Source organism: Vicia villosa, linkage group LG1, assembly GCF_029867415.1.
Source record: "Vicia villosa cultivar HV-30 ecotype Madison, WI linkage group LG1, Vvil1.0, whole genome shotgun sequence".
Taxonomy (NCBI): Eukaryota; Viridiplantae; Streptophyta; class Magnoliopsida; order Fabales; family Fabaceae; genus Vicia; species Vicia villosa.
In genome coordinates this window covers 56977785-57049873 of record NC_081180.1, presented here as the reverse complement: position 1 = coordinate 57049873, position 72089 = coordinate 56977785, and the positions used below count along the sequence as shown (strand labels likewise).

General features: G+C 33.5%; 4 protein-coding genes across 4 annotated transcripts; 1 reads left to right on the top strand and 3 right to left on the bottom strand.

Annotated features, from left to right (window-relative positions):
* Positions 1-11463: 11463 nt before the first annotated feature.
* LOC131606860 (cytochrome c oxidase subunit 6a, mitochondrial-like) lies at positions 11464-13882 on the bottom strand. Its single transcript, XM_058878966.1, has 4 exons — positions 13700-13882; positions 13231-13337; positions 12577-12619; positions 11464-11681 (listed from the first exon to the last, which is right to left on the bottom strand). The coding sequence occupies exons 1-4, from the start codon at positions 13812-13814 to the stop codon at positions 11641-11643; spliced, it is 306 nt and encodes a 101-aa protein (XP_058734949.1). The 5' UTR covers positions 13815-13882; the 3' UTR covers positions 11464-11640.
* Positions 13883-24242: 10360 nt separating this feature from the next.
* Positions 24243-27731, bottom strand: LOC131638636 (tubulin alpha-1 chain-like). Its single transcript, XM_058909207.1, has 4 exons — positions 27449-27731; positions 25815-26049; positions 25352-25722; positions 24243-25108 (listed from the first exon to the last, which is right to left on the bottom strand). Exons 1-4 carry the CDS (start codon positions 27539-27541, stop codon positions 24452-24454), a joined length of 1356 nt encoding a protein of 451 aa, XP_058765190.1. The 5' UTR covers positions 27542-27731; the 3' UTR covers positions 24243-24451.
* A 15057-nt stretch (positions 27732-42788) lies between these two features.
* Positions 42789-45887, top strand: LOC131643433 (putative protein FAR1-RELATED SEQUENCE 10). Its single transcript, XM_058913648.1, has 6 exons — positions 42789-43029; positions 43641-43805; positions 43851-43971; positions 44212-44357; positions 44462-44752; positions 45715-45887. The coding sequence occupies exons 1-6, from the start codon at positions 42789-42791 to the stop codon at positions 45885-45887; spliced, it is 1137 nt and encodes a 378-aa protein (XP_058769631.1).
* Positions 45888-56219: 10332 nt separating this feature from the next.
* LOC131638627 (leucine-rich repeat receptor-like serine/threonine-protein kinase BAM1) lies at positions 56220-59622 on the bottom strand. The gene is made up of 2 exons (XM_058909199.1): positions 56912-59622; positions 56220-56833 (listed from the first exon to the last, which is right to left on the bottom strand). The coding sequence occupies exons 1-2, from the start codon at positions 59496-59498 to the stop codon at positions 56394-56396; spliced, it is 3027 nt and encodes a 1008-aa protein (XP_058765182.1). The 5' UTR covers positions 59499-59622; the 3' UTR covers positions 56220-56393.
* Positions 59623-72089: the final 12467 nt, after the last annotated feature.

The window sequence follows — 72089 nt, the reverse complement described above, 5'->3', positions numbered from 1 at the left end:
TCCAAACCCAAAAAGATCAAAATCACCTATGATCCTCTCAAGGTGAATCCTTTCGAAGCAATGTTGTCTGGAAACTATTCTAGACGTGTGTTTCATCCTCCTGGTGAGAGCCCTCCATCATCTCCATCTTCTTCCTCATCTTTCGACCTTCAAGACTCAGCTTCCTCTGATTTTTCCTCTCCTTTAATCTCTTCTGAAGACATCTCTTCATCTTCACCCGCTGAGGACGTTGTCTCTGGTAAAGGTGGTGGAAGATCTGCTGCAGGACCAAGTCTCCCTGATCCCTCGCCTGAAAGCCCTAGAAGCAGTCAATGAGACGTTTCACTCCTTCATGGCATGCTGGCACAGACGTGGTCTTAGCTAGGGTCCTAGGATTTGGTCTTAGTAGTTTTCTTTTTCTTTGTTGCACAACTTCTTGTAATCCTCTTTTGATTATCAATGAAAAAGTTTCTTTGTGTTTTACATTCCAGTAAATGTTTTCTTTTGTCGTTTTATACATCTGAATCTTTTTAAATATTCTTTTTGATGTTATGACAAAAAGGGGGAGAAAGATAAATGATAAATGATTTGATTAAATCTATCAGTTGCTGGGTAAAGGCTCCCACACATTCACTAACAAGAACTGCAAGTTCTATATGGTTTAAGTGTTTTGCAGGTACAGAGAAGTGAAGAGAATCTTCAAAGCAAACACTAGAAGCAAAACCATGGAAACTGAAGCAAGCTGAGTGCTGTCAAGCTTCAGAAATCAGAAGCAAGAAAGAAGAATGAATCAGAAGCACTGATAATAGAATTTGAATATCATTGTCTATCCTGTTATGACAAAATTCTATTTGCCCTAATACATATAATGTTATGGCTCTGATACATTATTTGCTCTGATACATGTTTTTAGCCTAAATGCTCTGATACATTTGGCTCTGATACATATCATGTATTTGAATATACATTTTATGTTCTAACTCGTTCATGCTGACTTTTGTCGTTTAGTTTTTGTTCTGTAACATTTCAGGATGTAGAGATGCTCAGATGATGCTCTGGTACATTCAACAATGTTCTGATACAAATCTAGCATGAAGTGATGTTGGTAGACATTCAAAGTTCTGAAGCTATCCGAGGGAAGCAGAAATCAGAAGATGTGAATGCTCCAAAAGATCAAAGAAACTCAAGTTCTGAAGCTGTCCTGAATGGAAGCAGAAGTCAGAAGCTGTGAATGTTCTGAAGATCAAAGAAATTCAAGTTCTGAAGCTGTCCAATGGAAGCAAAAGTCAGAAGCTATGAATTCTCTGAAAGCAGAAGCTAATATGATCGTCTCTACCGAAATAATCAGGGAAGTCTTTTATCAAAGTTCTTCGAGTATTTATTTCAGGGGGAGATTATTTATCTCAGGGGGAGATTGTTAATCTCAGGGGGAGACATATTCATATGCTTATGCTATAGCTGTGTAATTTGTCTTTTGCCGTCTACTCTTTCTGATCGCAAATTCATATCATTTATATATGTTTTTGTCATCATCAAAAAGGGGGAGATTGTTAGAACAAGATTTGTTCTTATCAATTATCTTAGTTTTGATGATAACAATAATATGAATTTTGCTTAAGATAATATGGTACTCTAATCCAATGCAATTTCCCTTTCAGGAAATATATAAAGAGTACGCATAATTCAGCGCTCAGAAGATGTGTCTCAAATGGTTCAGCATGCAACATCAGAACATGGTCTGGCAAGACATCAGAAGATGGTCGAAGCAGAATCAGAACATGGGTCTATGGAAGCATCAGAAGAACATGAGATCAGAAGCACTGAAGATCAGAAGATGGTATCACGCTCAGAAGCACTTCAAGATCAGAAGATCAGAAGATGCTGTGCACCAAGCTGTTTGACTCTGATGATATTCAAACGTCGTATTCACAAACATCAGATCAGAAGGAAGTACACGTGGCAGACTACGCTGACTGACAAAAGGAACGTTAAAGCTACTAAAGGCTACGTCAGTAGACACAGCGTGAACAAGGCTCGAGGTAGTTGACAAAAGCGTATAACATTAAATGCAAAGCTGTACGGAACACGCAAAGCATTAAATGCATTCAACGGTCATCTTCTCAACGCCTATAAATATGAAGTTCTGATGAGAAGCAAGGTCAACGATTTCGCACCAATACAATTCAAATTAACTTGCTGAAACTCTGTTCAAATCAAAACTCAGAATCTTCATCTTCATCAAAGCTCACTACATTGCTGTTGTAATATCTTAGTGAGATTAAGCTTAAACTGTAAGAGAAATATCACAGTTGTGATTATCGCTTTTAAGAAGCATTTGTAAACTCTTGAATAGATTACATTAAGTTGTAAGGAACTAGAGTGATCAGTTGATCAGTATACTCTAGGAAGTCTTAGCAGTTAGCTGAGCAGGAAGTCTTGGCAGTTGGCTGAGCAGGAAGTCTTGGCAGTTGGCTGAGCAGAAAGTCTTAGGAGTGAACTAAGCCTAGAGTGATCGTGTTGATCAGTAGACTCTAGAAAAGTCTTAGGAGTGAACTAAGCAGTTGTTCCTGGAGTGATCAGGTTGTGATCAGAAGACTCTGGAAGACTTAGTTGCGGCTAAGTGGAGAACCATTGTAATCCGTGCGATTAGTGGATTAAATCCTCAGTTGAGGTAAATCATCTCTGCGGGGGTGGACTGGAGTAGCTTTGTTAACAGTGAACCAGGATAAAAATAATTGTGCAATTTATTTTTATCGTCCAAGATTTAAAGTCACACTTATTCAATCCCCCCCCTTTCTAAGTGTTTTTCTATCCTTCAGAGAAGTCAAGTTTGGAGGAGATCAGAAGGGCAAGATAATTGGCTCTGGAACTATAAAGTCTGGTAACTCTCCTTCCATTTCTAATGTACTTCTTTTAGAAGGATTAACACATAACCTCTTATCTATCAGTCAATTGAGTGACAATGGTTATGATATAATATTTAATCAAAAGTCTTGCAAGGCTGTAAATCAGAAGGATGGCTCAATCCTATTTACAGGCAAGAGGAAGAACAACATTTATAAGACAGATCTGCAAGATCTTATGAGTCAGAAGGTGACTTGTCTTATGTCTGTTTCTGAAGAGCAGTGGGTCTGGCACAGAAGATTAGGTCATGCTAGTTTGAGAAAGATTTCTCAGATTAACAAACTGGATCTTGTCAGAGGACTCCCTAATCTGAAATTCAAATCAGATGCTCTTTGTGAAGCATGTCAGAAGGGCAAGTTCTCCAAACCTGCATTCAAGTCCAAGAATGTTGTTTCTACCTCAAGGCCATTAGAACTCTTGCACATTGATCTGTTTGGCCCAGTCAAAACAGCATCTGTCAGAGGGAAGAAATATGGATTAGTCATCGTAGATGATTATAGCCGCTGGACGTGGGTAAAATTCTTGAAACACAAGGATGAGTCTCATTCAGTGTTCTTTGATTTCTGCATTCAGATTCAATCTGAAAAAGAGTGTAAAATCATAAAGGTTAGAAGTGATCATGGTGGTGAATTTGAGAACAGATCCTTTGAAGAATTCTTCAAAGAAAATGGTATTGCCCATGATTTCTCTTGTCCTAGAACTCCACAGCAAAATGGAGTTGTAGAACGAAAGAACAGGACTCTGCAAGAAATGGCCAGAACCATGATCAATGAAACCAATATGGCTAAGCATTTCTGGGCAGAAGCAATAAACACTGCATGCTATATTCAGAATAGAATCTCTATCAGACCTATTCTAAATAAGACTCCTTATGAATTGTGGAAGAATAAAAAGCCCAACATTTCATATTTCCATCCTTTTGGATGTGTATGCTTTATTCTGAACACTAAAGATCATCTTGGTAAGTTTGATTCCAAAGCACAAAAATGTTTCCTTCTTGGATATTCTGAACGCTCAAAAGGCTACAGAGTATACAATACTGAAACATTGATTGTAGAAGAATCAATCAATATCAGGTTTGATGATAAGCTTGGTTCTGAAAAACCAAAGCAGTTTGATAATTTTGCAGATTGGGATATTGATATATCAGAAGTTGTTGAGCCAAGAAGCAACGCATCAGAAGCAGAGCTTCTCAGAAGCAAAGAATCTGAAGATCAAGTATCAGCTTCTCTGGAGAATCTAAGCATTTCTGAAGAACCATCTGTCAGAAGATCATCCAGACTCATCTCTGGTCATTCAGAAGATGTCATTCTTGGAAAGAAGGATGATCCAATCAGAACAAGAGCATTCCTTAAGAACAATGCAGACTGTCAATTAGGTCTTGTATCTTTGATCGAGCCAACTTCTGTTGATCATGCTCTAGAAGATCCAGATTGGATAATTGCTATGCAAGAAGAACTGAATCAGTTTACAAGGAATGATGTTTGGGATCTTGTTCCTAGACCAGATGGATTCAATATAATCGGTACAAAATGGGTCTTCAGAAACAAGCTCAGTGAGAAAGGTGAAGTGGTAAGGAACAAAGCCAGACTGGTGGCTCAGGGTTATAGTCAGCAAGAAGGGATTGACTATACAGAAACCTTTGCACCAGTGGCCAGGTTAGAATCTATTCGTCTATTAATTTCATTTGCCACTCAACATAACATCACTCTCTATCAGATGGATGTTAAGAGTGCCTTCTTAAATGGTTATATAGATGAAGAAGTTTATGTCCATCAACCTCCTGGTTTTGAAGACTCTATGTCTCCTAATCATGTTTTTAAACTAAAGAAATCGTTGTATGGATTGAAACAAGCTCCCAGAGCTTGGTATGAACGCTTAAGTTCTTTCCTTCTGGATAATGGTTTCACTAGAGGAAAAGTGGACACTACTCTCTTTTGTAAAACCTTTAAAAGGGATATTTTAATTTGTCAAATATATGTAGATGATATTATTTTTGGAACATCTAATGCTACACTTGGAAAGGAGTTTGCTGAGTCTATGCAGGCTGAGTTTGAAATGAGCATGATGGGAGAACTCAAGTATTTCCTTGGAATACAAATAAATCAAACATCAGAAGGAACGTATGTTCACCAAACCAAGTATGTGAAGGAACTTCTGAAGAAGTTTAATCTTCTAGACTGCAAAGAAGCCAAAACTCCTATGCATCCAACATGCATCCTAGGTAAGGATGAGGTAAGTAAGAAGGTAGATCAGAAGTTATACAGAGGTATGATTGGATCTCTTCTATATTTGACTGCTTCTAGACCTGACATTCTGTTCAGTGTTTGTTTGTGTGCTAGATTCCAATCAGATCCTAGAGAATCTCATTTAACTGCTGTTAAGAGAATTCTAAGGTATCTGAAAGGTACTACTAATGTTGGCTTAGTTTACAGAAAATCTAAAGAATACAACTTAGTAGGATTCTGCGATGCTGACTATGCTGGAGACAGAATTGAAAGAAAGAGTACTTCAGGAAGTTGTCAATTTCTTGGAAGTCATTTGATCTCCTGGTATAGCAAGAAGCAAGCAACTATTGCTCTATCAACAACAGAAGCAGAATATGTCGCTGCTGCTGGTTGCAGTACACAGATGCTCTGGATGAAGAGTCAGTTAGAAGATTATCAGATATATGAGAGTAACATTCCTATATTCTGTGATAATACTTCTGCTATATGTTTATCTAAGAATCCTATTCTTCATTCAAAGGCTAAACATATTGAGATTAAACATCATTTCATAAGGGACTATGTTCAGAAGGGTGTTATATCTTTAAACTTTGTGGATACAGACCATCAATGGGCTGATATCTTTACAAAACCCCTGGCTGAAGATAGGTTTAAGTTCATTCTGAAGAACATCAGTATGGATTTATGCCCAGAATGAGAAGATGAGAAGTTCTTACGTATGAGTATCTTCTGAAATGAATGTGGATTTTTTTTTAATCAGAAGTTCTGATTGAAATCTTTTAGAAATTATGATTCGGTTATTACTAACGTTTCAGTGTCTAAGTTGATTCAGAACCTCTTTTAAAGCAAATCAGCTGTAACGTTTTATCTCGGGATGGTAAACCTGTCGTTACTGTTCATGGATAAGCGCGCGTGCAGTTGAAGGGACGCCGACCATAGGTAACTGTGCTAGTCACCTCATTTGTCTTTATTATCTCTCCTCATGTCACGTAACATTAAATGCTATCCATCATTTGTTTCATTTTATTTTCTTTTAAATACTCTTCAAACGCTTCTCCTTCCCTCCTATATTTTCTCTATTACACTCTGTCTTTGTTTTCCTCCTCTATCTTTTTGCATTCATATCAAACCCTAGCTGTTCATTATCTGCAAATCCATCATGAACTCTTCATCAAGCCCAGGAAACCATGAAAATGATCAAAACAAAAAGAGAAAAGCTGTTGAAACATCTTCTTCCAAACCCAAAAAGATAAAGATCACCTATGACCCTCTCAAGGTGAATCCATTCGAAGCAAAGTTATCTGGAAACTACTCTAGACGTGTGTTTCAACCCCCTGGTGAAAGCCCTCCATCATCTCCATCTTCTTCCTCATCTTTTTACCTTCAAGACTCAACTTCCTCCTCATCTAACCTTTCCTCTCCCTCAACCCATTCCAAAGAAATCTCTTCATTCTCACCTGCTGAGAATGTTGTCTCTGATAAAGATTGTGGAAGATCTGCATCAGAACCAAGTCTCCCTGACCCCTCGCCTGGAAGCCCAAGAAGCAGTCAATGATGCGTTTCGCTCCTTCATGGCAAGGCAAGCTACAAGCACTGACGGGATTCATGATGTTCTGGCGCGGATTTTGCGTAGGCTAGGATCTTAGTCCTTTGGTCTTTGTAGTTTTCTTTCCTTGTTGCATCTGTTTTCCTGCATTCCTCTCTTGTAATCTTTTTTGATTATAAATGAAAAGTTTCCTTGTTTTACATTTCATGGATTTTATTTGTCGTTTTATTCATCTGAATCTTTTGATATATTCTTTTTGATGTTATGACAAAAAGGGGGAGAAGATAAATGATAAATGATTTGATTAATCTATCAGTTGCTGGGTAAAGCTCCCACACATTTTACTAACAAGAAAATGCAAGTTCTATATGGTTTAAGTGTTTTGCAGGTATAAAGAAGTGAAGAGAATCTTCAAAGCAAACACAAGAAGCAAAACCATAAGAAGTGTTATTCTGTAAAAAGAATAAGCTCATGGAAACTGAAGCAAGCTGAGTGCTGTCAAGCTTCAGAAATCAGAAGCAAGAAAGAAGAATGAATCAGAAGCACTGATAATAGAATTTGATCCATATTTGTCTATTTGCTCTGACAAAATGCTATTTGCTCTGATACATTATTTTAGCCTATATGGCTCTGATACATATCATGTGTTCTCATATACATTTTATGTTCTGACTCGTTCATGCTGACTTTTGTCGTTTAGTTTTTGTTCTGTAACATTTCAGGATGTAGAGATGCTCTGATGATGCTCTGGTACATTCAACAATGTTCTGATACAAATCTAGCATGAAGTGATGTTGGTAGAAATTCAAAGCTCTGAAGCTATCCGAGGGAAGCAGAAATCAGAAGCTGTGAACATTCTAAAGATCCAGAAAACTCAAGTTCTGAAGCTGTCCTAAATGGAAGCAGAAATCAGAAGCTGTGAATGTTATGAAGATCAAAGAAATTCAAGTTCTGAAGCTGTCCTAAATGGAAGCAGAAATCAGAAGCTGTGAATGTTCTGAAGATCAAAGAAATTCAAGTTCTGAAGCTGTCCTAGATGGAAGCAGGAATCAGAAGCTGTGAGTGTTCTAGGGATCTAAAGAAATTCTAGTTCTGAAGCTGTCCAATGGAAGCAGAAGTCAGAAGCTATGAATTCTCTGAAGACAGAAGCTTATGTGATCGTCTCTACCGAAATAATCAGGGAAGTCTTTTATTAAAGTTCTTCGAGTATTTATTTCAGGGGGAGATTATTTATCTCAGGGGGAGATTGTTAATCTCAGGGGGAGACATATTCATATGCTTATGCTATAGCTGTGTAATTTGTCTTTTGCCGTCTGCTCTTTCTGATCGCAAATTCATATCATTTATATATGTTTTTGTCATCATCAAAAAGGGGGAGATTGTTAGAACAAGATTTGTTCTGATCAATTATCTTAGTTTTGATGATAACAATAATATGAATTTTGCTTAAGATAATATGGTACTCTAATCCAATGCAATTTCCTTTTCAGGAAATATATAAAGAGTATGCATAATTCAGCGCTCAGAAGCTTTGTCTCAAAGGGTTCAGCATGCAACATCAGAACATGGTCTGGCAAGACATCAGAAGATGGTCGAAGCAGAATCAGAACATGGGTCTATGGAAGCATCAGAAGAACATGAGATCAGAAGCACTGAAGTTCTGATGGTATCACGCTCAGAAGCACTTCAAGGTCAGAAGATCAGAAGATGCTTTGCACCAAGCTGTTTGACTCTGATGATATTCAAACGTTGTATTCACAAACATCAGATCAGAAGGAAGTACACGTGGCAAGCTACGCTGACTGACAAAAGGAACGTTAAAAGCTATTATAGGCAACGTCAGTAGACACAGCGTGAACAAGGCTCGAGGTAGTTGACAAAAGCGTATAACATTAAATGCGATGCTGTACGGAACACGCAAAGCATTAAATGCACTCAACGGTCATCTTCTCCAACGCCTATAAATATGAAGTTCTGATGAGAAGCAAGGTTAACGATCCTGAACAAAAACAACTCATATTAACTTGCTGAAACTCTGTTCTATTCAAAGCTCAGAATCTTCATCTTCATCAAAGCTCACTACATTGCTGTTGTAATATATTAGTGAGATTAAGCTTAAACGTTAAGAGAAATATCACAGTTTGTGATTATAGCTTTTAAGAAGCAATTGTAATACTCTTAGAATTGATTACATTAAGTTGTAAGGAACTAGAGTGATCGTGTGGATCAGAATACTCTAGGAAGTCTTAGAGGTTATCTAAGCAGGTTGTAACTAGAGTGATCGTGTGGATCAGAATACTCTAGAAAGTCTTAGAGGGTATCTAAGCAGTTGTTCCTGGAGTGATCAGTGTGTGATCAGAAGACTCTGGAAGACTTAGTTGCTGACTAAGTGGAGAACCATTGTAATCCGTGCGATTAGTGGATTAAATCCTCAGTTGAGGTAAATCATCTCTGCGGGGGTGGACTGGAGTAGTTTAGTTAACAACGAACCAGGATAAAAATAACTGTGCAATTTATTTTTATCTGTCAAGTCATTAAAGCTACACTTATTCAAACCCCCCCCCCTTTCTAAGTGTTTTTCTATCCTTCAGGTACACCCCCCCTCCATTTTCCCAGAAGTATATAAAGTTGCAAGCCAAGACGATCCATGCTGATCAAGTACGATCATAAACTTTACAAATGCTTAGCTTAGGAACCAACGAACATAACTTTTACACAGATTTAACTAAAAAATCAACACAAAAGCTTTTATGAGGTTTAAATTGCAACATTTAAATCATTTATAAAATGTAGTCATCAAGAGAATCAAACTCTGGAATATAACAAATTAAGCATAACACTAGTTACAACACAGCTCTCGAAAAGGTTTTTTAGTCTTTCAACACTATGATGATTCTCATGAAAAAGAAATTTCAAAAACACAAAAAGTAGGAGGTTTCTATTCATAAATCGGGTGTAAAATGAATTGAATAGAAGTCTTCTTTATATAAAAAGAATTTTGCTCAAAAAAGAAATAATCCATTGAGAAAATCAAATGATTTAATCGATTAACACTTATTTTAATTGATCAAAATACTTTAAAATGACAATCTTAATCCAAAAAAAGAAATCGTAAAACGGATATGAATTTATCGATTAATAGTTATTATAATCGATTAGAAGGTCTTCCTCCTTGCTTTAACCTATTGGACCAAGTCTTAAATCGGTTAGGTTGTGAGTTAACTTTTCTTTTGGATTCGAAACACTTTTTACTCAATTTCATACATGCCTTAATAGGTTTTAAAGAAATTTTAATAAAACTGAATAGGATTTGAAAAGATTTTTTATGTGTGATTACCTTAGTACTCAAGACTTACTCTTGACTTTTTACATTTTAAACTAATTACTCTAAGGCACTAAGCGCAGACTTTTTACATTTTAAACTAATTACTCTAAAGGCACTAAGCACAGGGTCAGACGAATTTTCACATACTCTCTTTTAAACTTCACGATTCTCGCCTAATTCAATGATTGATTAACACTTCAATTAGATCTTTGAATTATCTGACACAATGAGACTTAGAGTAATTTCTTTATCTTGTACCATCAGAAAGAACTCTTGAAAAGAGATATGGGCCCATTTATTTTGGCTTTTTTTAAAAATAATTTTTATAGTGCTATATAATTTTGTGTAAAAGAATTTTACAAAGAAACTTTTTATAAAAGCTTCGAATGAAATTTTGATTTGAATAGTTATTCTTAAAATGAGATTTTAGGTATTTTCATGTATTTATGGAAAAAAAATTGGATATCAAAATTTCAAAAAATCACTTAATTTTAAAGTTATTTCAAATAGATTTTCATAAAAATCATTTTTAAAATACAATTTTTTGAAAAAATTGCGATTTTGAATAGATTTTAGTCTTCAATAATGTATGTTTATATTATATGATGTCTTATTGTTTTATTTTAGAAAAAAAACAAATATAAAAAAACTTGTTTTATAAAATCTATTTTCAAAAATATAAAGAAATAATCTATTTTTTTAAAGCTGAAACAAACTAGCTCATAACATATGAAAAAAATCATCTTAAAAATCATTTGACTTGTGAAATTATCATCTTTAAAAATTACTTTGACAACTGTCATCAATTGATATTATCAAATCCAACTTATGATTATACATGTAAATACCTCGTGTCACCAAGACAGAATTATGATTATCTAATGACGCTTCAAAAAATTATTGACATTTTTTTTTCCAATCTTCTACACATTTTTCTCTATTATTTAGAAAATGAATGACCTCTAACTAGTATTTTATCTTTTTTTTAAAAATTATAATATATACAAAAAATTATTAAAAATTCTAATAAAAAAATAAAAAGCTTAAAATAAGTTTGTTTATTCATGAAATGGAAAAAGTATAGGCACAGTAGATTTTCTCAAAAGCTAATTAAGAATAGCTAATTTATTTTCAAAATAACTTTTTAATAAAACCGAACTTTAGAAACAACCTACACAAACATTAGTAGGACATCAATAATGACTTTAAAAATCTAAGAATTTCTCAATCCATGCTTTAAAAAAAAGTACAAACCAAAAAATCTTGATAAATCTCTCCCATTTTAAAAGGAGAATTCAGAAACTCACAAAATCTTAACCAAATAGGCCCAATCCACCAAGCCAGATGAATGGAACCTAGCTGCATATATAATTTCCAGACTTCCAAAAAAACCCGTGCAGTTGTAAAACATGAGAAATTTTTCTTACCATATATTCAATCATTTTCTGTCAAAATTGAAACCACTAGACAAGACTCGAAACGAAAACACATTGTTGGTAAATTTTATTTTGCGTCAACCATGAGAAAGAAGACAAACATGAAAAATATCATGCCATGTGAAGTTCTAGATCACAATTCAATAAACAATACGAAACACTGTTTTGTGAGGCTACAGACATCAGTGCCCAAAAACAACCTTCAAGAAACCACTAATACTCCTAGTGGTGCTCTTCCTTGATTTCAAATAGCCCATCAGGACCTGTGTATCATTAAAAAGCAATGTCATACAGCTATGAATTTCAGGATAATAAAAATAATTTGTAAATAAAGGCAGACACAATATCAATGGATAACTTAACAGCAGTCCGGCAAATGTAAAATAGACCCCACAAAATTACTATGGCACTAGTCCACAAACTTCAGTGTACAAAAGTCTAAACAACCACCATTTAGCAATTAACCTCAGAATGATAAACAATACACACGAACAAAACCAATACAAAATGCATGATCAAAAATTTGACTGACTGTAAAGCATTATATTAGTCACCTCTCAGAAACACATTTATTATGTCGAGGGTTGTCTCAGAAAGATTTGTCTATCAAAATTTATATATGAAGTACTAAAGGTATTTGCAAGTAGAAGACAAGCATATTCCTCAAAGAATAAAAGCCAAGATCTCATAAATCCTTGAGTTAGAAGCAGGAAGACCTTGGAAAGTATGATGTGAACAAAATAAAGAAATAACAGTGTTCTTAAATTGTGGCTAAGAAATGGAACAAATATAAGATTGACCTTCTAACTCTGAAAATTGGACCTTGCAATATACCATTACATACCATAACATAACACAAAGCTTATCATAATTAACAATAAAAAGCCTAGTTTGAACAAACTATTAGAAATATATAATATGCAGAGCATGCAAACTTCATCATACTAACCAACTAGATATGCTCTATTCACTTAACATATGTCGAAAAATGATCTAACAAATTAGTGTAGCAAAATACAAGAATTAACAGACTTTGCAACAATTAAGGAACTGAAATTTTTAATCGATTCCCCTAATTTAGTGGAATGGTTTTCAGTAAACTTCAGGCAGATGAAGGAAAATATAAATATCACAAGGAAAAACATGAAAGACACATACCCCATGGGAATTCCTTATTGCGAATATGCAAATATGGGTATGCCTGCAAGAGAGATAAAAGAGTTAGAATTCTATTCACTAAAAAAATCAAAGGTAATAGATATCTTAAAACATGAATCATATGAAATTAAAGGAAGAGTAACCAGCAGGCAATTAAAGTTTTCTTCAAAATAGAAATTCATTGCAGTGAAATGTCACACAAAAAATATGGCCCCAAGGGTAAATTTTACGTGGGTAAATGATCATACATCAGGAACCTCAATCATAGAGTCATTTATTACTTATTTATTTTCGTGCATACACCCCCCTTGCTTCTCTCTGTATCTTATGTCTTCTCACATAGAGAAATATGAACTGTGGGATACATGCCTCGGTTTTAGACCTGCATTATTTTTCTCTTTTCTCTAAATAGAGGGATGTTAATTTCACGAGTGGTTTTAATTGAGATCTAAAACTTCTCATAAAAACACATCATTCATTTGCACATCCATTGAGACTAATATTAATTATTTGTTACAGTCCTGTTTGATTCCTGATATTCAAATTTTCAAAATTTAAGAATGTTGATGAAAAAAAGATAAACACAGCATGTTCACATTGAAATTCTAACATGAAAAGAATATAAGATAAAATTCAATATAAAGTAAAGCTTACCGGAGGTGCATCGTAGTGGTGGTGACCCTTTGAGAGAATATATACGGCTAAAGCGGTGCATGAAGCAATGCCTAGATATGTGATTTTCTCCCATTTAGCAGTTTCATCTGATACAACAGAGAAGATTAAAAATCCAATACAAAAAAATATTCAAATTGAAAACATGCAAAGAGCAATACAAGGAAATAAGCTAGAGAAAATCCATTAATCTCAACCAGGAACATATAATGATATTCACAAAATAAAACCTAAATCAGAGTAAACCGGATCAATCTCAAAAATTTCACATAAAATTTTCCACATTCATAAATTAAATAAACGAAACGTAAATTAACCTAACAAATGGTACGCGTCAACGAAAATCATACGGAAATGCGAATTATATTTAACAATGATAAAAACTATTAATCGAAACCCTAAAGCAATTAAAAAAGGGTTAACTGAGAGAGAGGGGGATTAGGGTACTGACAAGCATCATCGTGAGCAGAGGAAGAAAAGCTTCGCTTGGGAGCGGGAGAGATGCCGGAGCTTCCTCGTCGCAAGACGTTGCGAAGAAAACCAGATCTCGCCAAAGTTGTCGCCATTTTCTCTTCTCGAAATGTTTAGCTTTTTGTTTTTTCAATTTCAACAAGAGCTTTTGAGAAAATGGGACTGAATATTTTTATACTAGACACGGTGGCACGTGTGAATGAATCAGAATGTACTTTATTTTTTTATAAGCCGGATATGTTACGGAGGAGCAAGAAATATTAGACGGCCCAATTAGACCAAAAACCTTGGGGTTACTCAATGCACCTAATGTGTGTTACTCATGTACCTATGGATATTTAAAAAATAACTCTTAATTTTGAAGATTAGAATTCGGATGCTCTTAAAACACAAATACATTCTGGAGATTAAAAATTACTCTTAAAGTATGTTGTTAAACAACTCTGGAGATTGAAATTCGAACACGCATATAAGATAGCATCCATAATGGAATCAGAACCGCATAAATTTCAAACTAATATAGATTTTAAAGTCCAAATTTAATTTAGAGATCGGAATTCAGCACTTTTGTTTAAGGAATCCTTGCTTTTTCCTCTTTCTCTTCACATTTTCATTTATGCAAAAGAGCAAAAATAGATAATACGAAGATCGGGTACTCATAAGTGATTACAGAGCAATTTCTCCTTATTTTCAAACATTCTCATAGCTTCTATCATTGATTTGAAACTCTTCTTCACAGCATTGCACTTATTTGAAAATTCTCTCCATTGCATTGTTAGGTTGCTCATTCTATTTTCTTTTTTGATTTCTCATACATGCATTACTGAAATAAAACATAAGTATGATAGTTTATACTTAAATGCAATATAAATGTTTGATATGCTTGTCTTAAACTTCCTTGCATTGTGATTTTCAACATTACTGCTCATAGAGTTTGTGCTCTATTTTGGTTCTAGTTCGCCTTTAATCCATATTGTACATTTTGGATCCTTAATCTTGTAGATTGGAATATAGATTTTCCTGCTATCTGATGTATGATTGTGCATGTTGTTTTTATTTTCATGTTATGACATATCTCTGTTGTGCAAAATAGATTTGTAAATATTTTTTTACACAATTTAGGCATACAATTTAAAAGTACAAAAAATCTCATTGTGTTTTTTTTAAAGAGACTACATTTCTTTTCGAACCTTCTTAGCACACGAGAATTATCATCCTAGTGATCCCAAAGAATCTCAATAGCAAGTACATCCAACGACTCTCTCCAATTCACTTCTAACATATAACAAGTTTGTTATTTCCCTCTCTCTATATATAGAGAAGACGCCAAACTGAGGTAACAAGTTTCAAACACAATTTCACTTCACTTTTCTCCCTCACATACTGACTTGAGCATTGGAGTGTTAACCTTGCATGTCCCCCTCCCCACTCCAACCCATCAGAAGCTTTGATCCCTCGTTACTACTGGTTCCCAACTCAATTTTGGTTCAAGAATGAAAAAGTGGTGTCGTCTGTGGGGGATCAACTTATGATTCCTACGATTTCCATAATTTCATGTTTGCTTTCCAATTCATCAGCTTGCAACCTCTTCAAGTCACCAAATAAAGAGCATTTCAAATCAAACTCGGAGAATAATAACATTTCGATTCAATCAAGCATCGCCCCAATTCTTAGTCCTTGAATTTCCAAATCTGCAACTTCTAATACTTTGTGATAGTTGGATCTAAAGCTACTCAATTTTTCGCGCGCGCGTAGCTATTGTTGTTGCTCTAGCAATGATCAATCAATCACCTATACCTTCTTTGCAAGACATCCCAAATCCTAAACTGGTGATTTTGTTACATCCGTATTTGATTTAGGTTCCTCAGATAGCCAGATCTACTCAAGTTACACTGATCAATCCTCCTGCTCCACCTTCATTATTGCAATCAGAAGCCTTGTCTGACCTTCAGGTCTTGCAAGCAAACCTCGGAGTGTAAGATGTAACACACCGCCTTTAGAATAATTCTTTTAATTGATTTTATATGAAATTATATTATTTACTTGAGTGCTATAATTGATTTATATAATTGTTAAGAATGGTAGAAATTCGATTAGAATTATTGTTATTTAATTAATTTAAAATAATTTTAGATTTCATAGAAAATGGGATAAAATAGTATTTATTTAAAATTAAGTGGAAAATGGTGGAATTAATAAGAGATGGGGGTGTTGTGAGATTTATTAAAATTATGAGGATTAGGGTTGATTTAGTTTAAATAGAGAAGTTAGATTGAAAAATTAAGAGTATGTATTTTGTTGGGATAAAGGCAGAAAAAGGCAGAAGGAAATCTAGGAGAGCGTTGGAAGAACTAAAAATCCCAAAAGGCGAAAGTTCATTGTTCTGTAATTTCAAGGTAAGGGGGTATTATTCATATATGAGTGGCTAAACAGAGGGGTAATGAGGGTTCCTTATCCTCCTGTCTTCTCCCTTTTTCTTTTATATGTGATTAATGTTTGTGGCAAAAAAGAATTTTGGATAAAATCCTTAGAGATAATTAATTGATGAGGTTTCCCCTAATTCTAATGTATATGATATGTATGCTCATGAATCTGTTAATGTTGATAACCCTATTGATACCTTTGATAGGGATGATTTTGAACTGGATGAACAAATGCTAGTTTACAAAATTGTGATAAACTATAATTTGGTTTGTTTATGGATGTTTATCTGTGAGTCGCAGATCTGTGCAATAAGGCAAACAATCAAGTAAGTCAAAAATTTGAAAAAGTAAGAATAAGTCAAAAATCAGACAAATCAAGAATTGGAAATATTGAGTCAGGGGCTGCAGCGGCCAGATGAACAGTGCTGCACAAATGAACCGTTGCGGCGGCCAGTGAACATTGTCATGCAACAACAACAAATAGAGGGAGCTTGTGTTCGTATGAGTGTTTCGACCTCCAAGAATTCAACGAAACAAATACTCGTCCTTGGGGATATGTGGAATTGATGGTCTCTGTAGGCAGCGGAAAGGACAACAAAACACTAAACTCATGATTTCTTATTGTCTATTATAGGAGCGTCTGTAACTGCATCTTGGGAAGACCTTTTGCAGCCATGTTGAACGTCATCGCCTCGTTGGTGCACCTAAAGTTGAAGTATCATAATCTCCAAGGAGAACCGGCCACCATCAATGCTGACCTCGAGGGGAAAAAGAATATATCAAGCATTCGAGAAGGATCAAGGAGAAGGCATGACCATGGAGATCAATGTAGCTACCCTTATTGGGCAACTTAGCAGAATGGGCATTTATCCCCCGAAAAGCAGCCAGACCAGTCATGGCAAACAAGGAGAATAAGCGGCGGCTGACTCACTAGGTCATGTTTTCCATTTTCCCATTCATGTTAAATGCTATGATTGTATCATCATATTCCTTATGTACATAAACATCGTACAATGTTTAATAAATTTGATATTTTTTAAAATCTTCGTTTGTTTGTGATTGTATGTAGTAACTACACACCTAAGGTACAATTGACGTGATTGAGGCCAAGTACATTTAAAGTCAGAGGTGTTGTCATAGACACTTTATACGTCTAATTGAAGCAACCATTTCCTCACATCACAAAGCACGCACAAAAGAAAGTCAGGGGTGTTTTCGGAGACATTTTGCACATCCGACTAAAGCAATCAATTTCCCACTGAAAGTTAGGGGGTGTTGTCGAAGACGCTTTATACATCAGGATAAAGCAATCAATTCTCTATTTATAGAGATGGGTGCTTCCGAAGATGCTTTGTATGTACGGTCACAACAATTAACTCCCCTCAAGCAATCACGACCTACCCCCGTCTAGCAGCTATACGTTCCAGATGCCACGGTGGGTCAGTCATACATTTACATCTAACAAGTTTTCATCTGGTGGAGGGAAGGGGAAATAAACTTTGGCCGTGAATGACATAAGTGACGCCCAATTAACTTCGAGGGAAGACCTCGTAAGTTCACAAATATCTAGATCTAAGCACTAAGGATCCTACAAAAATACTTCAAACACGTACAAAAGTAAAGCAAAATCATTTCATTCAAAAAATGATTGTATTTTTATACATATGTTTCCATTACAGAGAACTCTACACGGAGTACACAAAAAAGGGGGCTACAGGGTTATTCCTATAGAGAAACGATCGCTCCATCTTTGAGTAACTAATCTAGCCGAATTTCCCACCTCAAGACAATCAAAGGAAGGTGAAAATGCTCCACTTGCTACAAAGCATTCTTAAACGAATGGCAAATGAGGAGAATAAATAGTGGTTAACACGCCTGGTTATGTTTTAATTTTTCCCATTTATGTTAAATCCTATGATTTTATCATCATCTTCCTTATGTAGAGAAATATCGTGATATGTTTAATGAAATGTTATATTTTCTGAAATTTTTGCTTCTTTGTGATATTTTTTAGTAACTGCAAACCCGGGGTATGACCGACATGATCGAGCCCCAATACATCTAAAGTTAGAGGTGCAGTCAGAGACACTTTGTACGTTTGACTAAAGCAATCAGTTCCCCACATCACAAGGCACACACAAAATAAAGGCATGGGTGTTGTCGGAGACGTTTTGCACGTCCGACTAAATCAATCAATTTCCACCGAAACTCTGGGGTGCTGTCGAAAATGCTTTATACGTCCGACCACAACAGTCAATTCCCCAAAGGGAATCACTGCCCACCCCGTGACATGTGCTAAAAGGTACAACATTGTCAAAAGAAAAGGAAAATATGGATATTCTGATCTAGGATGTACACGTTATTTTGAACTCAAGCATGCCTCAATCATCCTCAATGAGGGTTGTTCCTGAATAAGGCATGAACGATGATCAAATATAAGGTCGCAATTGTTGTTAGGAGATAATTAACATAATAGTATAAGATTGAATTTGAATTCAAGAACAAAGAGAATATTATATAGAGTTAGGTGAAAATCCATGTTTGAAGTTGCACAACTCAATGGTGTACCAATTTTCCTAAAAAAAAGAGCATACTTTGGAATTGACAACACCTTCATATTGAAAATTAGGCCTTCCACAACCTCTAACTAATTTCGCTGAGACTTTTTTGTGTTCGTGAGGAGTATCTTGGAGGAATCATATGTGATAGATCTTTATATTTGTGATTCTTGTTGTATAATGGAAGAAAACACCTTGTTGACACCAGATAAAGACTCCATGAAAATTTGAGACTTGCCATTGTTGAATGTATCATTGCAATATTTTGAGAAATAGATAACATATTCCATATCTTTTTGTTTTATGATTGTTGAATGTGAACCACAATAGCAAGTAGGTAGTATTCTAGAGACTTTTAAATCCTCCCATAACGTCTTTAATTCATTAAAGTATGCAATAATTAATTTTTCACCTTGTTGAATGGAGTGAATTTGTTGTGGGACATTATAGAATCAATAATGACCATCTTTGAAAAATCTGTTTCATAGCACTGACTATGACAATTGTAACGGTGAAAAATTGAGACTAGAACTATTGATTGACTTAGCTCATACATTTTAGTACAGTCGCCACCGCGCTTTATTGTTACCAAAGGAAATGGGATAAAGAGAGAAATAAAACCCAAAGAAGTTTTTAAAATCAAAACTAATAAATTTATCAGAGATCTTAGGTTCGGGGGTTGGTTATACAAAGGGAAGGTATTAACACCCCTCACATCTGTAGTACTCTATAGGAACCTCTTTGAATATAATATTGTTATTATCGTTATAAACTGTTTTAGTGTTTTTTGTATAAATAGAGTGAGATGGTGGGAAAAGAAATTTTATTAAAAGTGTGCTCGGCAAGACATTGCATCTTGTACCTACATGCTCCTTAAGTGCAATAGGAAAGTCAGAGCATTTGTAGTTCCCCTTAAAAAGAAAAATAAAAGAGCCAAGTGGCAAAATCTTTTTGGGTGTTGAGATTTAACAATACTCAATGGATTTTTAAAATGTTAAGCTTTAACAATACTTAACAAGTTTTTAAAACTTTAACAATACAAGACAGGGGTTGATTTTAAAAGAGGGTGGTTGAGTTTTAACAATACAAAACCAAGGGTTTGAGTTTAAAAAAAGGTTGAGCTTTAACAATACAAAATCATTTTTAAAACAAGGAGAAAGTGTCAAGCTTTAACAATACTAAGCACAAAGTAAAAGAGTTTGGAAAAGAGAATGAGTACCTTGACAATTTTAGTCAATACCATTCCCATTCGTTTGGATTTTAGCAACAATGAGGAATCATACATCTTAAGCAAGCATTAAGGGTGGGTGTCTCAAGTGGTGTGTGATACATATTGTGTGTATCATGGATAGAAAGGATGAATAGACATATTGTGTGAATCATACATTTTAAAGATATCAATGTATGAACTCAAGTGTAAGAGTTTGATGAATAGAAAGGATGACATACCTAAAGATCATATCATGTATGTATGAGTATGATGTGATGATGAATAGACAAATATCTCATGCATGTGGGGTTAGTAGACAATGTGTGTGTGTGTGTGTGTGTACACACACACACAAAGATAATATCCAAAGTATAAATGCACAAAGATGTAAATGACCAAGAATATGTACAAGTAGATGAACAAATTGAGATCATGGCAATCAAGTTAATATCAACATGGTATTGCATTAGGATCAAAAGATCAAAGGGATCTTGGATTAGGGTTTTGATTTTTTGTGTATTAAACTAAACCCATTTATTGGAAAGTTTAAATAAAACCCTAGGTAGGCAACTAAGGGAACATGTTAATATTTTCAAGATTGACTTATCTTAACCCTAATTGATTCACAAAAATATGTACAAGTCAATTGGTAAGATCATTTGTAATCATTTTGAATAAAAGAGTTTTTTAAAGGTATTTAAAAATACCATTTTTTAATTAATTAAAAGTTGATCTAATAAAAATATTTTTGGGCTTTTCAAAATATATTCACAAAGTATGTACCATAAATAGGGAGTGTACAAAAAATCAAATAAAAATAAGTTTATTTGCTATTTTAAATAAAATGTCAAAGTTGTGAATAAAACTAGAAGAAAAGAGTGATTAAAACAAGGTTTTGCACTTGGCAGGTCTTGAACCCACGCCCTAATGCTCACAATTTAAAACAACTACCATTGGTCCAAGCGCTTGGTGTGTTAGTAACATGGAATTGATTCAATAAATTTGTAACTAAGTTAGAAATGTGAAAAATCAAATAAAATCACAAAATGCCAAAAGGTGGAGATTGAACCCGCGGCCTAGGCAAGGGAGAGAGACTTAAGAGTGCGCACTTTACCAGTAGGGTGGCCATACATCCAATTATTAAAATGCAATATATTAAATATAATATAAAACAAGTTTCAGTTTTCAAATTTTGAACTTCAACCAACTTCATCTTCTCCGTGAAGCAACAACAACACCCATGGTTGGATTTTCAAACTTGTTCAATTCTCAACCATTTGTGAAGATACAAAAATGAAAGTTACTCATTTATTAACCACGAATCCAACCATATGACTCTCATTAATTTATTTTAACATTAATCCATTAATTTCCAGAAAAAACTCTATGAACCCTAAATTTTCAAAATAAAATAAAATTGCATATACACATGATAAACGAATACCAACAGAAGGTTAATGTTCCCTACATGATTCTAAAAGGGATGGTATCAAGAATTGTTCATAATGGTACCATAATCTTAGAGTTCAAAGTCAGGTTGACTTACCTCTGAAGTGAGAATCAAATTTGAGGTTAGAGCACTTTTGGAGGTGTTATGATGATATGGATAGCTTCACTGAACTCCCAGGAAGCTATTGCAATGCTTACTTTGGATTGAAAGTGTCTCGATCCTTTTGGAGACCTCAAGTTGCAGTGATGAACAAGTGAGATTATGAGGTTTTGATTAAGGTGTTACATATGGTTTTTAATGCTTACAGAAGACTCTATATGATGTTTGGAAGGTGTTTGAATGCTTAGTTCACAAGAAACATGTTGGAAATGGGAGATTCGAAGAATTGAATTTCAAGCTTTAATGGAGTTCTTTAAATGTCAATTCTGAATACAAGAGTGTTTGGGAGTGACTAGGGTAATGAATTTGTGTGTTTTGAAGTGAAAATGACTTCTCTATTTATAGGCAAGAGGCTTGAGGGCTCGAGGTAACAAAAATTGCAAGTCATGGAGTTATGGTTTGGTTTCATTTGAAATTTCAAGTTACACGAAGATGATGGTTCCAATGGTGAAGTATAAGTGCGCTCTAGAGTTTTTGGATGCAGAGAGGTTGCTTCTTCACTTTAGAATGAAGTGTGATAAGAGGAAATAGATGAGAGGCTCAATGCACTGACTTTTGCAAAAGATATTGCTTTATGAGAATGGCAATGGTGCCTTTGTGCCATTAATGAAAAATTAGAATGGACAAAACTTGAATCAATTGGATAATGGTTCAATAAGTTGTGTAAACACTCAATTATGGAGATATTTGCAAGCTAATGGTGCTGAAAAGTATGATCTCTTTGCTTAATGAAGTGTACAATGAAGTTGTTCATGAAAAAATAAATTGAATTCTACCTTGTATGAAACCATGTTCTTATCTTCGATTCTTTTAGCTCACGTATGGAAATTTTGTGCTCTTGGACATTTTGGAAACCTTGAAACAAGATCTACAACTTCCATGTTGGTCACGTTTGCTGAATCAACTTACATCTTAGTGTAAAATGGCCATAAAGTTGGTAAAAATCTAGATCAAAATCACTTTGAGAATTTCTCCAAGTGTTGAAAAAATCTTCATGGGTCTATATCTCTCAGATGGATCATTTTTAGGGAAAGAGTTGTCATTAGCAAAGTTGAAGTTTGAATCAAGGTCTACAACTTTCATGTTGCGAGTTTTTTCAAATTCAACTTGAATCTTGGTTAAACTTGTGCATGAAGTTTGAAGCTTTTTAAGTATAAAACACTTGAAATTTTCTAAGTGTTTAGAAATTCTTCAACTTTGACTTTTGTTGACTTTCTTGATATCCTTAATTTTTTTGATTTTTCTTGACTAAAAGACTTCAATAACCATATGTTCATGATTTTGATCTTCAAAAGTCCATGGTTGACCAAATTCCTCAAAAGTCAAAGGTGATCTTGAATAGTTGACTTTTTCCAGATGAATTGATTTCTTCTAAGCATTAGTGGAATTAAGCTCTTCCAGCTAAATGGATATTATGAGTGGATTATAATGAGGCATTGGAGATCCTTGAATCATGTTTTGATCCATGGAACCATGCTTTGACCAAAAGTCAACTTCCCAAAGAATTAGGTCAAAAAACCCTAATTGTGTATCAGATGAATTTGAGAGTTGTTGATCTTGAATTGAGCCACACTTGGGCTTGGATATTGATGAGGGAAATCACTTGAGCATATGAGAAAGCTTGATCTCCTTTGTGAGCCTCAAACCCTAATTTGCTTGAGCTCTTCGATTAGTTACCTATCTTGGGACACATGCAACAAGCAAACACAATATTTTTTGTTAGCAAATGATGCATGAATGATTTATGAATGATGATAATGATGATCATACTCTTAGAGATCTAATGCAAATGAGGTGGGATTTCAGGGTCAAAAATTGGGGTACAACAATAATGATGCATTATCTACATAGATGGTACATTGTATAACTTCTGATGAGAGAGAAGAAACTAACCAAGAAAGTACAATGTTGTGGCATATTTTCCAAGAATCAAATAGAAAGGTCAATTTCCGTTGATGTTGTGATTTTTCTATTGATAAATTTGAGTTTATTCTTGCTCAATAGGGCACATTTAATGGAACGACTTCATGCTTTATAATTGTTTCGGGAAAGGGGAAAGGTAATAAGGACAACACCATAATTTTCAACTAGGTGAAAATAATATGGACTCGATTGATCAAGAGTCGGATTCTTGTTTGGTTGATTGTTGTTATTATGGCTAGAATTGTTATTGGTATTGTTGTGAAATGTATTGTGGTTTGATATTATTGTTAGAAGATGATGAATAATCATGATTATTAAGAATTCACCATTATTGAATGCGAAGAAATTCACTCAAAAGAAAGGTGATGAGTGAATATACTAGAAGAATGTATTTGATATCATCTGATACCATAATGTTGAATGAAGAATGTATGTTCATTGAATTTATTATTAGTATCGAGAGAAGTTTATAAATAAAGGAAAAATCATGAGTCACCCGCAAAATTTACTTGAATCACAAGTAACAAAACTAACCTTCATAACTTAGTTACTAACATAGGATCATTACTAATCCAGTAACCTAAAACCGTATATAAAGCACTCCAATAGTAATTTGGTTAACCTTTTTAAAGAAAAAAAAATCTCATCATACCCTCTATTTTTGAACTAAAAGACTAAAAAAAATACCACCTTTTGGCCCCTCTATTTCATTTCGATTCAAACAAAAACGGCCCAAAGTTGATGTATTTTCTCTTTTTTTTTTTTTTTTCCATGGAGCGCTTAATGTAACACATGCAAAAAAAATTTAAAAAAATGTATCATTAAAAATTGGTAACATAACATCACATGCATGACTTATTCCAAACAAAAGCATAAAGCCGCAGCCTTATGATTGAAGTTATTATCTAGTACAGGAACAAGACAAACTCAGAAGCTCCACATAAAGGACACATATAAGAAGACAGCACACTGAACGCATAAAAAAATCAGGCTAGAAAAGCAATATTAATCAATATTCGTCTCCATCATCACCATCTTCACCTTCAGTAGCCTCTGCACCAACTTCCTCATAATCCTTCTCAAGTGCAGCAAGATCTTCACGAGCCTCCGAGAATTCACCCTCTTCCATCCCTTCACCAACATACCAATGAACAAATGCCCTCTTAGCATACATGAGGTCAAATTTGTGGTCAATGCGTGAGAAAACCTCGGCAACACTAGTGGAGTTGGAGATCATGCAGACAGCCCTCTGCACCTTGGCAAGATCACCCCCTGGAACAACAGTTGGAGGCTGATAGTTGATTCCGCACTTGAATCCAGTAGGGCACCAATCAACAAATTGAATAGTGCGCTTGGTCTTGATAATTGCAACAGCTGCATTAACATCTTTAGGCACCACATCACCTCTGTACATAAGACAGCAAGCCATGTATTTGCCATGGCGTGGATCACACTTGGCCATCATAGACGATGGCTCAAATGCGCTGTTTGTGATTTCAGCAACTGATAGCTGCTCATGGTATGCTTTCGCAGCTGAAATCACAGGAGCATAAGATGAAAGCATGAAGTGAATCCTAGGATATGGCACCAGGTTAGTCTGGAATTCAGTAACATCAACATTCAAGGCACCATCAAATCTCAAGGAAGCAGTTAGTGATGATATCACCTGGATATAACATACCAGCAAAATGTTAAAAGGGGCACAACACAGCACATAAATTACAATAGAATTGGTTTTCAATTAAGCGGTTGGTTATACACTACGATGCACTTTGATTCAATTTTAACAACATAAACATTAGTTATCAGGACCTGATTCTTGCTATTGACATTCAGGGTACAAATTGCACAATCATGATATAGAGAACGCGGAGTGAAACTAAGTTTTTATTAACAATAACTTATATACCTGAGAAACTAAACGATTGAGATTAGTGTAGGTGGGTCGCTCAATGTCAAGAGAGCGCCTGCAAATATCGTATATGGCTTCATTGTCAAGCAAGACAGCCACATCAGTGTGTTCGAGAAGGGAATGAGTGGAGAGAACACTATTGTAAGGCTCAACAACAGAGGTTGAAACTTGAGGAGAAGGATAAACAGTGAATCCGAGCTTGGATTTCTTGCCATAGTCGACTGAAAGACGTTCCAGCAGAAGGGAACCAAGACCAGAACCAGTGCCTCCGCCTACAGCATTGAAAACCAGAAAGCCTTGGAGACCAGTACAATTGTCTGCAAGCTTTCTGATGCGGTCCAAGCATACATCAACAATTTCTTTTCCAACTGAGTTAATTGAAAACAAAACAACAATATTATAATTTGATATGATATTTAACAAGGAAAAGATGTTGTATTTGAAATATATGACTATTTACTGGTGTAGTGTCCACGAGCAAAGTTGTTAGCTGCATCCTCCTTTCCGCTAATGAGCTGTTCAGGATGGAATAGTTGGCGGTATGCCCCAGTCCTCACTTCATCAATCACGGTAGGCTCGAGATCAACAAAAACTGCGCGAGGTACATGCTTTCCAGCTCCAGTTTCACTGAAGAAGGTGTTGAAAGCATCGTCACCTCCTCCTACTGTCTTATCGCTTGGCATCTGCCCATCAGCCTGAAACACCATACAAGAAACAAATTTTAACTCCAAAGCATGTGTGACAAAAACAAGAAGTAGATTGCACTACATAATCACATCGTAAAACCACATTAACACAGAAGCTAAGACTTGGAGCTTCTTGAAATAACTTTAAAGTGAATGGGGATGTGGTAATGGCAAGTGAAGTGCTGATTCAACCATACACAAAGTACATTTCCAAATTACTGTTGGATTACACTGTAAATGTCATTCTGATATCTTTGCAAAGACCTCTAAAACATTTATACTGCAACTGCTATGTACAACTAAGTCAACCGCAACACCATTCATATCAACACCCTCATTACACACCCATATATAGTAAATAAACTCACACTTAGGTTTAGAATTTGTCCTTTTAATTATTAGAAAGTTATAAGATGCCGTTTAACTTTAAGAAATGAGATAATTAAACTATTCAAAATTAAATAAAAAAAGCAGTGGATGAAAATATGTTGATTATAATATTCATAAATTGGGAGAAAAATTAATTAGGAATTTAAACAGGATTCAAAGAAAGAACAAGTTACTATGTAGCACCGACATGGCGACACCTCCGAAAAAGATGTGTCTGTGTCGGACACCTGCACCGATACTTGTGATTACGTTTAATTTATTCATTTTCTTAAAATTATTATTGGTGTTGTCGTGTCAGTGTCTGGTTCATGTTTGGGGTGACCGTGGTTCATAGACAAGTTATAAAAGCTTTACACATCTTCACAAATAATATAAACAGGATACATGTTTGATCTTAAAATTACAGAAAGAAACTACTTTAGTAAATTGAATGACGGAACAAGCTATTATTCTAGAAAGTACTGTCCAAGTAAACCCTAGGCTAATTTAATAATGATTTGAAAGAAAAAATAATGAGCAAAAATGAAGACCTGGTAAATAATTTATACAAACATTTTAAATAACGGTAGCTATAGCATTGTGGTCACATAAAGACTTTCGTAATTTCAATCGAATATATATGTTGATTGCAGTCATCACACTAAGAATAACATATTGCAAATAAATTACAAATTGCGTTTTTAAAACCTAGCTAACAACCAATTGCAAATAAATTTACATTTTGAACCAATCAAGAAATAAAAAACTGAATACAAATCTTAATTCGTATTGAACATTACACATATTTAGAATCGTAAATCATTTCAAGGAATGCAAAATCAAATACGAACCACTCCAAGATTCAATGCCACATAGAATCCACATTGTAGAATGCAAACAAAAATCTAAAATCTTAAAAGCCTTTACGCGAAACCTTTACACTGCAATCTTTATTTAAAACCTTGACTAAAACTAGATAACAAAAGAGGAACGAAAGCAAGAAATCTATTGCGATTACGAGCGATGATTTGTTTGTTACCTGAATGCCATGTTCGAGGCAATAGAGCTCCCAGCAAGCATTTCCGACCTGGATTCCGGCTTGACCAATGTGGATCGAAATACACTCTCTCATTTTTGCGGAAGATGAATGATCGAAATGGAAGAGATTGAAAAATCGAAATGGAATGGATTGAAAGATGGACGTTTATTAAGACGCCTCTCTGGTTTGTTGTTGATCTGTTTTGACGATTGAATGGTAAGATCACAGGGTGTTTAGTATATTTATGTAGCACAATGGATGGAGGAAATGGAAACGGTTTAATTGCGGTTGCTTATTCGTTTTTTTGGTGTAAGCTTATTTGTTTTCTATTACACCAATAGAATGCTATTTTATTTTTAGAATTTTTTTGAAAAAAAAGCCGTACAGTATTTTCGAGGAAAATATCAATCGGTTATCTACTTCTAAATATTAGAATTTCCATTACCATAATTTTTTCATTAGAGTAATGCTATTTAGTACGAAGGAAATTGGAGAAGAAATACAAGAATGAACACATGTCACTATATTATAGGGGATATTTTAATTTATTTTTAATTTAATTTCCCTTTTAATAGGAATCATGGGGTGGTGGTGATAATGAATGGTTGAGATTTATTCTTGCCTTTCTTGATTTTATATTTTCTTAACAATTAGCATTTCCTTTTCATTAGTACCCCAATTAGACTAATAAAATAGGTATTTTAGTTTTTTAATTATTTGTGTGATAATCTACTTAATATAAATCTAAGGTTGTCATGATGACAACCCTAGACACATGTCATTCTAATAATTTCTCTCAAATTAACCTAGACACATGTCATTTTAATATCCACTATAACACCAACCCTATTTTTAACTTTTTAAATTTAAAATTAATACCTACTCTATTTCTATATTTCTTTTAAAATTGATCAACTAATAATAATAATATAATATTCAACTATTATTAAGAATAATATTATTTATATAAATATTATTTTTAACATTATTATTATTTTTGTATACTAAAATAATTTTTCATAGTGCTAAATAAAAAATAAAATAATTTAATAATATTACACACATAAGAAAAATTTGTAATTAAGTAAATTTATTAAATTAAATCAAAACTATATATCATTTATCATGATTTTAACATATTATTATATTATTTATATAAATATTCTTATTAACATTATTATAATTTTTGTATACTAAAATAAATTTATCATGATTTTTAACATGCTTTTTAACATTTTTTTTATTACATACATATCACTTGATCTTTTGTTCCATTTTTTAAGTTTTTAATTTTATGATATTCTATCTTCTTCAATTCTTTATTATATATATATATATATATATATATATATATATATATATATATATATATATATATATATATATATATATATATATATATATATATATATATATATATATATATATATATATATATATATATATATATATATATATATATATATATATATATATATATATATATATATATATATATATATATATATATATATATATATATATATATATATATATATATATATATATATATATATATATATATTAAAGTTTATAAGCATTTTATTTTAATTCTTTATTAATATAAATAAAAATATTTTCAAAAAAAAACAAATTACGAAAATTTTTATTTTTTTTATATTTTTTTAAATGGAAAATTATCATTATACACATCAATTTCAAAAATTTTGTCGTTACACTATTTCTACATCTAACCAATTAATTAATTTAATATTTTAAATAAAGTCATTAAATTTTATTTAGTATATTTGTGAATTCTATTCCGTTAAAATCTTATTTAACTAGAGGGAGTTTCTCAATTCCACCATTAAATAATCTCATTTAATGAGTTTTTAAAATAAATGATGTATATGTATAATGCTTTTGATTTTTTAATGTAATTTCTAAATTTTTTATTAACTTAATTTAATATCTATTGATACATCTCCTAAAAATTATTCTATACGAGAAATCTCCTATATCATTAGAATATTTAATAGTTTCTTAAATTATGAATAAATAAATAAATAAATACTAAATTTATGAATTAATTTTTTATACAACAAAACCACCATTAAATAAGCACTTATGTAACAATTTCATTATCATCTAATTCTCATAACTTATAGGTCTATTATACATTTTATGACAAATAAATACATTACTGAAAACGTTTAATTATAATAAATTTAAATAATATACAACAACACATTTATACTTTAATTGAATGGTATGATATAAATTATATAACCAAACAATTAGTGAATTTAAACGTTACAATTTGAAAAATTATTACTGTCATTTATATTTATATAAAAAAAAAACTTTAACAATCTTTCAACTACTCCCATAATAACTGTAATAATATCAAATTTTAATAATAAATTTTTCTGTTATAATTTTTATTGATATACTTGCTCTAGCTTTAGATGAGTATAAGTATGACACTTTAGTTTCATATCTTCATTTTTGTGCTACTTTTCAAAATTGTATGATAGTTTTTATCTTCTTTTTCATACTTTATATACGTGTATTGAATATTAATTTTTTTGTGGCAGGATAAAAGATTATTCATTTGTTAATGGCACCTCATGTAAGTATTTAGATTAACTCTAATATTTAGATAATTTAAACAATATTTAAACAAATTGCATACATATTTATTTGTATAAAAATTCATATCGATTAACTTTTATAGATAGTAGTTTTTTTTGTGTGAAAAAGTTTAGGTGAGTTTTCCTTTGGGGGTTCACCATGGTAAGACAGACTTCAAGGATCAAAGAGCACTTAAGATGTACTTACAGATCATCCATCAAGGGGATCGTCACATTATCTGTGGGAGCGCACGATCTCTCGGTGTATGAGCTAACTTATTACCAATGATTAAATATCGCACATCTGAAGTAAATATCACATATTAAGACTAAATGCCACGCCTTTATATGATTCAAAATTATTCTAATTTTAAAATTATTCTTATACTTTTGATTTCAACAATGGTCTAAAAAATAGTTCTTAGAATTCATTATGTATAAGTCTTATCAAAAACACCTTTGTAATGTATACTCATTTTGATACCAGTTTTAAAATTCTTCTTATCCTTTCAATTTTAATAAAAATTAAACATGATATACCCTTACGATTATAACACTTCTTAAACACAAAAACTTTAGTTTGTTTATACAACAAACAAAAACAAAACTAAAAAAAAATACAATTATTATTAATTTATTTTATAATCTTTAAGTTGAGAAATAAGATAATCTATTTTTATTTTATTTTGGATTTTATTATTTGAAGAATGTTAATGGACAAATTCGATGGTGATGGTGTAAAAAAATGGATATTTTAATAAGAATATAGAAGTATATGCTTTTATGCGCAAGAATATTAAAGACATGTGCGATATTCTTTATGAAACACGTTAGAGATTAAAAGAGTTATAAATAAGTGGTTTAAAATATAATCATGGTAAATCAATCTTTTTATTTTCTTTTTCTTTTCATTTTTCTTCTATTATTTTGTTTGGTATGGTAGATTTTCGGCCATTAAAAAAACTTTAAGTAGTTTTTCTATTATTTAAATTTCAAAATTTTATACAAATGATAATAATTTTAATATATAAGGTAGCAGATTATAAAAAATTAAAGAAAATTTAAATTTAAATGATTAAAAAATGAAATATTTGTTTGATAGAAAATTTGATATTATCTTTTAAGTGTTTTTCAATGTTGCTTTGAGAAATTTGATAATATTGAACTATTAAAGTTTTTATACCTAATTATAATTATATTGTTATCATGTTTTGAAGATCCTTAAAAATTAAAAAAGAAGCAAGTGACATAAAACATCACAAAATTCACATATTTATTAGTAAAATTATAATTTATCAAAATTATGAATTTTTTTAAAATAATAATCATATTTCAACATAAAAAATTCTTATAAATATATTATAATAAAAATCATGCAACACACAAGTTATATACTTAACCTCAAAATACTATAAGTTTAACTTTTAGAAATTTTTATCAAAAAATTCTTAAAATTAATATTAAAATTTTGTGTTATTATATTAATAAAATTATGAATGATTCAACTTTTATGGTAAATAAAAGATAACATTATATTCTGTCAAAAAAAAAAGATAACATTATATAATAGAATAATATTAATAAGAAGTGTTCTGATGTGATGTAATTGTTATAAATTAACACTAATAATATAGTTTATCATGTTAATAAAAAACTAAATATCAACTTTTAATAAATATAATAATTTTTCAATTCTAAAATACCCGTGCATCGCACGGGTCAAAACAATCTAGTTACTGTAAAAAATATTTAATTTGTACTGTATTAAATAAATGAGACTTTTGAAGACTGCGTGTTTGATTTAGCTTCTCACCAACTAAAAATGTCATTTTACTGTGATTTTCTAGAAACTCTAAAAGATAGCTTCGGCTTAAATGTGAAAAGCTACCGTGATTTTGTAAAATTCAATGTCAATTTGAAAAAGTCCCAAAAATATTTCTGGTCTACTTCAATTTAAAAATTGGTTTTTTTTTGTTTGAATATTTTTTTAAAATCAATTCTCCTAATTAAGCAATTTAGCTCGAGTGGAAAACGAATTCCTATTGAGAACTGAGTCTGATGGAAACAATATTTGGCCAGTGTCATGACCTCTGCACGAATTCTAGATTACTAAATTTTCAATTTAATAGAATTGATTCTACATTTATTATATATTATTTATTACTACTCTTTAAATTTTCATTTTTTATCCTCTTTAATTTTTATCATTTACTTTTCTTATTTTATTTGTATTAAAATTTAGGATTAAATAAGTTTTTGGTCCTTATAAATATTGCAGTTTCATTTTTTTAGTCCCTCTTGAATTTTGGCAACGGTTTCAGCTGGTTTTGGCAATAGTTTTTTTTGTAAAAACCGTTGCCTAAAGACAGGGAGAGACTTAAAAATGAAACTGCAATATTTATAGGGACAAAAACTTATTTAACGCAAAAATTTATTATCATTTTGATAATTATACAATTTAAAATCAATTTTATTAAAACTATCCAAACAATAGATAATAATTACTTTTATATTATCTAAACATAAATCAATTCTTTTAAACTCAATTATGTTGAAATCAATTTTAAAAAAATCTTTAAAATACATGCTTACTTATTAACAATTTTTCTACTTATATTCGTTTTCTTGGAAACTAAAACATCTAACCATTCTTTTTTTAAAAAAATTTATTTTGATGGTGATGAAAACTCAAAAGGTTATATTTTTTCTTCTTACTCAAATTCACATATTTTAAATTTTGAGAAGAAACTTAATTTTTGTTTACGTTCAATTTATTTTTTGATTTGATTCAATAAATCGTTCAGCTTTTTAATTCTGCTTCTGCATATATCCATTTTTTTTCATACAGCGGAGAAAGAAGAACTACCTAAAGTAGCTGTTTTTATCTACATTCAACTATAGAGTTGTTGATTTGGTACAAGAAATATTTGTTCCAAATTATAAGACGTTTTAGGCATTTCATACCAATTACTAATAAATATAATTATTATTTTATGAGAAATAAAATGATATATAACTTTACAACAATGTCATTTAATAATGACATTGGAAAACAAAATTAAAAATCACTGAGTCCCCAACACCACCACGCATATAAGAACTTCGATACGTTCTCTTGAATATGTGTGTCGAAATACTATTCTAACATAGTAATTAATCCGAGATTGCTGGGAATCAAGAGTATGTACTTGAACCTTCCATGTTAGAAGAAAAATCTCGTATCTACAGGTCTCAGGTACTAATTTCTTTCATTATATTTAGAGAGACTCATGTACTTATAGGTCCTTTGCTCTGAAACTTGTGATGCAAGGAGAGACGTGAAGCTTTGTGTGTTGTGCACGGAAAAATTGGTCCCTTGGATGAGTGATAATGAGAGAATTGATTCACCATTGATGAACATGATTATGCATGGAAGAGAAGATGAACATGTATGGTGAAGATCAAGCTTTGCTTGATATCTTTGTAATATTTGTCATTGATAACATCAACCATAATTTAGGCTATGTTTGAGAGTTTGGATGAGAGGGGAGGGGAAAACTTCTAAAAATGAAATTTTAAAAAAATATAGGAAAATATTTGACATTTTTTGAAAAAATGATTTTGTTTAGAATGATAAAAAAGTCATTATCATTACAACCTAAAAGATATTTGGAAAATTTATGTAAGTCCTTCAAAACCCTTCAAAACCCTCATTCAATACAATTTTTGAGTTCCCCCATTTTATGGGGTTTTTGATGTTATGAATAAAATATCCTTTTCATCTAATTCTTTTTATTTTTCAAAACCCTCCCCTTTCTTCCCCTCCAAACTCTCAAATATATTTAGGAAATTTCTTTGGCCACCTCTCAACTTTCTAGTCCACCTCTAGTGAAAAACCCAAACTACCCCTGACTTCGGAAATGCATTTCCGAAATGCAAGAAAAAGGTGTTTTCGGAGATGCATCTCCGAAAGCGCCTTTTTTTTTAAAAAAATTGACTTATTTCGGAAATGCATTTCCGAAAACACCATTTCGGAAGTTCATTTCCGAAATATTGCGCGTTTTGCAGATTAAGCAAAACAGCCCCCCTCCCCCTAAATCATTTACCCTAAACCAATATCAAACTCAACTCCTCTGAGATTTTCTGCAAACCCACTTCTAAGGCTGCATCAAAGGCTCCAATCACTTTGCTATACTACATTGAAAAGCCCTCCAATCACTCAATTTGTAAGTTTTATATTTGTTAGATCCATATTTCAAATGCATGTTAGGGTTGTTTTCAATTGCATAAATGATATAGGGGTAGGTTGTTAGTAGTATTTAGGTTGTTTAGAAGCATTATGGGTTGTTTTGAAGTTTGATTTTGGGGTCTGCCATTGGAGGTTGCAGAGAAGTTCTGCGCAGGGGTGTTTCGGAAGTTCATTTCCGAAAACACCTCCATCCCAATTTCGGAAATGAACTTCCGAATTGTATCAGAAGTGCAATTTTTTTAGTTTTTTCTTTTGTCTCGCATATTAATCGATTTCAATTGTTTACAGGAACATGTCAGGCAACCAACCAGCACGCATCAGACAGGGTAGAGAGACCCAGACTGCGTCGGCTAGACGCGAGCGGGCGGCGGCGCAGCTGGCGTCGACACAGAGACGGGGGCAGGGCCGGGGACGACGTGTGCGAGTTCCCGTGGACGTGGGAGAGGGTACCTCTTCATCTGGATCTAGGAGTCGGCTGGCTCGGGTATCTTCTTCCCGCCAGCGAGAGGAGGAGGAGGAGGAGCAGGAGGAGGAGGTGGCAGTGCCATACCACGAGCCGGAGGGGGTACCGGATGTTGACCCTCCATCCGGGGAGGAGGATGAGCAGGAGGACAGCTACCCGGGAGGGCCCTTTGACACTTCCGTGCTGATATCCTACCGCGATCACGTCGCTCGGCGTATCTGGGAGGGAGAGGTATTTTTTTAATTTAACCGTTTATAATTTAGACGTTTATTCGATATTTTCTTAACGGTCTATTTAACATATGCTTTTATTTGTTTTTTTTGTAACAGAAGATAGATCCTTTGAAAATGGTGAACCACGCCCGGAAGATTTTCAGTCTGTTTAAACCAACAGCTGAGTGGTTTAACGACGCGGTGCGAGGTTCAGGGCTTACCGGGCTCTGCATGACGGGGTACACCACCATCAGCCACGGCATGCAGGGGGCATTTGTGGAGCGTTGGCGCAAGGAGACGTCTTCTTTCCACTTGTCGGTTGGGGAGATGACGATCACCTTGCATGATGTGCAGTGTCTTCTCCACTTGCCCATCAGGGGGCCGCTGTTGACCCACTCCCGGATCCAGAGGGTCGAGGCCAGTCAGTGGATGGCGCTCTATTTGGGCATGGAGCCCGAAGTTGCTGACTACGAGTGCATCACGACAAATGGGCCTCATATCCGGTTCACCACACTGAGCTGCTATTTCGAGCACCACCTGGACGCGGCGGCCGATGCCGAGGAGACGGGTGACGATCTATTCACACAGTATCACCGCGGCTGCGCTCTCCGGTGCTGGTACATGTTTGTGGTAGGCGCTGCATGCTTTGTGGACAAGAGTGCAAGGTACGTCGACGTGACCTACCTCCGCTACTTCATGGACCTGGATACCGTTCACCAGTGGAACTGGGGGGCAGCTACTCTGGCATACCTCTACCAGAAGCTGAATGAGGCCTCCAACTGGAGGACGAGGCAGTTGGTCGGATCCTGCACACTACTTACGATACGTTTCATTTTAATTATTTTGTATTTATTTATGTTTCGTATTTATTTATAATATATTATCGTGTTTCTGTTTCAGAGCTGGATCATCTCCTACTTCTCCCGCATCCACGGCTTCCACATCGATCCTGCGTACGTTGACGCCATGCCCAGGGCCGCCAGATACGTTCTCCAGAGGGGGAACAATGCGGTGGGACCATACCGTGGGTACCTGGACCGCACGATGCACAACGACGTCACCTGAAGACCGTTCAGCGACTACACTCAGATTGTCCCCTTTGACGGCATATCTCTATATTCTGGATGGTTGGCATGCGAGACTACCATCATGGTCCGGTATCTCCCTGAGCGGTGCATGCGGCAGTTCGGATTCGTCTAGATGATACCCAGGTCACCCTTTGAGGCTGCTCCCGACACAGTGACCAGAGTGCAGCTCACTGCCATGTTTGAGGATTGGGAGCATCATGTGGTTACGGAGGAGTATCGTCGCCTACGGGTCACCCAGGACTGGCACAGTGTGGAGGGGTACGTCACATGGTTCTATCGGGTTTCACATCCTCTACTGACACCCGACGCTCCCGGCGCTCCTAGGCCAGCACACGAGGAGATCCTGGAGAACCAGCAGGCCGAGGATGACCACGTCATTGATCTCCTGCCGATCTGCCAGCGGATAGAGATACTTGGGCGGGACGCGTTGGATCGAGGTGTCGTTCATCAGGGCGGTCCAGAGGCAGTCGCCGTGATGGAGATGATCGTCACTGATGCGGGCCGTGCGGCGGCATACAGGCGGCAGAGGAGGGCCCAGGGTGAGAGGGTTAGGCACACCCAGTAGTGGTCGGGTTTATTTATTTTTGTTTTCGGATTGTATCTTTAGCACACTATTTTTTTTGGATTTGGATCGGCTTGTATATATTACTTTTTTTATCATATTAGTTTTTTCTGTTTATATGTCATTTATTTTATTTCCCGGTTTCCTTTAATTAAAAATACGAGACTGTTAAGAAAAACATAAAAAAAAAAACAGTTTCTGCATAATTCGGAAGTTCATTTCCGAAACCCCCCAAAATCTGAACAAAGGTGTTTTCGGAAGTTCATCTCCGAAAACACCCCCCATGAGGTGTTTTCGGAGATGCACTTCCGAATTGTGGAAATTTTTTTAAAAAAAAAGTGCTTCGAAAGTTCATTTCCGAAGCAGGGATAATTTGGGTTTTTCGCTGGAGGTGACCCACATAGGGAGGTGGCTAAAGAAAAAACCTATATTTATACCGGAGATGAAAATAGTTGCTCTCTAATTAACTTCACGAACAATCTAACTACCTTACCATGCAGTACACTCATTGCATTCTAATAGTCATACAATATATGTAATTTTGATATTGGATTAAAGGTGTTAACATGACATATTGTTTAAATCTAAACTAACACAACGACCTCTACAACATGTTTGACATGCATATGACCCTCGTAAGGCCTTTAAATGAAATCACAAATGTCAATGTCTCCAACTTTTTTTCTAGTCTCCTGTGCGTGTTTCTAGCCCCACATTTCTAGGACCATTGTTCTTAGATTACAATATTGGGAATCTTTAAAAATAGTTACGAAATATTTGAACAATCTAACTTCATAAATCTATCCATGTAATATAGTTATAAAATAATGTTGAAAAGTAATATTCTAATATTCTTTTAAATATTAATCTTTAAAAATATAATGTACCCGTAATAAAAAAATTAAATAAATAAATATGCTTATATATCACAAATAAATAAATTAAAAATATTAAAAAAAATATTAAAAAATCATAATGAACAAAATTAAAAATTCATAGTCCTTAAAGACATATAGAGATCCCAATGATCCAAAAATTCAGTCTCATAATATTGGTGTTGCTATGATGCTTTGCCTCTCGTTACATAACAACCTCATATTGTTGAATATCTTTGTGGTTTTATTTATCTCATGTGGCAAGAGAATTTTTTTCAAACTCTAACAAATCTGTTATGTATAGAAAGGATGTGGAACTCTACTTTAAGTATGAATTAGAACTTTAAAAAATCGGTCTCATCCTCTATCTCTAACCACTCTTTAAAAAACGCTAAAAATATATCTTTTTTTAAAAGTACATGAAATTTTGAAAATGAAACATTTGCTTTTGGACAAGAAATTGTTTTTATTTGTTAAAATAAACAGTATTTTAAATAATTTATGTGTTTGGTGGGTGTCAGAGTATAAATGGAATTATGAAGTTTAATTTTCCAACTTAGCAGTCAAAGCCCAAACCAAATGGAACTCATACTTTAGGCCTTACAAAAATGTTAACAATAAAACCTCATAAAATAATAATATTTTTATCTGTCCCCTCGCTTATATCTGACACATCCGTCTTATAGTATTTTTTTATCATAATATTTTTAGTGATTTTTTAAGTTTTAAAAGATATTGTGTTTTTTGAATTTTATATGATTTTTGGAAAATTTTGAGTTTTTATTAGATTTTTGAGAAATCTTAAATTTTTTTTGGATTTTTCGAAAATTCATGAGTTTTTATCGAATAAAAATAAAAAACTAGTATAAAATCAGATTTTCACCGGATTTGAACAATTGGATTTTGTATATTTACTATCGATTTTTAAAAATTTATGAGTTTTTAACGGATTTCTCATATATACTATCAGATTTTTCAAAAATATATGAATTTTTATTGAATTTTTTTATTAAAATCTATAAATTTTTATCAGAATTTTAAAAAATCTGAATTTTTATCGGATTTTTTTTTTTAAAATCCGATCATATTAGTTTTATTTTTATGGTCTATCCAAAACGAACTATCAAAATTTTCAAAAATCTGAAAAATTATAAAATATATCAGATTTATCAAAAAAATTTAGTAGTGTTATCTTTGTTTTTTTTAAACCTGTCCGATATGAACTATCAATTTTTTTTTTAAAAACTAATAAATTTTTTCCACCCATCGATATTTTAGAAAAAAACAGATTAAAATACATATCAGATTTTTAAAATACACTATCAAGTTTTTTTATTCATACATAATTTTTCAATTGCACTACTGAATTTTTTATACACTCTTTTTAATAAAATTTTAACAAAGATATTTTGAATATTATGAAAAAACTGGGAGGTGTTAGGTTTAATTATGGTGTGGGAGGTAAAAATCTCCAAAAACAAATCTTTTCTTAGAACAAAGAAAATAAGTTAGTTTACTACTCATGGGCCACACTGACATGGGCTAGTAACAAACAACAAACAACAATTGTCCTGTCACCCCATCCCTGACACTCCCTAATTTTTTGAATTGATTAAAATATCCTTTTTATTGTTTATCTCATCTTAAATTATATTTGGTCAAAAAAATTCACCCTTTTTAGAGGTAAAATTTCAAAATATTTGATACTACATTTAAAAAAGAAGTAAAATTTTAAAAAGTTGGATACTACATTAAAAAAATCTGGTAGGTTTTTTTATAGATAAAGAATAAATTTGAAACTCAACAAGACTTGAAATTTTGTTGATCCCACCACTCAATGTTAAACCTATCAGAAGCAAATGGTTTATAAGGTGAAGCATAAGTCAAATGGAACGATTGAAAGACACAAGGCTAGATTAGTAGCCAAATGTTATAATTAAGCAGAAGGACTTGATTTCTTAGATACTTTCTTACCAGTTGCCAAAATCACTACTGTGAGAACGTTACTTACTCTAGCTGCTATCATTTCATGGCGTTTATTCCAATTAAATATAACTAATGTTTTTTTGCATGGATATTTGCATGAAGAAATGTACATGTCAGTTCCGATAGGAGTTATAACGCCCAAACCAAATCAAGTGTATAAGCTGCTAAAATCACTCCATGGATTGAAACAGGCCAGCAATAAGTGGTATGAAAAATTGATAGGTTTTCTAATCTCTCAAGGTTACAAACAATCCAACTCTGATAATTCTTGGTTCATTCTCCACAAGGGAATATCCTTCATGGGACTCTATGGATGATGTCATCTTACTAGGAAAAAATTTAAAATAAATTGAAAGAATTAAATCCACACTTGACGATGAGTTAAAGATAAAAAATATTGAAAGATTCAAATACTTCCTAGGCATAGAAGTTGCACATTATAAAAATTGGTATTAGCATTTCCAAAGAAAATATTACTTAAATCTTTTAAAGGACACAAGTCTTCTTGGTTGCAAACATGCCAAAACTCCTCTTGATCGATGTATAAAATTGCATAAAGACTCCTTTGCTCCATACGAAGACATACTTGGCTGCAGAAGATTGGTAGGAAAATTGTTGTACTAGACAACTATTAGGTCTGACATCAATTTTGCAACACAACAACTTAGTTAGTTTTTGTCATCACCAACAATCATATACTATGACAATGCATGAAGAGTTGTCAAATACTTCAACGAATCACCTGAAAGATGACTCCTATTTAGAAGAGACTCCAATCTTTAATTTTGTTGCTTAGTAGCGCTTGTAATTTTTTTAATTAGCTATTTTTCTCTCTTTTCTTTCTTAAAATCGAGTCTTTGCCTTCTTCAATTCAAATTTCAAAATATTTTTATTGAACATCTAAAATCTGTATTTTGACATTCTTAAGAGAATGTTTTTCATAGAGAATGATTGTTTTACTATTAATAAATTTTAATCCCACAAGTATTTCAACAACATAGAATAAATTAAAAAAAATTATTTTAACTCTTCAAAATTCTTATTTAATACAATTTTTAAATTATTTTTATTGAAAATATTTTGTATTGAGGAAGGTTATAAGTTTTTAAAATTTATTCTATGTTATTTTAATATTTTTAAAATTAAAAATAAAAGGTTTAAATGCAGTTTTGGCCCCTCAAATTTCTCAATTATTTGATTTTGGTCCCCCATGTTTAATTGCTTGATTTTAGTTCTCTAAGTTTTCTAATTACTTGATTTTGGCCCTCTATGTTTCAATTGTTTGATTTTGACCCCTCAAGTTTATTCTCTTTTTCATTTGATAGTCCCCTAATGACATGTAGACTAATTTTTTTTTTTGTTTTTTTAATTTTCTTCTTTACAATTCTATTTTTCTTCTCTTTTTAACAGTTAAGCTTTGAATGTAATATTTTGAAAATCTTAAATATTTCATTCAACTTAGAATATACGGACAAGTGTGCAATATCCCTTATAAAAAAATTGAAATTCTATATGACTAATCGTATTGCTAGACTTTGGAACTTTATGCTTAAATATGAGGGAGTTATTGACCAAAGAGTTTGTTATTTTAATTAGATAGTGATTTAATTTTTTGTCAAAATAATTTGCCATTAGACATAAAATGAATGAAATATTTAATATTTTTTTAAATATTACATTTAAAATTTAACCAATAAAAAGAGAAGAAAAATAAAATTAGGCATAAGTTGAATGAAATATTTAAGATTTTTTTTTTAAAAATAAGTTTAACTATTAAAAAGAGGAGAAAAATAAAATTGTAGAGAAGATTTTTTTTAAAAAAAAAGAAAAGAGAAAAGGCAAAAAAAACAAATAGAAATTTAGTCCACTTGTAATTAGAGGACTATCAAATGCAAAAATAGACAAATTTGAGGGGTCAAAATCAAGCAATTGAATTTTGGGGATCAAAATCAAACAATTACAAAATTTAGGGGATCAAAATCAAATAATTGAAACATGAGAGACTAAAATCAAACAATTAAAAAATTTGGAAGAACAAAAATGCATTTAAGTCAAATAAAAACTATTATCAAGACCTATCAAAATTAATAATAATAAGTGAAAACACATAAAAGTTAGAAGTTAATATTATCATGTTTTAACAGTATATCATATATTATTGAGCTTATAAATCAACAATTTTAAAATTAAAAAAAATTAACATATAAAAAAAATAAAATTTCAATCAAACCGCGAATTTTATATTCATTAAGTAATGTACATTCTGAAAATAAATGTTACACCACAATCTGCATAGGTACATTGTGTTCGTGTAATTGATGTCGGCCGCCGCTAAGTAACAAAGTGTTGATGCATACGATACATACTTGCAACGCAAATGATTGCTACAAACCCACAACAATGAATACACAAACACTATCATCTGTACTGCATGATTACTTCATTGGTTTCTTTTCTCTTTTTATTTAAGAAAAATAACTTATCGTTTCATTTTACTTTGAGCTTTTGGATTCTTACCTCTGTCCCCACGTTGTATGTATGTCTGCCATTGACACATGCATGTTATTTAGGCTGGCCCTGCATATATGAAATACATGATGTTTATTAAAAGGGAAGCTGTGGGAGTTCACTTACGTTGAGTTGAGGGCAAACAACTTTAATTAGTATTATTTTGTTGGTGCCCATGTGCATCAATCAAGTTGTTTTGTAATTGACTAGTTAGAAGCTAGATGTTATTTTTGTTAGAGGAGCGTTGAAATAATGACATTTTTAATACTTCAACTACTATTACTAAGCATAATTAATATATATTGATGAGATGAATATACATTTTTTTGACTTAAAAGATGCATTTAATTGTTCAAGCAGAGGTTCCCCACCCTCATCCATGTCTACAAGAAATTATTACTAGGAGTGGTACTTCTCTGTAATGATAAATGAAGTCAAAGGAGAGTAATAAAATGGAGCAATGATGAAATGTGAATAGCGTGGGACAATCATCAATCAGCTCAACTACAATGTGGAATTTGTACTTATTTTATTTGCTTTTATTACAGATACCTAAAGTTCTATGTCTCGTTGACGACATAACTATGACCATTATATATATATTCATCACTCGCATCTACTTATGTAAAAAAAGTTCTTGTCCTTATGGAAAAAGCCATGAAGATGAAAAAAAAAAAATACTATCTTCAATCAATTCGGAAAAATTAACTTTTTACCTTAGTTTTTTAAATATTAAAATGCTTTGGTTATAATTCAAACAAGAAATATTGGTAAAACTCCATTAATCTACTGTGCGCAGGTTAAATATGATAGGATTATGGCTAGACACTATGCTAGATGTTTCTGTGGCTGGTCACCTTCATATAGCACATTTTTTGCAGGTTCTGAAGGGTAGAATGAAAAGGAAGAAGCTATGCTTGATTTGGCTTACAACGGTTTGGGTCATTTGGAATTCAAGAAACAACATCATCTTTAACAACTCTCTATTAGTTTTAGATGATGTTATCATGAGCATCAAGTCGGTTTCTTGGATTTGGCTTTCGGTTGGTTTGTCAAAGAGCCCTTTTATCTCTTTTTACTCTTGGTATCAAGCTCCTTTGGAGGCTTTAAAATCTGTGTAATCAATACGTTATAATGGGTTTTGAGTACCCCTAGTACTCTTATCTATAATCTAATATATAATCTTGCTTACCAAAAAAAAAAAAAATAGGTTCATCACGTGAGAGAACTTTTTTTTGTTTGTTTCAAATTAATAATAATTATTGGATATGAGGTGCACCACTGTTATCATAGATCTCTTCACACCCAATAACTCAGTAATTATTAATTTCCTCTCATTTCTTCCCCCTATTCAACATTTTCTAAAAAAATCTTCTCTATTTTTTGAAAAATCATTTTCTCCAATTTCTGTTTCTATTTCATCATTTTCCATATTTTCTGTTTCATCTTCCCTAATATCTAATTCCTCATTTTCTATTTTTTTCGTTTTTTAGACTCTGCTAATTTCTTTTCTCCAGTTTTTAGAATCTAAAGCTCGATTTAAAGATGGATGGTGGTGATGTTGACGGGCAAGAAGTAATGTGAGTTTATAAGTGAAATTTTCGAGCATGAGAACGACCGTGTTAACGTTGAGGGTGAATTGGATATTGTTGAACTAGTTATTGATAAGGATGTTGAGTTCGAAGGAGGTGAATATGATGATGAAGATGCAGATGAAGAATGTGAATTTGAAGGAGGTGAATACGATGATTCAGATGAAGATGGTGAATTTGATGCAGGTGAATACGATGATAAGAGCCCTTCTGATGGGACTAACGGGGAAGGTTTGGAATGGAGTTCAAACAATTTAAATGAATAAATATTTTCAGATCATTTTCTTGTTGACGGTGTTTACGATATTGCCAAGATGGACATGTTTAACTTGCAAAATGTTGATGTTTCGAAGCTGCAATTTAGAAGTCTAGAAGTTGCTTACAAATTCTACTGTAGGTTTGCAAAGATGAACTGTTTCGTGATCCCTAAAGGTCAAGTTATTTAAAGTAAGAATGGAGATGTTATTCAACAGACATTTAACATTTGTTTGTAACTTTAAAGGATTTAGGAAAAACATAGTAGATGACGAGCAACACAAGCGTGGTTTGAAGCATGAAACCTGGTGTGGACGTGGAACAAAATTTCGGGTGCATATTGATATAATTTCACATCATTGGTACTTACATTTGAGCATAGTCATGAAATGTTAAAGGAGAAGCACTACAGGCTGTTGGCCGCTAATAGAAAGCTTAGTAAGTCAGATACGATGCAAATTAGGAATTTTGGAAATGCCGAAATCAAAGTAACTCAAGTTATTGGTTCATTTGCAAATGTTGTCGGAGGTATGATAAGGTAGGATTTTTGAAGAAGGACGTACATTATCAAATTGCAAGACAAAGAAAAGAGATGTTTTATGATGCTAAAAGTGTTATTACGTATCTTATAGATCTTCGTGTTAAGGATCCATTGATGTTTGTTGCACACACGGTGGTTGCGGATGAAACAATGCAAAACCTATTTTGGAGCAATGGTGAAAGTCAAAAGAAATATGAATTGTTTGGCGATGTGCTTGCTTTCGATGCTACATACAAGAAAAATAAGTACATGTTCCCCTTTGTTGTTTTTTCTGGTGTTAATCAACATAGCCAGACGATTATATTTGCTACTGCCATAGTTTCAAATGAGGTTGAAGGGTCATATGTATGGTTGCTAGAGCAGTTTTTGGATGCAATGAAAGGTAAGACACCAATATCTATAATAACAAACGATGATGTTGCTATGAGAAATGCAATCAGGAAAGTATTTCCCAACAGTTACCATAGGTTATGTGTATGACATCTCCTACGAAATGCAATGTCCAACATTTATGAAATTCTGGTATCAGATATGTGATGTTGAAAGAGATGTCACGACACAAATATCTGTGAACTAAAATAATATGGAATAGGATAACAACAGTAAAAATAGTATAGAAAAATAAAAGTCACAAGACTGTGTTCACCCAGTTCGGAACAACCTTCCTACTCCGGGGGCTACCAAGCCAGGGATGAAGTTACTATACGATAACATCAATTTGAAGTTAAACTCCCCCGTTTACAACTTCTCACTTAATCACTACCCTTCCTATGACTTCTACCTAAGACTCACCTAGATATGAGGCCCTCCTCAAATCCCTTCAATCACAACAACCTGTGACACACACTAGACTTAATCAAATGCAAAAGACGCTCTTTAAAGACATAACTACCTCTCGCTTAAAAGCTCATGGATGACCTATAAATTACAACTTAATAAAAACACTCCACCTCTAGTAACAACCCAACACCGGAATGGATTACAAGTAACACAATAAAGGACTCAAAAACCTAATTCTAGGTAAGCACAAAACAGAGTGTCCTTAAAATAAAAACAAAAGCCACACAAAATTAGGATTAACAGGTATTTATATAGCAGAAGCAGCAGCGAAGCAAGCAAGTGGGCTTGGGCCATCAAAAATGATTCAATCTTCTCATAAAAACCTCCATGAAATCAGGTCATAATTACTCCAATATTGTTGGAGTAGCTCGAGTAAATTCATCCTGAGATTATGCAAACATAACGCGCAAACAAATACCTGAAAAACAAAACCCTAAACTAGAGACTAACACTCAGTTCTGATTCAGTAAACGATGTTAAGACATCTGCTTTGACATCTCGCAGAACATCCTAACATTATGTTTTACCAAATTGCTGCCAACACAGAACCAACAATTAGCAATCCCAATTTCATCCATAATTTCAAAAGATGCATGCTTAGTGATCATGATGTTTGGAAATTCGAGAATCTGGGGAATGAAATGTTAGATAGGTTTGGTTTAGAAGAGAAGAATTAGATTAATGAATTGTACTAGAAAAGGAAGATATGGGTAACAACTTATAGTCGGGGAAATTTCTTCGCAGGAATAAGAACGACGTCGCGGTGTGCAACATTTCATAGCCATATGGGTCAGTTTGTACACTCGAAGATGAATATGACTTATTTTGTTTACCAATTTCATATGTACGTGACATATTTTCACTTTAGAGAGGTTTAAGTCGATTTTCAATCCCAATATGGGCAATAGTGTTGCAGACCACTCTTAGGGCGCTTGAAAGTCAGTTTCAAATCAAATGACATAAGAGATATTCGAGATGGTACAATATATTATGAAAAAGGTATCGTTAATATCTATATTAGATACTCAAGATATGGCGTCCTTTACAACTTATGCAGTAATAAAATACCGAGATGAAGGGCATGAATGACGTGTTTCCTACTGTCCATCGAATAACGATTTCAGATGCTCATGTCTTAGAATGAAACTTTTCCATGTGAGCATAACACCAAAATTAATTGATGAGTCCAAAAATAATATAGAAAATACGAAAAGTGTGTATATAAAATACCAATGCTTTTTGGAAAAATAAATAATACTCCCTCCGTCCCATAATGAGTGACTCATTTGGAATAAAATGATGTCCCAAAATGAATAATCCATTTCAATTTCCAATGCACTTTTTTCAATTCTAGCCTCTAATAATTAAAAAGTTCACCATTTTCAATACATAATAACGGTACTATAGTAAAAACAATATTATCTCTCTTACTTTTTTACATTTTTCTTAATCGGTGTGAAATGGTGTGCTGGGTCACTCATTGTGGGACGGAGGGAGTAGAAAACATACAGACACCAAATACCATTTCAGCATCGGAGCTTTCACACAGATACATATATTGCATATATTTCAACCAAATAAATCTCAAAAGCAACATAAGACAAAACAACAGTATGTAGCAACATATGATATCAAAATTAAAATAGTAGAGAATAGAATTGGTGATTTGATATTACATGTATGTACAACATAACAGGTCCAACAAAATTTCAAAAAAACAAACCGGAGAAAAAGTCCAAATTCCTCTCCTGCTTCCACTTATTTTGTTAGATTTTCTTGCAAAGTTGTTTGTCATGTTAGTACCAAATCATCTTTATGTCTTTCAACTCTCAAATTCTTAACTACAATTTCGTCCACTGTTATTCTTTTCAAACCAAACATATTCATCTTTCATGTCATATCTAAGAGCTTTGTTTTTCGTATGTTAACATGTATATTGGTTTTTTTATTTATATTTTTAACAAATGATTTTGTCCCATGCATTTGGCTTCTTCAGTGTACAAAGATTCTTCCATAGTTGAGATGATCATAGAGTAATAATGTGTCCAAGTGTTTTAGGATTCTCCTTAAACCATTACAGTCTCTATCAGTAGTAGCTTTGGATTCCAGCTGTTGTAGATGTTCCATACCATTGATCGTGATTGTGGTTCAAATTTCAAAGCAATTTTGGTGCATGTTGGTGAAAAGTAATTTAAAATGAATTGATTTTGATTAAACAATAACTGAAAGCATTACGTTAATTTATTTATACCATTATTTACAAACAAATGATCTATGTCTTCATCCACACCACAATTCACCACACATTTGTGATCGTTCATAGCAAGAATTCGACGCCTATCCAAATTGTTCTTCGTCGGAATACGATTCAAAAACAACTGCAAGATAAAAATAGAAACCTTAAGCGACACTATCTTTAACCAAAAAATTTAGAAGTTAGCTTGATTGTTGTTGTCGTCAACTTCAGACAAAAAAAAAAACTTCAGACAAATTTTTATAAGCAATGTTGATCGTGTAGCAAGAAGAGAGGTGTAAATTCCACCCATACGGTCTTCAACGTCCACCAGCAAAATAACAAAGGTTAATCGCTCAATACACTCTCCCACCAACTCCTCTCACGCAAGCAATCTCTTGCGCCATTTTCACGCCTCACCATTCTCCCCCACCCCAACTCGTTCATTTCAGCTATAGACGTCATTTTATTCTCCGCTAAATCAAATAGCCTACTAAATCTTACATTCAAAGAAATACCATCAAGCCAAGGATCTTTTCAAAACAGAGTAGAAGACTCATCTCCTATCTTTTAGATCAATGTTATCAAGCAGCCACCCTCCATTGACCAAACCAACACCCTCCCTTTATGTTTTTCAAATTCCTCTACCAAACAGATCCACCACTTTCCCCAAAACATAATTGCGCTCCTTCTTCACCATACCAAGCACACAATACCCCATAACAAAGACTTATTGACTCATTTAAAATTCTCCAACACCATTTACTAAGTAAGACTAAGTTAAACTCATTCAACCTCCTAACGCCAAAATCTCTATTTTCTTTTTTAAAATTAATAGAATAAAATATTATTTAAAATCGCGTCTAAAAAACAATTTATTAAGTATTAAAATAAACTATAAGCTCATCAAATCTTTCATCGTCATGTGAGCATGTATCCCAAGTCATAGTATTAGTTGTTTTTTATTTACAAGATGTTTTACATTTAGAACCATTTATATTTATCTATTCATTCATTTTAGAATAAAAACCACTTTTATATAAAGACCAAAAAGAAAACCACTTTTATATTTTTCACACACAATTGATTAAAAAAATTATCATATAAAGGCCGACACAACTCTTTTATTTAAAAAATTATAGTGACTAATATATTAATTTATATATCTTCTTTATCTCTTTAAATTAAAGGTAACTTTCTCTCCATACTTACATTATATAATTTTCAGGTACCATACCAAATGGCCCCATAGAAAAGGCACCCCATATCTAAATCTCTAATTTTCCAAAGTGGTTTAATTTTATTTAGCAAAACACTACTCTAGTAACATTTTCTACATAATAATATGATCAATTTATCTAGATTCCACTAATCTTCAAAACTAATTAACCATAGTTAAAGAACAGTACTAGACCAAAAAAACAATTACCACTATGATTCATTCACCATAAAGTCCTTTTTTCCTCACTAGTGACCAAATGGTTCCACTTAGTGAATGACATCACATCCTATCATCACAATCATAACAAACAAAATCAATATGTCTCCATGCAATGTTGTTTTATTTCCAGCATATTTAACCGTGCACTCTTATCACTTTTCTTTTCCAAAATTCCAAAACACTCCCTCAAATTCTAAAACCAACCCAACCAAAAAAGAATACAAAAATTGTCAATGTTTTTCCTTTAGGTAATAGCAGGGAACAAACTGGCCCCAAACATTTGAATTTCACATGCGTCTCATTTTCTTCTTAGTTATGACACACCAACCATAATTATCCTCTAACTTTATCCATATCAAGCCTTTCTTTATTGAAGGTTTGGTAGCTAGATAGCTAGACTATGTGAGGAAATAGGTTTGGACACTTACCTAAGATGAAGATGAATCTTTTACCAACAGTTTCAACAACTCCTAATACAGTTTCACTTAACTCATAACAAACCAATATTGATTATGTAACGTGTGTACCTTTCAGTCTCAGTGTGTCAGATTTTCTGTTTATGACTATCCCTAACACTGAAGTCTCTCGACTATGCTATGCAGAGCATGGTCCACATCCCACCATCAGAGTTATGGCGGGTTTGAGGCTGAGAATTTATCTTGAGGTTTCTATTTTAACCAATTCAACAAAGACCATTAAATTATTAATATTTGAATAGATCAATTGATATATGCGATAAAAATATAGAAATTTTGAAAAGAGATAATTCATAATGTAAAATGTTACAAATAGAATGATCACAAGTGTTAAAAAGAAAGATAGATATGTGACAAGATTTGAATAATTTGATATAAAGAAAACAGCGTAGATAACAGGGAGGAGAGAAAGTGGTATTCTATTATCTTTTTTAAGGAGTTTTTTTTTACATTGCAAAGTGGTCTTTATTTATAGGACATTAGGAAGGTGAAAAATCATAACTTTACTATATCACTTAATAAGAAATATGAAGACGAAAAAATAAGAATATATATGGACATCCACAATAATATTTATTCATAACACTCCCCCTTGGATGTCCATTGAGGATATGCCTCATTAAAACCTTACTAGAAAAAACCCAGTGGAAAAAATTTAATGAAGGAAAAAGAGTACAATATCCTTTGAATGTCAATTGCCTCATTATAAACCTTATCAGGAAAATCCATTGGAACAAAATCATGGTGAAGGAAAAAAGAGTGTAGAAAATATTTATTTCTCCCCTTCATGCATACATTTATATGTGAGACGAAATTCTTTGTAGTTGTTGCTAAAAATTTCTTCTTCGAAGTGACTTCATGTAGTGCTAATAGTTATGCAGGATTTGATGAAGTTGTTGCCATGATTTGTTTCATAGATCTCCATGAAATGGTTGTACCATCACATGTAAACAAATAATTTCTTTTTGATCTACCATTGCGAGAATCTGACAAGTAACTTGCATCTCTAAGATAACGAAGTATATGTTTGACTTCTTTCCAATATCTTTGTTGTGTAGGTGAAAAATTCTATCTTACTTATAGATTGACCGCAAATGATATATCAAGATGTGTATAATTAGCAAGGTGCATTAGTGCTCCAATTGCACTAAGATATGGTGCTTCAGCGCCAAGCAATTTTCATCATTCTCTCGAGGCCTAAATAGATCTTTCTCCACATCTAATGATCTAACAACCATATTGGAGTAGGCAACATGTGACATTTATCCATATAGAAGCATTTCAACACTTTCCTATATAGCCTTCTTGATGTACAAATATTTCTTTGTCCAAATGCTCAATTTGCAAACTTAGACTTATTTTGTTTTTTCTTGGTTCTTCATCACAATTTATAGTTTTTGGAAGCTTTTCAGGATTTCCAATAATATTTATGTCATCCACATAGACAACTATTATTGCAAATTATTTTCCAAATCCTTTTATGAAAATACAAGGAAAAATTGAGTTATTTGTATATTCATCCTTTAGTAAATATTCATTGAGGTGATTATACCACATGCGTCCAGATTGTTTCAACCCATAGAGAAACTTGTTCAATTTTATGGAGTAATTTTCTCGAGATCCAAAATTACGTACCTCTGGTATATTAAATTCTTTAGAAAGTTTTATGTAAATGTCACTATTAAGTGAACCACATAAATAATATGTCATAACATTCATCATGTTCAAATTAAGCCCTTCATGTGCTACAAGGCTAATTAAATATCAAAAATCGAATGAATCCACTACAGGTGGATATGTTTCATCAAAATCAATCTTAGGTCTTTGTGAAAATCATTGAGCAATAAATCAAGCTTTATACCATTCTTATTTTGTTTTTTCACAAAAACTCATTTACATCCAATTGGTTTCACACCTTAAGGTATTCGGACTACATGTCTAAAATTGAGTCACTTATAAAGTGAGTTTAATTCTTCTTCAATTGAATATACATTTTGGTCAATTCTCACTTAGTCTACAATCTTTAATAGACTTTGAATCATAATCCTCGTTATCATTGATCACTTTTAGTGCTATATTGTATACAAAAACATTGTCAATATTGACTTTATCTGATTATCTCAATTTCGGTTGCATTCCATTTCATCCATGACATAATTTATCGAGATCTCTTTATTTCATATTTCAAGTACTTGATTTGTTCTTCTGGAACTGAAAATTAAATTAGGTCAAAGTGCTCTTAGAATTTTCATATCCTTACTTGGGTCATCTTTAACTTTAGTTTCTTTTCTCGGTAAAGGACTTTTAACATTGGAAGCGACTTTCCTACCATGCTTTATGGACGGTTTCAACTCATTTGTAATATTAGATTATCCAACAAGAGAATCCACTTCAATTGTAGTATTAGCAGCTATAATTGGTTGTATAAAATTTGTAAATGAATAATATTTCAAACTTCAGGTTCATATTGGCTTGTACGAGGATCAAGACATAAAATTGTTCATTGAACTTCTTGTTCATGATTTCACCTGCTTATTCCCTCCCCCTAATATGGAAAAATCTATTTATTAAGTGATAATCAGCCTACTAGGCTGCAATCAAGTATTGTATTATTTGCTCCAATTATATCCTCAAAATTGGGATTCATATAAATTATATTTTTTCAATATTCTTTTATGACTCATTTTAATATATTATATTAGAGCAATTAGAATATACATAACACATCCAAAGATTCATTTAGATGAGAAGTATTAGAATAAATTGTAAGTTAAGGGAGGACTAAGATATAGTATCTTGTCGGATTGATGTGAATAAATATTTTAATGTACTTGATTCCATATTCCCAAAGCATAATTTAGAAGTTATAATCTCATAAGTATCAATCATACAACTAACTTTTGACATCTAAAGAAGGGATCTTCAAGTCCATCTTTTTTCTTCATATGAACATATGCTACAAGATGTTCAATATCAATTTTTAATAATATATGTGATACTTATCAAGAAAGTTCTGGAAAAAAAATCAGGAAATGAGATTGTTGTCTGAGAAAACAATTTCACAAACTTCTGGTTGTGAGTAGACAATAAATATTATGCATGATATTCTAGTCAATGCAACAACTAATGTCATAAAAAAATTCAATTTCTTTGATTTTTAATTTCCTTTAGAAATACACAAAAATCTCTGGATTGAGGAAACTTCGGGTTCTTCAATACTAATTATTCGCATCATATTATATGTGAGATGACCCAACCGATTTTACCGTCGACACATTTAAGTGTAATTTCTAAACTTTTGGTTTACAATGGCACGTGCTTCAATTGTACTAATATAAGTGTAGTACAAGCCCGGAGAAAAAGACGGTAGCTTTTCTATTACACGTTTTATGTCCAAATTATGTTGTGTAATACAAAGATATTCGATACCTCCAATATAATTCAAAACCAATATAATAGTATCTCATGATTAAACACTTTAATCATACACATGCATATGAACATATTATCATATAATTATCAAACAATTATCCCTTATAAAATTAAACATATTTAGTCATATAAAATCATATTACTAAAATTATATCGTCATATAATTAATTTATTTTACTATCTTTCAGGGATGCTTGATAAATTCTTAAAGAACTATATAAATAATTTGTTTACTATCCTTCACGCATGCTTGTTAAGTTCTTCAAACTATATAACTAATTTGTTTTGTTATCCTTCAGGGATGCTTGATAAGTTCTTCAAGAACTATATAAATAATTTGTTATAAATAATTATCTAAAAAATATAATCATCTGGGATGCATTAAAATTATGTGTGTCATTCTTCTGGAATGAAAATCTTTTAATGAGCATATTATAAATTATAAATTTTTAGATCGAAACAAAAATTAAGATGAATTACATTGGTGATTAGAAAAGTAAAACAATTTCTCTTAACCAATGGCATCTAAATCTTTAACTATGACAATTAGAGGAGCCAAAAATTTTATGTAATATCTATTGGGAAAAAAAGGATATCTAAATAAGAGGGACGTGACATTTGAGATTTCACAATATAACACAAATTTTCTTATAATTATTGGCATGAAAAATATTAAACCATGACATACAAAAATTCAGACAATAATTAAGAAAAGAAATGTTAGACATTATCAATAAGATGAAATATATAGATTTATAATTCTAATTATGAAATAATTTATCCTCTAACAAATTTAATAAATTTTTAACATAGCCAAATGCTAGAAAATTACAATAATTCAAAAATACAGTTATCCTTCTGGGATGTGTTAGAGTCACCCATGTAATTCTTCTGGAATGTCAAACATTATATAAGTATATTACAATTTTTTTACATCGAAACACACAAATTTCTTTGTGAATTTCTTTTGAAATACTTCACTATTATTGATCCAATCCATCTATAATTCGATAATATAGCTGGTGCAATCTTTTCTATCATGTTCATTTTGAAGAGTCATAGAAAATTGAACATGATATTGTTTTTCTCTATGATCCTTGATGTTTCGAAAACTTTTACGGCCCGTTTGGTGCGCAGGATATGATAGAGACATGATAGGATATCAAACAGGATAAGGATATGATATGATACAGACATGATAAGTCTTATTCTATCACGTGTTTGGTTGACAGAGGATAACAGATAGTATATATACACATGTGTACACGCTTGTAAAATAGCTATATTTTTTTAAAATTATTTTGTAAAATATTTTAAAATTAATAAATTCATAAAAAAAATAATATTTTTCAATAATAAAAAAAAAACTCATTGATAATATTGAGTAAATAATTTCAAATAATATATATATATATATATATATATATATATATATATATATATATATATATATATATATATATATATATATATATATATACACCCTTGTAAAACAACTATATTTTTTAAAAATCATTTTGTAAAATATTTTAAAATTTATAAATTGGTAAAAAAAATTACAATTAAAAAAATTCATCGACGCTATTGAGTAAATAATTTCAATTTTTCTTGAAAAAGATCATGAATTCTCGTGTGTGTGTATATATTAGATATATAAATTAAAAGTACGTGTATGTGTTTATATATATATATATATATATATATATATATATATATATATATATATATATATATATATATATATATATATATATATATATATATATATATATATTACCCTTGCAACAACATATATTTAATTTGATAAAAAAATTTAGAATTTATATTTTTAATAATTATTTTATTTTTAAATATTCTAATTTTTTATTTTATTAAATTAATTATTAATATTTTAATTTAATATCAAATTAATTTTTATTTATATTTTATCATATTTAATTTTAATTTTTAATTATATTTTATAGGGGTAAATTAGTAAATCATTTTCTTATCCTGTCCTGTTAGATTCTAACTCAGCTCATATTCAGGATAACAATTTGAACTAGTGAGGCAGGATATGATAAGTTTCAGGATTAACTTATCTTATCTTGTTGTGTCAGCAAACACTGGATTGAGATAGGATGTGATACATATATCCTATCCTGTCTTTTATCCTGCGCACCAAACGGGCCCTTAATTCAACTGAATGCATAAGTGGCCGCCGCTGATCCGACAAATTTATCATGCCCAAATAAAATTCTTTAATGGACATAATATTTTATTTAAGAGTTCATATATCACTGTCCAATACTATTTTGTAAAATTAAATTAATTATATAAATATTTCAAATGATTTCAAACCTCCTTATGCTATTTTACAAATTGCATAATTATTGACCGAGAAACAATTGTTGATCTAAATAGGAACATTTGAATTAATAATTTTCTATATAAGTAACTCTTTCATATAATTTGCTTTATCTTTTTTATCCTTTGATTTAATAGAGATTTCATTAATATAACTCCACTAATTTTTTTCCTTTTTAAAAAATTCCATTACAATAACTCCAACAAAAATAATATTGTAAATTGAGTTAGACACTAATAAATTAAAGAAAATCATCTTTACTGCTAATTGCAAACAAGAACCAAAACAGTGCACTAAAAGCAAAATCAAATAATGTGTATTTTGTGTATAAATAGTTTGAATTTGTTGTTTTAAATATAGCAAAATTACTCATTTTAAGGTTCATTAACAGTACCAATGGTCATTGGTGAAAAAGGAAATAATTTTACAAATTCCATCAAAATTTATATCAAAGAATTTATGCCTACTTTAAAGACAACTCTGAAAAAAATACTAAACTTGAATTAATATAGTTAACTGGAGTATTTGTAGAAACCTTTGGATTGCTGTATCTAGAGATCATAAATATCTTCATGTGCGCATTATTGTAAAATTCAAACAAAAATGTTTAGATTATTCATAAAAATTTCATCAAAAACAAAACATATAAAAAAAAATTATATTTTTTAACCTATCTTGTTCTGACTGTGCTATCCTTCTAACGTAGTACCGTGGATCAGACGCACCTTTGTAATTGTCTATTTACCGGGACCATGAAAAGAATGAAAACAAAAACATAATATACTTTTTATAGTAAATGTCATTTAAAAAGTAAAATATAATATATCAGAAGTAGTGTATTAATATTAATTAAAAAGTATAATATTATAATTGATTTTGAAAGTACTAATAATATATATATCTACCCTACCACTTAAATTTTCTTCTCTGTATGAACCCAAAAAATGATTTTGCCCAAACCATCCTACTTTGATACACAACCCCTTTGTGCTATTGCTTGTCATTTTCCCTCTCCCTTTCATTTGGTACCCACAAAAAGAAACAAAACTTTTCAAATGAACAAAAGCTAAGGGATGAAGATAAAGACAGAGACAATTATAAGCAAATACATTCCCACCAATAACCCAACTGTACAAATTACATAAACCATTAGCAAAATAAATATCCAAACATTAATTAAAACCCCACCCCACAAAACAAAGCCCCAAACTACATAACCTTAAAGGAAATAAAAACAAACTAACAAAGCACACTTCATATACTAAGAAGATCTTTAGGTTCTTTCTCTGGAGCCTCTAAACTGTTTGATGATGACAAAGAGGATGATTCATTGATTGTTATTGTTGTTAAGTCTTCTTCAACATGTTTTGAACTTTGAGATGGCTTCGGAAGTTCGGTGAGCATTTGAACAACTTCGCGCATTGTCGGTCTTTCAACCGCTTGTTCTTCAACGCATAGCATGGCGACGTAGAACACATGCATCACCTCGTGAATTGGAACCGAGGGAAGCCTTGGATCGAGAACTTTTAGAACACCTTCTTTGTTTGAATCGGTCATTTTTCTCACCCATTGCACAATGTCGACTCCATCGCCAAACTCTCCAACTGGTTTTCTTCCTGCTACTAGCTCTAAGAGTACCACGCCAAAGCTGTATACGTCGCTTTTCTCATCGACTTTCAATGTGTATGCATACTCTGCAATCAAACTCTCAACATTAATCAATCATCATAAACTAAACAATCATTGATTAATATTTAATTTCAAATAATTACCTGGAGCTATGTATCCATAAGAACCTGCAATAGCAGACATGCATTCAGAAGTTCCAGAATCTTGCAAGAACTTAGCAAGTCCGAAATCAGCAACATGGGCTTCAAAACTTGTATCAAGTAAGATATTGTTCGATTTCACGTCGCGATGAACGATTAGTGGTGAACAATCGTGATGCAGATAACAAAGACCCTTGGCAGATTCCACAGCAATTTTATACCTTGTATCCCAATGCAAATGACCACCTTTCTTACCATGAAGAACTTCACCCAAACTTCCATTAGGCATGTATTCATAAACCAGGAGATTTGTTTCATGGTTTGAACAGAAACCCAATAATCTAACAATGTGTCTGTGTCGAATTCTCCCTAAAGTTTGAATCTCCGCATTGAAACCATGATCATGTGAAGAGCCTCTACTCATAGCAGGTAACCTTTTCACAGCAACAAGATCACCATTAGGCATCGAACCTTTGAAAACAATGCCAGCACCTCCTTTTCCTATGATATTATCCTCTTTCAAGGAATCAAGAACATCGTCGACGGTAAAGTCCAAACGTTGGAATGCAGTTAATTTCCACGCACGGGCTTCGCTAGCTTTTTTCAAAGATCGAGCTTTGAAGATTGTGGCAACAGCAAATACCGTGGAACACACAAGCAACCCAATAACAAGCAAAAGCTTCACAGTAGAAGACAGTGGTCCTTTGACATGAGCTTGGTGAGGACCATTAACAACACCATCTTTGCAAGGACCCAAATAAGGCCCACAAAGTCCCGGGTTACCGAGGAAAGAAGTGTAGTTAAAGTAACTAAATTGGCCAGTACCAGGAACCAAACCGGTTAGATTATTGTACGAAAAATCAACAGAAGTTAAGCTTTGCATTGAGGAAATTGACCCTGGAATAGTCCCAACAAGATGATTCTTTGAAAGGTTCAAGTAATTCAATATCCTCATACTAGTTATTTCATTCGGAATCTCACCGGAAAGCTCGTTCCGACTAAGATCAACAAAAGTTAGAAGCTTACAGTGACTAATCTCAGGCGCAATCGAACCCGAGAATCTGTTATGACTAAAATCTATCTTAGAAAGCTGTTGTAACTTCCCAATCTCAGAAGGGATTTCACCTGAAAACTGGTTTCCATCAAGGAGAAGCTTTTGAACACTGGTGAAGTTTCCAATGGAAGGTGGTAATGGTCCAGAAAGCTTGTTGTTGGAAAGAGTAACCTGACCAAGATTCGGAGACATAGAAACAGGTTGAGGAAAGTTTCCAGATAAAAGATTATCCTGAAGCTCAACTTGTGTAAGCTCTGGAAGACCAAAAAGTCCTTTTGGAATTGACCCATTGAGAAAATTCTCACCCATTCGAATTCTGCTTAAAGATTTACACTTTCCAAGTGAATCTGGAATGGGACCAAAAAGGAAATTCCCTAAAGTTATCAAAGTTTGAAGCTTGTTCCCAAAACACATATAAGGTGGAAGAGAACCCGTTAACTTGTTCGAAGAAACATCAACAAGTGTAAGCTTCCCGTTTTTCCCCAAACTCTGAGGAATGCTTCCGGTGAAGTTATTCTCCCAAATCTGCAACACTTCAAGCGCCGGCATCTCTCCGATAAACTCCGGTATCGCTCCATGAAGCTTGTTTCTAAACAAGTTCAAAAGAGTAAGATTCTTCAGCTCAGAAAAATTCACCGGAACTTCACCGGTGAAGCCGTTGTTCGACAAATCCATAGACTTCAAGCTCTTCAAGTTCCCTAGCTCCGGAGTAAGAGACCCGGAAAGCGCATTCACCTGAAGAAACAAAGTATCTAATTTCTGAAGCTTACCCAACTCCGCCGGAACCTCGCCGGTTAAACCACAGTAAGCAGCGTCGAGCCTCACCATCTCCGATAAGTTACCTATCTCCGGCGGGATACCGCCGTCGTAGGTGTTGTAATAACCGAGGTAAAGCTCCCGGAGTGAAGTAAGGTTCCCGATCTCCGGTGGAATAGGTCCGGAAAGCTCATTACCGGAAACAGCAAGATACTCGAGATGAGACCAAACACCGTACTCGGAAGGGATTCTCCCGGTGAAAAAGTTTCCTCCGAGATGCAAATGACGGAGAAACGACATGTGGGTAACCGATAGAGGAAGTGAACCGGTCATGTTATTGTTGTAGAGATCAAGAACCTGAAGATTGGCGAGAGTAGAAAGCTGAGAAGGGAAAGTACCGTTGAAGACATTGTTGGAGAGGTTGAGATAGCGAAGAGAAGAGAGTGACGAGAGAGAAGGAGGAATAGGGCCGGAGAATTTGTTATCGGCGAGGGAGAGGTTGGTGAGGAAAGGGAGATTTGAAATGTCGTCGGAGAGTACACCGGTGAGGGAGAGGGAAGAGAGGTTGATGGATATGACGTGGCGGTGTTGGCCGCATTGGACGCCGTGCCAGGAGCAGTGGGTGGTTTTTGTGGTCCATGAGGAAAGGGAGTTGGTTGGGTCGGTTGAGATGGAAGAGGATTTGAAGGAGAGTAAGGTTTGGGGTTCGGAGATGTGTGTTGTGGAAATGGGAAGGGAGTGGAGTGTGAGGAAGAGGAGTAATGATAGAAGGAGGCGCATTTTGTTTTTGTGTGTGAGAGAGGGAAATGGTGGAGTGAAAGGGAGAGTGAGTGAGTGAATGAGTGTTGAAGAAGGTTCAAGGGTGGCTCTTTTTAAGTCTCATGAATATAGTATATAGCCAACATGATGAATGATTTGTACTGTACCTGAGGTATAGTAGGAGTACCAATGTCTATTTTATGTTTTATTATCCATTCAACTTTTTTAATTATAATATATGATTTGGTTGGTACTACTAAGTACTAACTACCATCTCATAAAATGGGTTTTTAAAATTATTAATGATAAATTTTAAATAAGTAATTATAGAAAATGTTTTGCGGGGTTTTAAACCGCCCCAATTTGCAATTCGCCAATGCAAGTGGCGACAATGTGTTAAAATTAGGGAAAATGGTCATTTATGTAATTACTTTGAAAATTTGGTTATATGCGTAATTTTTTTGAAAAACTTAGTTATTTAAAAAAAAATTCCTAGTTTTTAGAAGATATTGATAACATATATTTTCCTCGCACGACCTGAACATATTTCATATGAAAACTTAATCCAAATAACAATATACTCCCTTCGTTTTTTATTATAAGTCGTTTTAGACTTTTCACACAGTTTAAGAAAAATAATAATTGTTGTATGAAAATGAGAAATTATGAAGGTTTTTACAAAATTATCCTTCATTAATGACATATGGAAGATAAATTTATATAATTGAAAGGAGAGAGAATAATAAATATTAAAGGATATAATAGGAAAAGTAGCATTAATTATTCATTGGAATTGTAAAGCGACTTATATTTAAATACAAATTTTTTTCCAAAACGACTTATAATAAAAAACAGAGGGACTATTATGCAAGAAATTGAAGATGAAGAGATTTTTTTTACAAAATTCAAAACAAGATTCAAAATCCATTTTGAAAGTTGAGAGAAAATGTGTGGTGTAAGCTCTAAATCATCAAGTGGAAATCAACATTATGAACATTGTGAAAGGGATTTGAAAAAAGGTTTATATATGTGTCGAAGATCTAGCACGAAAATGAGAAAAAAATACTATTTAATTTGAGTCACAAGCAAGAAGTATGAGTCGAGTCAATAGAATAAATGATTTGAATAAAGATCCAAGAATAAAAAAAATTCTCCCATGATTTGAATCAACCATTTTTATGTTTTGAGTCATGTGATTCAAGTTAGCAAAACTTTTGTTTCGAATTAGATCCATATACCCAAAAGGAAAAAACTTCTATCTATTTTTTATTCAAGTCAAGCATATTAGTGATTCGAATTAAACCTCTCTGATTCGAGTCATGGAATGTTATGATTTGAATCACATAGATAGAAGCAAATTCTCCTTTTCTGCAATATGTTTGATTCAAATCATGGACTTCTGTTATTCGAATCAAAATCACATAAGCAACTGGCGTCTTTGCACATTGTGATTCGAATCACATTTCTAGAACTTCAATTTTTACCAAAATGGAGTGTTGTTCTGAATCCAAACTTGGTATGACTTAAATCACTCTCAAATGTGCTTCTTGATTCAAAACTTCGAAAATTTAACTAGAAGTGTAACACCTTATTCCCGACTTGACATAAATTCAATTAAATAAAATATATACTCATCCAACAGTGTCACACATTCTCAAATAAAACACATGTAATTGAATTAAACAGTTTGCAGCAAATAATAAAACCTTTTGCAACATCATCACATAGTCTCATAAATCGAAATTACTCAAAATAAATATCAGTTATGACAAACAACTCAACAAAATCTAACATTAACTCAAAACGAACGGACGTCTCATTCTCCGATGTTACATGTCAAAGCAATCCATCTAAAAACGGAAAAAGAGTAAATAAAAAAGGAGAGTTGCAAAGCCATATTCTAACTCACAATAGCAACTAATTCTTCTGAGTATCCATACATCATTTGCACAAAGCCACACAAAACAAACAAGAAAAAGGTGAAATAATCCTTACAAATGATAGCGGTGAAAATAAACAGTAGGATAGTAATGATAATACAAATATCCTTCTCACGAGCATCAACTAATCAATCTATAATGCAAATGCTCCAACTCCTCCTTTAATATGCATGTGGTACTGGATTTTGGGCATCAGATGTGTATAACTGATTTATCTCTGTCTCTGGTTCCTCTCTAATTCGTGTCCATCTTTGGACTTGAGACCGTCATGGTTCCTCTCTGAACCAGACCTCTCTAGACTGAAGTCCTTACTAACTCCAATCTATATATGCATGCATGATCACAATTACTCACTAAAAAACCAATAATGTCACCACAAAGATCTCTACAGTAGACATATAAATACAATTCAAATATTTTCCCAAAAACTGTTGCACGGTAATTTAGTGCGTTAGCTCTCTAACACTTCGAACGACAACTCATTTGGACTTGTTAGACGCTGGCCTTGGGATCTAGAGGGGGGGTGAATAGACCGTTCACAGTTTTACGGAGTTAAACGACTTTTCAGCAGAAGTGATTCTGAATCGACTCGCGTCTATTCCGAACCACTATCGAAACGATTGTATATGTGTTTAAAAACCAGTCAAAAACTTGAGGTAAGTGATAAGAGTATACGTTGCAGAATCAAAGCATTGCTCTTATTGAAAATCAGATTAACTTCTTGTATGATGGACAATGTTTGCAATGCAGTAAAAGTGATAGAAACAAATATACAAACACTTGGTGATAATGATCAAATTGACGATGATTCAATATGTGATGGATTGTGATGTTTATATAAGTTCTTAATTCACAATCTTAACACTCGAATCGTTGATCAATTTGCTATTATAACCAAATATGAACAGAATGTAAATGGAAAAGTAAAAGCGACAAGAACACGATATTTGTTTAGGCAGTTCGTCGATCGTCCTCGCTACGACTACGTCTGCCCCCAATTCCAAACTGAAATTGGGTAATCTTTCATTAATGTTGAAAGTAGTATATACAAAGAAGATAACAAAGCGATAAACCATAAACCAATTATGTCGATCCTTTGAATCTTCTTCCCCCTTAATCTTGAGTCAGATCAAGGTTATCCAAGAGCTTCACTTTGATCCCTTTCTGCAGTGTCTTCAATTCCCTCGAACCCTTGTTCTTCAATCTTCACACTCAGCCGGATCCTCGATGAAACCTCTTGATAAAAACCCCCAAGAAACACCTATCTTGGAGGACAAAACCCGCAGATTTTATTCACCAAAAACCCCACAAATCTTCACCCACTAGGAATCTTCAATTCCGTTCCATGGACGTTATCGAACTCGATCACTAACCCTCGACGCAAGAATGATTATGTGTAATTGTGTTGGAGATGACGAAGAACGAAGATGAGAAGCCTTTGTGTATCTTTCAGTCGTTGGTGTTGCATTCAATAATGAACCTTGGACAATATATATGATAGCTTAACAGTTGGAGATGAGAGAAACAGAATTTTTGGCATTCTTGATCAGTTAGGTCGACCTCTTGTGGTGCTTAGGTCGACCTAGCAGAGCTTGCAGAATTTTGCTCCCAGTTAGGTCGACCTGTTTAAGGAGTAGGTCGACCAGACTCCTCTTCAAATGCATTCTGGGGACATTTTCTCAGATTAGGTCGACCTAGTTGTTGTCTAGGTCGACCTAGCAGGCTGGTATGTAAATTTCATCTATTTAGGTCGACCTAGATGATGTGTGAGTCGACCTAGCAGAAGTATATGGATTTTTCTCCATTTTAGGTCGACCTAACTGCTGGTTTTCTGCATTCTTCTTGTTCTGCTTGTGTTGAGTCGACCTATAAGCATAATAGATCAACCTGTACTATCATGAGTGATCAATGCTTGCTTTTCTTTGAGTTTTCTACTTCCGCCTTGTTGTTTGAATGCTTATTTGAGTTTGCCATGAATCAAAAACATCTTTGAGTGTAATCTTGTATTCACATACTCCCCCTTTTTGATGATGGCAAACCATTAGTCGAAGCTTTGGTAGTAAGTGATAAAGACTCAACAAACTCAGCATCTATCTCTCAACAAAGCTCCCCCGTACACTCAGCATCTATTTCTCAACATGGCTCCCCCGTACACTCAGCATCTATCTCCCCCTTTGACAACATCAAAAAGAGAAAACAAAGAGAAAACAGGAGAGTAGAAGAGCGACGAGAGAAACATAGATAAAATGACATGAAAATGATAAAACAGTGAAGTTGACAATAAAATAACATAGATAAACCATAAGATACATAAGATCCAAACATGTTTAGCAGTACATTTTATCATAACAATGATCCGAGATATAAGCAAACTACAAAAGAGTGTGACAACACATAGAAATATAACATAATTATGATGAGATAAGATGCAATGATATGATGAAGAATGCATCCTAGCGCCTGCCCCTTCTTCCTCTTCCTCTCTGAAACGTGTGCGGGCGATCTTCTTCAACCTGTTCCAACAGATCCGGCACAGATAAGTTGAGAGTGTTGAAGCTTTGGCTTATGTTTGCATGACGATTCAGAGCAGTTTCTTCAAACTGATTTTGTCTTAGGACAGAGTTGGATGCAAATGTTTCAAAATCATTCTTGTGGTCTTGAATCAAGCCGTATAGCGATTGATATTGAAGTTGTTGTTCATCATATCGATCTTGTTGTAGCTGTTGCATGGTTTGGAACTGGAGCTGTTGTGATTGATATTGAAGTTGTTGTTCATTATATCTCTCTTGTTGAAGTTGTTACATGGTCTGTAACTGGAGCTGTTGTGATTCAAAATGTTGTTGTTGTTGAAGTCGCATATTTTCAAGCATGGAGATAATGTTGGACTGATCTTGTGGAGGTGGAGCCGTGTATCCCCAAGGGATTTCTTCCTCTTGAGAAGGAACATATTGCCAATTTGGATCCGTGTCATGAGCTATATCTTCCATGGTTTGATCCTCATCATTTGCTATTTCTTGATCATTTCCCTCTTCTTCATTTCCTACAGTATGACCAAATTCAGTAGGATCATCATAGTTGTAGATAATTCTTCCGGTTCCCTTTTGTATAAGATAGTAGGTTTTCTTATTCGGATCCCAATGATATCCCATGAGAGTTAAAGTTGTTTGAGAGAAATCCTGGTTCTGTTTCATGTGCACATAAGACAACCCATCCAGTTTCATGCCAAAGTGGTTTACTATGGTTTGAATGATCGAGCCATAGCATAAAGCAGTAGTCTTTTGTTGTATCTCTTGAAACTTGGCAGTCAGAAAGTGTGGCCAGTGCACACGCGTCCTGTTTTGAATCAGGTACATTAACACAATCTCATTCCTTTCAATTCTGGAAAATCCGCCTGCTCGTGGTCGAATGACTCTTGAGATAATCCAGTTAAGGAGCCTGGGATCCCTTTTTAGGTGACCGGCTGTGATGGATTCATTTTGCTTGTCAAGAACAGCAGGATCTTTGAGAATGGATGTCATGTAAGCGACATGATCATAATTGGCCGGAAGGTCACCGTCTTCTATACGAACTTCGTCTCCCAAGAGTGTAAGACCAAAGATACTAATACATGCTCGTTTGTCAACAATATGAGATCTTGACCCCATCTTAAACCTAAAATTACAGCCTTCCTCTCTTGTGAACCCTGCATAGAAGGCCCTAACAGTGTTCTCACAGTACGGTGTGGCACATTCCAAAAGGGGGTGAACGTTCTGATGCTTAATAAGACTAACAACATCAGGAATATGCATATTCTTAGCAACATGTTGGTTAAAGATATATTGCTTCACTACCTTCCTTTTCATTTGCCATTTTTCAAAATTATCTCTGCAATCAGGGTGAACAAGGGCTACAGCACTTACCGGTTGTGAGGATGATCCAGACGCAACTTCCTTTCCCTTTCTTGATTTTGGAGGCATGGTTGTTGAAGATTTGTGAGAGAGAGAGATGATTTTGACACTTTTTGAACTTTGAGGAATTAGGGTTGGCCGTACACAATGAAGTGAGAATGAATGAAGATGGAAAGAATGAAGAATGATTATGTATGGGGATGGGTCGGGTCGACCTAACAGACCCAATTTGGGAATTTTTGAACCAGTAGGTCGACCTAAATGAAGGCCTGGTCGACCTAACAGAGGTAGTGAGAAAAATAACCAGTTTAGGTCGACCTAAAGAGTGAGTAGGTCGACGTAACTGGACAATTTTAGTTTCTGCTGAAATTTTTCCTCTGTAGGTCGACTCAGATACAAGGTAGGTCGACCTAAATTGCTTCAAAATGTTTGAAATGACTTAGAGATGTTGCTATATGATGGATTTATGCTTAGTTGCTTGCTTGTATGCCCAAATTATGATATGTTATGAATGGAGATGATAAACACATATATAATTGAGATATATAGATAAACATATATGAAGTCACTATAAGCATGTTAATTGATAGCATATTATAGCATCAATAAAATTTTTGGAAGTGAACAATAAACATGTTACCGCTTTCTCAATATGTAGGTGTTTTGTCATCATTGTGTGGAGTCCTCTTGTTAGTGTGCCATACTCCTAGATTTGATGATGAATTGTTTTGATGGAATGTTTCACAGCTTGATTTGCTTGATTTTTGCGAAAAACTCATCTAGTATCGATCACTTGATGTTCTCCCGGATGCGGGACATGGTCCCAAACAATATTCTGCTTAGAATAGGTTTAAAATTTCTTTGCAATGCAACTTGCCAATTGCACATCAAGTAATGCGTCCTTTGTGTTTTTCGGGTTAACTTGTATTTGTGATGTATCTTATACATTTGTGATGGCCAGGTCACCTACATTTCCTCTGCCAAGTATGGTTCTTCAATCTGTCTTTATAGATGACATACCAAGAGTGGTATGTCTTCCTTTATGTGTCTTGAGCACCAGCTGTCAAGGAACCACCACCTTTCGGCGATGTCAAGACACTTTTCCTGCAAAATTAATTTAGAGTGGAAGGTCCCCAATCTTCATTGGGTCCTGGATGGTGAGTACAGACATTGTTGCACTTAGGCAGCCATTGAAATACTCCTTTAGGAACTAAAATTCTCCTAAATTTGCATTTTTCAATGGTATGACCCTTTTTGCAACAATAATGACAGGTAATATGATGAGAATATGGTGTTTTGCTAGTTGATACTTTTGGTACAAAAGTGTATTTGCTATATAAAGGAGTATACGATCTTTTGAACTTATTTGGATCAACGGCAAAAGTCACTTTTGGTTGTAGAGCCTTGTCTAACTTGGCTTTTAGATCTCTTACTTCTTTTTGCCAAATGTGACATGTCTCACAACCAAACCATGATGTAGGATCAATTTCAACTTTATCCTTTTGAATGTCTAGCATAGATTGTTTTAAAGCTTCCATATCCTTTTCGGTTTTCTCAACTTTTGATTCAAGATATGAAAAGATTTTCTTATTTGAGGCCAAAAGTTTGAAAGCTTTAATTGCATCTCTATGTAATTCTTCAAAAGCAAGTTTTAGTTGAGAATGAGATACCTTATCTACGAGTTCAGGTTTAAGATGACTTACAGCTTTCTTTTTCTTGTGTTGATGAGCCATGAAACATAGGTTTGCTGATTCTTCTTCATCGCTTGATGAGCTTTCACTAGATGAATCACTTTCCCATGCTATGTAGGCTCTTTTAGATTTGTTATGACCTTTGCTTTGGTTCTTCTCCTTTTCTTTCTTAAGGTATGGACAATCCAGTTTGTAGTGACCGGCTTTCCCACAATTGAAGTAAAGACCTTTGATTTTTCCTTTGTTGTCGTCATCTTGTTTGAACTTGTTTGATTGCTTTCTATAGTTGATCAAGCCTTTGTCAGAATGTTTTTCTCCATTTTTTTTTAGATATTTGTTGTATCTTCGCACAAACAGTCCCATTTCCTCATCATCGGAGTCTTCGTCATCACTTGTATCACTATCCTTTGGCTCTTGTCTTGAGGTCTTGGAGCTTGAAGCTTTTAGAGCTATTGACTTCTTCTCTACCTCTTTCTCCATGTTCTTTTCTTTCTTTGCCCTTTTCTCATGCATGTCAAGGCATTTAAGGTGTTGTTCATGTTCCTCTAGTTTACCAAAGAGAGTGGTAATGTCTAAGGTGTTTAGATCATTTGCTTCCTTTATTGCTGTAACCTTGGGTTGTCATTCCCTGTTCAAGCATCTTAAGATTTTGTTAGTAGCAACTGCATTGGAAACAGGTCTATCAAGAGAATTTAACCGATTTTTCAGGTGAACGAATCTCTTCTGCATGTTTTCGATGGATTCACCATCTTCCATGTGGAAGAGTTCGAACTCTTGAGTTAACGTATTGATCCTAGCTAGTTTGACATCATCCGTTCCCTCGTGGGCAACTTGCAATGTGTCCCACATAGCTTTAGCTGATCTACAATGGGAAACGCGATAGTATTCATCAACTCCTAGAGCTGAGATTAGAATGTTTCTCGCTTTCCAATCGTATGCATATCTCTTTTCATCTTCAGCATCCCAAGTATTTTCTGGTTTTGGAACAACTGCACCAGCTGCATTTGTCATGGTGATCTGAAAGGGACCATTGACAATAGCTGTCCAGATGTTCCTATCAATTGCATTGATGTGGACACACATACAATCCTTCCAATAGCCATAGTTTTCACCGTTGAAAACTGGAGCTCTATTGTGAGCCCCTTTAGGTCCGGAAGCCATCTTTCCAATAAGTGTTTCACGTAGCACGGAATAAACCAGAGCTCTTGATGCCACTTGTTAGACGCTGGCCTTGGGATCTAGAGGGGGGGTGAATAGATCGTTCACAGTTTTACGGAGTTAAACGGCTTTTCAGCGGAAGTGATTCTGAATCGACTCGCGTCTATTCCGAACCACTATCGAAACGATTGTATATGTGTTTAAAAACCAGTCAAAAACTTGAGGTAAGTGATAAGAGTATACGTTGCAGAATCAAAGCGTTGCTCTTATTGAAAATCAGATTAACTTCTTGTATGATGGACAATGTTTGCAATGCAGTAAAAGTGATAGAAACAAATATACAAACACTTGGTGATAATGATCAAATTGACGGTGATTCAATATGTGATGGATTGTGATGTTTATATAAGTTCTTAATTCACAATCTTAACACTCGAATCGTTGATCAATTTGCTATTATAACCAAATATGAACAGAATGTAAATGGAAAAGTAAAAGCGACAAGAACACGATATTTGTTTAGGCAGTTCGTCGATCGTCCTCGCTACGACTACGTCTGCCCCCAATTCCAAACTGAAATTGGGTAATCTTTCATTAATGTTGAAAGTAGTATATACAAAGAAGATAACAAAGCGATAAACCATAAACCAATTATGTCGATCCTTTGAATCTTCTTCCCCCTTAATCTTGAGTCAGATCAAGGTTATCCAAGAGCTTCACTTTGATCCCTTTCTGCAGTGTCTTCAATTCCCTCGAACCCTTGTTCTTCAATCTTCACACTCAGCCGGATCCTCGATGAAACCTCTTGATAAAAACCCCCAAGAAACACCTATCTTGGAGAACAAAACCCGCAGATTTTATTCACCAAAAACCCCACAAATCTTCACCCACTAGGAATCTTCAATTCCGTTCCATGGACGTTATCGAACTCGATCACTAACCCTCAACGCAAGAATGATTATGTGTAATTGTGTTGGAGATGACGAAGAACGAAGATGAGAAGCCTTTGTGTATCTTTCAGTCGTTGGTGTTGCATTCAATAATGAACCTTGGACAATATATATGATAGCTTAACAGTTGGAGATGAGAGAAACAGAATTTTTGGCATTCTTGATCAGTTAGGTCTACCTCTTGTGGTGCTTAGGTCGACCTAGCAGAGCTTGCAGAATTTTGCTCCCAGTTAGGTCGACCTGTTTAAGGAGTAGGTCGACCAGACTCCTCTTCAAATGCATTCTGGGGACATTTTCTCAGATTAGGTCGACCTAGTTGTTGTGTAGGTCGACCTAGCAGGCTGGTATGTAAATTTCATCTATTTAGGTCGACCTAGATGATGTGTGAGTCGACCTAGCAGAAGTATATGGATTTTTCTCCATTTTAGGTCGACCTGGGTTGACAGTAGGTCGACCTAACTGCTGGTTTTCTGCATTCTTCTTGTTCTGCTTGTGTTGAGTCGACGTATAAGCATAATAGATCAACCTGTACTATCATGAGTGATCAATGCTTGCTTTTCTTTGAGTTTTATTCTTCCGCCTTGTTGTTTGAATGCTTATTTGAGTTTGCCATGAATCAAAAACATCTTTGAGTGTAATCTTGTATTCACAGGACTTACTGATCAAAAGTTATGGTCGAAATCTCCGGACAATGCAACAAAGGGTAAAACGAAAATTTATTCTAACTATTTAAGGAAGAAATCGATTGCAGTTGGATGACCATCGGTTGTCATCATAATGCTAGGCCTCTGTTCCAAATTTCTTACTAATTAATCAATTGAAAAGAATGGACAATCGGTTGACACAATTTTTCTTTTCCAAAAATACACATAAGCAATCGATTGTTATCTAGTGCAATCGATTGCCATGGCAAATCTTTCCAAAATTAACATGCATGCAATCGATTGTCCTCAAATCCTAATCGATTGACATTATAATTTGTTCCAAAATTCCCAGTTTCTATAGATTGCTCATCCTTTTCCTCACTAAAGGTGAGAAAAATACATAAGAAGTGGGAATTGAATTGTATATCTGATCATTTTTGCTTTTTAAGAACAACAGATAATTTAAAGTGCAAAAGCAATAAGTAAATCACACACAAAAATTATTTTGGTTCCTCTATAACGAGAATAGTCTAATCCCTTTGTTACACAAGATCTTTTCACTATAACCAGAACTTGAATACAACTTGCTTAAACACACCAGTTTAAGACTTCTTGCTCAATCACACCAAAAAGAGACTTCCTTGCCTAAACACACTTGTTCAGGACTTTCTTGCTCAATCAACTTGAAAGAGACTTCCTTGCCTAAACACACTCATTCAAGACTTCCTTTCTCAATCTAACCAGAAAGAAACTTTCTTGCCTAAACTCACAGCTCAAGACTTCCTTACTTAATCTAAGAAGAAAGAGACGGCCTTACCTAAACTCACAGCTCTGAACTTCCTTGCTCAATCTAACCAAAAAGAGACTTCCTTGCTCAAACACTCAATCTGAAACTTCCTTGCTCAAACACACTGTTTGAGACTTTTACAAATTCTAAACAAACTGTTTAGGATTACAACAAGATGTACCGGGTAGAAAATAAGAGGTACAAAGAATACAGCACACGCAAAGACCTTGTTACTAGAGATTTCTAAGATATACAAGTGTAAGAAAATCTCAAGTTTATGTATAATACAACAACTATGTACAAAAGCTTAGAGAGTGAAACGGTTCCTATTTTATCTTGTTGTATGTATTCTTGTTGCTTCTTTTGAATCTTCATCTTCTTATATAGAGGCAACAAAAGAGACATTGGAAGCTTGCTTGCACAAGTATCTTTGTTGAAGAAGCGGTTTCCAAGAGAGAGATGTTGGAATAGGTACGATTATGATTTCCATCTCCTGAATAATCTCTTTATCCATTGTGTCTTTCTCAAGTAAGGTGTCCATAGGAATACTGGAGTAAACTGAAGAAATCGTGTCACACAGCCTTGAGTCTTGCGCTAAAACCTCTAGTTGACTTTCTCCATAATTCTAGTTGTTGATAAGATGGAGCTTCTTTTGCATAGAATACGGACCAAAAGGCATTGTACTATGTTTCCAGTTTATCAGAGGCCGAGTCAATATGGCGTTGAGGTTCTATTTGAAAATCAGATTTTGATCCATTCGAATTTGAATTATATGCTCCTTCTTTACAAGCCATTTAACTGGGCCAGAACCTAGTTAATTGCTAGCTTAATGATCCTGCACACTTAAACAAATGTTAGTATACCCTATTGTTCTTTAAGTAGTCTGTTATCATCAATACTCAAGGAGTATGAACAAATTTTGTTCCAACACTCACCTATCTTTCATACTTCAAACTAGTCCCATTTACATCAATTAAAACTCAACAAATTCACCTTCTAACATGCTCAACATAACTATTATTTACTAAATAGTATAACTCTATTAATTTTATCATGAATTAATCACTCTTGTTCATACTTGGAACTCCCAATTTCACATCAAGTTTATCATGTAACCATCGATTCATGAGCTTCTAGAGCTTCTTGTTAACCATATGCCGTACAAGAGCTTCTAGAGCGTTTTTTTGGCTTTTAAAGCGCTTAAAAGCGCTGCCATAGCCAGCGCTGCCGTAGGTAAAGACAGCGCTTTTTGGTACGCCAAAAGCGCTCTCGTAGCATACCCTATAGCAGCGCTTTTTTTAGAAAAGCGCTCTCGTATCATCCCCTATAGCAGCGTTTTTTCCAGAAAAGCGCTCTTGTAGCATCCCCTATAGCAGCGCTTTTTCCAGAAAGCGCTCTCGTAGCATCCCCTATAGCAACGTTTTTTCTAGAAAGCGCTTTCGTAGGTAGCGCTTGTTTTATCTCTTATGCTTTTTTTTTATTATCTTAGGCAGCGCTTTTAATTAGAAAGCGCTTTCGTAGGTAGGCATATAAGAGCGTTTTTAAAAGCGTTGTC

Excerpts from the sequence above, each read along its gene's own strand:
- LOC131638636 (XM_058909207.1), bottom strand. The coding sequence starts at position 27,541 with ATGAGAGAGTGTATTTCGATCCACATTGGTCAAGCCGGAATCCAGGTC. Across the intron at positions 25,723-25,814 it reads TGCTCGTGGACACTACACCA|TTGGAAAAGAAATTGTTGAT; the intron begins GTAAATAGTCAT and ends CAATTAACTCAG. Across the intron at positions 25,109-25,351 it reads TCAATCGTTTAGTTTCTCAG|GTGATATCATCACTAACTGC; the intron begins GTATATAAGTTA and ends TGTTATATCCAG.
- LOC131606860 (XM_058878966.1), bottom strand. The coding sequence starts at position 13,814 with ATGGCGACAACTTTGGCGAGATCTGGTTTTCTTCGCAACGTCTTGCGA. Across the intron at positions 12,620-13,230 it reads ACCACTACGATGCACCTCCG|GCATACCCATATTTGCATAT; the intron begins GTAAGCTTTACT and ends TCTCTCTTGCAG. Across the intron at positions 11,682-12,576 it reads CAATAAGGAATTCCCATGGG|GTCCTGATGGGCTATTTGAA; the intron begins GTATGTGTCTTT and ends AATGATACACAG.
- LOC131643433 (XM_058913648.1), top strand. The coding sequence starts at position 42,789 with ATGATAGGATTATGGCTAGACACTATGCTAGATGTTTCTGTGGCTGGT. Across the intron at positions 43,806-43,850 it reads TGATGGGACTAACGGGGAAG|ATCATTTTCTTGTTGACGGT; the intron begins GTTTGGAATGGA and ends AAATATTTTCAG. Across the intron at positions 44,358-44,461 it reads ATTTGCAAATGTTGTCGGAG|ATCTTCGTGTTAAGGATCCA; the intron begins GTATGATAAGGT and ends CGTATCTTATAG.
- LOC131638627 (XM_058909199.1), bottom strand. The coding sequence starts at position 59,498 with ATGCGCCTCCTTCTATCATTACTCCTCTTCCTCACACTCCACTCCCTT. Across the intron at positions 56,834-56,911 it reads TTATGGATACATAGCTCCAG|AGTATGCATACACATTGAAA; the intron begins GTAATTATTTGA and ends GTTTGATTGCAG.